Source organism: Oncorhynchus mykiss, chromosome 13 (assembly GCF_013265735.2).
Source record: "Oncorhynchus mykiss isolate Arlee chromosome 13, USDA_OmykA_1.1, whole genome shotgun sequence".
NCBI lineage: Eukaryota > Metazoa > Chordata > Actinopteri > Salmoniformes > Salmonidae > Oncorhynchus > Oncorhynchus mykiss.
In genome coordinates this window covers 35,186,094-35,258,182 of record NC_048577.1, presented here as the reverse complement: position 1 = coordinate 35,258,182, position 72,089 = coordinate 35,186,094, and the positions used below count along the sequence as shown (strand labels likewise).

The 72,089-nt window shown below is 43.3% G+C and overlaps 1 protein-coding gene across 2 annotated transcripts; it reads right to left on the bottom strand.

Moving 5' to 3' along the window:
- Positions 1-20,748: 20,748 nt before the first annotated feature.
- On the bottom strand, positions 20,749-60,922 carry LOC110486205 (G protein-activated inward rectifier potassium channel 1). 2 transcript variants are annotated; one of them, XM_021557632.2, is made up of 3 exons: positions 59,703-60,913; positions 29,823-30,039; positions 20,749-21,900 (listed from the first exon to the last, which is right to left on the bottom strand). In XM_021557632.2, exons 1-3 carry the CDS (start codon positions 60,369-60,371, stop codon positions 21,254-21,256), a joined length of 1,533 nt encoding a protein of 510 aa, XP_021413307.1. In that variant the 5' UTR covers positions 60,372-60,913; the 3' UTR covers positions 20,749-21,253. The 2 variants fall into 2 exon arrangements, with proteins under 2 accessions (XP_021413307.1, XP_036796792.1); XM_036940897.1 differs by lacking the exon at positions 29,823-30,039 and having other exon boundaries at positions 21,762-21,900; positions 59,703-60,922.
- Positions 60,923-72,089: the final 11,167 nt, after the last annotated feature.

The following is a 72,089-nucleotide window of genomic DNA, read 5'->3' as shown; positions in this document are numbered from 1 at the left end:
ACACCACTCCAGCCAATGCTTGGCATTGCGCATGGTGATCTTAGGCTTGTGTGCAGCTTCTCGGCCATGGAAACCCATTTCATGACGCTCCCGACAAACAGTTTTTGTGCTGACTTTGCTTCTCGAGGCAGATTGGAAATCAGTAGTGAGTGCTGCAACCGAGGACAGACGGTTTTTACATGCTACGCACTTCAGCACTCGGCGGTCCCGTTCTGTGGGCTTCTGTGGCCTACCACTTCGCGGCTAAGCCACTGTTGCTCCGAGACGTTTCCACTTCACAATAACAGAACTTACAGTTGAGCTCTTCAGTAAGGCCATTCTACTGCCAATGCTTGTCTATGGAGATTGCATGTCTGTGTGTCAGCAACAGGTGTGTCTGAAATAGCCAAATCCACTAATTCGAAAGGGTGTCCACATACATTACCAAACAGTGTGTTTTAATCAATTATATGGTAACATGTGAATATATTTTGTATAGTTTTATCACTATTTTTTTATGATATTCACTGAGGAGGATGGTCCTCCCCTTCCTCTGCCGAGGAGCCTCCACTGCTGTTGACGTGTTGTCACGACTTCCGCCGAAGTCGGTTCCTCTCCTTGTTCGGGCGGCGGTCGACGTCACCGGTCTTCTAGCCATTGCCGATCCACCTTTCATTTTCCATTTGTTTTGTCTTGTTTTCCCACACACCTGGTTTACATTCCCTCATCACTTGTCGTGTTTTTAACCCTCTGTTCAGCCCATGTCTGTGTGTGAAATTGTTTGTTGTAAAGTGTTTGTGCACTGACTGGTTCTCTACGGGTTATTTTGTACCCATATTTTGATGTTTCTGGGTGCCGTTGGTTTTTGTATATTAAACTGCTCCGGTTATTACCCAGTTCTGCTCTCCTGCGCCTAACCTCCCTGCAGCCAGTCACGCATCTCTTACACATGTCGTGTAAATGTGAGTTATTGACTATTTACGACATGCTCAGGTATGACCTTAAAATACCATACCTAGGTTTGTTTACTAAAATATGACGATCCATACCGTAATTGTCCAACTCCTGCATAAACTTTTAATAACAATTCATGCTTGGGCCATCTCTAAACATCCATAAACAGAGAAACTAGTAATACTTTTGGAACTTGATAGTATTTTACCCTTCACTGCACTCACTGCTGCAGTAGCAGCAAATATTCTGATTCCTGTCAGCCCTGATACAATGCTCCCTGGTTGGGAGACAAACTCAAAGACACCAGTGGGTGTATGCGTCTGTAGAGTCACCACAGAGTAGAGTTAGATTGTGTTTGACATCCCTAATGGTGCTGGGACTCTGTCTCTGTCTCTGTCTGCACAGACCTGCCACCACCATTTTATAAGAGCCTCTCTCTCTCTCTTGCCTCTGACGAGAGGTGCTGTCAGTAATACAGCAGCTGCATTTGACTAATATTCCCAAAAGGAGGGCTTCGGGATCGCTAAATTGCATTCCTCTGTAAAAGAGATAAATAAATAAATGTTGTTTACCATAATCTGTTCCTTGCCAGTGTGGTGAATTTCGAGTGTGTTTATGCATAGAGAGGGAGACAGAGCTTGTTATTGGAGTCGGTGTTGCCCTCACCGTGTTAAATGGATCTGACTAAACCTGTCCCCCCCTCTGCCGTGTCCCAGATGGCACCTTATTCCCTAAGGGGCCCTCGTCAAAATTAATGCACTACATAGAGAATAGGGTGCCATTTGGGCACCCTCTAGGCACATAACGTATCTAAATGAATTCCTGTTTAACTCCCTTTCAGAACATGAATTAGCATCCAACAAATATGAAGCTGAATGAAAACAACAAATGCTTTATTTGCTAATGCATCTTCAATATTTAGAGCACTTACATGTATTTGACGTTTAAGTGATGGGTCTATCACTGTAATAGCTGTTTTTTCTTTGTTCAGCAGGCGAGTGTAAAGGAAACAGTCTGTGGTTGAGTCGTGACAACCTGAGCTCTCAGTGCATTAGGACCCTGGCTGTGTCCTAAATGGCTCCCGATTTCCTATGGGCCCTGGTCAGAAGTAGTGCACTATATGGGTTGTAGGGTGCCATTTGGGATGCAACTCCTATCCCCTATTCCCGAAAGACCCATTTCCCCTGAAATCTCTGTACTGTAATATTGAAGCCTGAAGGGACAATGAGCCCACAATCTTTTTTTCAAGCCTCTTCAAAAAGGAGAGAGTCTAGAAGAAATGAGTGTGGCACTGTGCTACCTCGGCACCCGAACAAAGCATCTTGTCAAGTTCTTTAGTTCAAAAAAAGACACCGTGGTTCTCCCATATTCTGTTACAACACCTTTCCCTCCGAAGTTAAAAGTCTTGGTGGTAACCTTCGGTTTCAGATACAGCTTTTATCATCCCTCAAGAAGAATTTCAACTGGCCCATTGCACGCTTGTTTGAAAGTCTGTTTATTGCAAAATCAAAGTCCAATTCTATTCTTTGGTGTTGTGCCATGTGGTGGGTGAATAGATCAGTACATCTCAGCTCTTTTGCACATGTTCTAAAACATACTTTTTTCCCTTTTGGGATTAGGCAGACAAAACACAATTTGGCATTAGGGAGTGCTATATTATACTTCCCTCTGATGGTATAGAGTATGAGTATGAGAAATTCCAAACCTTTAGAAAAAAAAATTGTTACGAGGTAGAATAATCCTATTGCAGTATCACTTCCTGTCCGCTCAGAAGGGAAAAAGGACGTCACTGCAGTATGCAGAACAACTTGTACTAACTTCTATATGGCCTGAGAAGTGTCATTTTTCCTAGCTAAAATAATGAGATTTCTCTAGAGGAAACCTCACAAGGCTTTTTTTTTTCTTCAGTCTGTGGGGTATTATAGACGTGAATGGCAGTCTAAACTGAGTTTATCTCAGTGCATCCTCTCTGGGCTCATTGTAACCCAGGACAGGTGTCTTTCTCTGTCTCCCCCCCCCCCCCCCTCCACGGGTAAAAGAACGCAGGCCGCCACATCAGAGGGAGAGAAATGAATAATCAAGAGACTGTGCCTGTCTGACGTGTGGATGTTGTCTCAGCGTGTTTTACAACAGAATTATCCGGTTTGGCCGGTAGGGATATACTTGTCTCATCGCGCACCAGCAACTCCTGTGGCGGGCCGGGCGCAGTGCGCGCTAGCCAAGGTTGCCAGGTGCACAGTGTTTGCTCCGACACGTTGGTGCGGCTGGCTTCCGGGTTGGATGCGCACTGTGTTAATAAGCAGTGCGGCTTGGTTGGGTTGTGTATCGGAGGACGCATGACTTTCAACCTTCATCTCTCCCGAGCCCGTACGGGAGTTGTAGCGATGAGACAAGATAGTAGCTACTACAACAATTGGATACCACAAAATTGGGGAGAAAACAGGGTAAAATTCAAAACAAAAATCAAAAAAAAGTAAAGAGGGAGGATGTATAAATACACAGCTTGACAGATGAAAGGTGATTCTGGTTCACTTTTGTATTCTCCCATATTTTCTGTAGACAGCACAGAGGTACTATTTTGCTTGTCTGATCCTGAAAGTGAAAGTTAAGGTGAATCTTTAATTCTCTGTTCCGGAACACTGTAAAACAGCACTTCAGCTTCCGGACGGTGGTTGTGATGTGATAAGATGTACCTTTGTATGCCTCATGAATTGAGCAGGGGATATTCAAATACTTTAGGGTCAGGCATTTGCTATTAGTGTCAACTATTAGTCTCTCAGCCTCCAGTATTTATGCTGCAGTAGTTTATGTGTCGGGGGGCTAGTGTCAGTTTGTTATATCTGGAGTACTTCTCCTGTCCTATCCGGTGTGAATTTAAGTATGCGCTCTCTATTTCTCTCTTTCTTTCTCTCTCTCGGGGGACCTGAGTCCTAGGACCATGCCTCAGGACTACCTGACATGATGACTCCTTGCTGTTCCCAGTCCACCTGGCCGTGCTGCTGCTCCAGTTTCAACATGCCTGGTATTATTTGACCATGCTGGTCATTTATGAACATTTGAACATCTTGGCCATGTTCTGTTATAATCTCCACCCGGCACAGCCAGAAGAGGACTGGCCACCCCACATATCCTGGTTCCTCTCTAGGTTTCTTCCTAGGTTTTGGCCTTTCTAGGGAGTTTTTCCTAGCCACCGTGCTTCTACACCTGCATTGCTAGCTGTTTGGGGTTTTAGGCTGGGTTTCTGTACAGCACTTTGAGATATCAACTGATGTGCGAAGGGCTATATACAGTGCCTTGCGAAAGTATTCGGCCCCCTTGAACTTTGCGACCTTTTGCCACATTTCAGGCTTCAAACATAAAGATATAAAACTGTATTTTTTTGTGAAGAATCAACAACAAGTGGGACACAGTCATGAAGTGGAACGACATTTATTGGATATTTCAAACTTTTTGAACAAATCAAAAACTGAAAAATTGGGCGTGCAAAATTATTCAGCCCCTTTACTTTCAGTGCAGCAAACTCTCTCCAGAAGTTCAGTGAGGATCTCTGAATGATCCAATGTTGACCTAAATGACTAATGATGATAAATACAATCCACCTGTGTGTAATCAAGTCTCCGTATAAATGCATCTGCACTGTGATAGTCTCAGAAGTCCGTTAAAAGCGCAGAGAGCATCATGAAGAACAAGGAACACACCAGGCAGGTCCGAGATACTGTTGTGAAGAAGTTTAAAGCCGGATTTGGATACAAAAAGATTTCCCAAGCTTTAAACATCCCAAGGAGCACTGTGCAAGCGATAATATTGAAATGGAAGGAGTATCAGACCACTGCAAATCTACCAAGACCTGGCCGTCCCTCTAAACTTTCAGCTCATACAAGGAGAAGACTGATCAGAGATGCAGCCAAGAGGCCCATGATCACTCTGGATGAACTGCAGAGATCTACAGCTGAGGTGGGAGACTCTGTCCATAGGACAACAATCAGTCGTATATTGCACAAATCTGGCCTTTATGGAAGAGTGGCAAGAAGAAAGACATTTCTTAAAGATATCCATAAAAAGTGTAGTTTAAAGTTTGCCACAAGCCACCTGGGATACACACCAAACATGTGGAAGAAGGTGCTCTGGTCAGATGAAACCAAAATTGAACTTTTTGGCAACAATGCAAAACGTTATGTTTGGCGTAAAAGCAACACAGCTGAACACACCATCCCCACTGTCAAACATGGTGGTGGCAGCATCATGGTTTGGGCCTGCTTTTCTTCAGCAGGGACAGGGAAGATGGTTAAAATTGATGGGAAGATGGATGGAGCCAAATACAGGACCATTCTGGAAGAAAACCTGATGGAGTCTGCAAAAGACCTGAGACTGGGACAGAGATTTGTCTTCCAACAAGACAATGATCCAAAACATAAAGCAAAATCTACAATGGAATGGTTCAAAAATAAACATATCCAGGTGTTAGAATGGCCAAGTCAAAGTCCAGACCTGAATCCAATCGAGAATCTGTGGAAAGAACTGAAAACTGCTGTTCACAAATGCTCTCCATCCAACCTCACTGAGCTCGAGCTGTTTTGCAAGGAGGAATGGGAAAACATTTCAGTCTCTCGATGTGCAAAACTGATAGAGACATACCCCAAGCAACTTACAGCTGTAATCGCAGCAAAAGGTGGCGCTACAAAGTATTAACTTAAGGGGGCTGAATAATTTTGCACGCCCAATTTTTCAGTTTTTGATTTGTTAAAAAAGTTTGAAATATCCAATAAATGTCGTTCCACTTCATGATTGTGTCCCACTTGTTGTTGATTCTTCACAAAAAAATACAGTTTTATATCTTTATGTTTGAAGCCTGAAATGTGGCAAAAGGTCGCAAAGTTCAAGGGGGCCGAATACTTTCGCAAGGCACTGTAAATACATTTGATTTGATTTGAGATTAGAGAGTTTCTTTGTGAGGTGAAAATGGATGACACTATTTTAAATAGAACATAGGAGTGGATAATATATGAATAGGGATTGACCCTTGACCATTGGCCATTGGCCATTGATTATGAGTGTCATATAATTAATATAATGTCAGATTATTGGCTTCCAGTGTAGTTTTCCAATTCCCAGTCTCATTCACAGCATCTTTCATGGTTTTCTGGAAATATGAGAAAACATATCAGGGTGATAGCATCTGTGGACCCCATGCTGCACTCTCTGAGAATATTCAGTTTCTCATCCATAACCTACGTGAGAAAAAGAGAGATAGAAATGGAGATACACAGATGGAGTATAGTAATTGTGATAGGGAGTGAGGGACACGGAAGACACATGGATAAAAAGTATGAGATGTAAAAGTGAGAATGTAAGACAAAAAGGGCACATACATAGAGGTTTGTTAATGACTGTTTTAGTTGTATCACCGTAGAGGTCACATAGATACATCTTAACTATTTAGTTACAAACATTTGCTGCTCATTTAGTGGATTTCCTGTTGTTTATTATCTATTTCCATTGCCAATAAATCCCTTTGATTAGAGAGAGAGAGAGAGAGAGAGAGAGAGAGAGAGAGAGAGAGAGAGAGAGAGTATATCCCAGTATTACCAGAGACAACTACAGCTTCTGTTTGTTCTGGGTGGGCAGATTTGTGTAGAAGAAAAGTTAAGACACGTTTCTCTCTCTTTCTCGCTCACTCTCTCGCTCTCTTTCTACTTGTGTGATCTGGCTGTAGGGATTCAAAGCCTGATCTACCAGTCTGGCACTACCATCTCAGATCACATAGACCCACATCACACAATGGGTCAGACCTGGTCTGCTGTATGTTTCATATCTTATCTGTTAGGAGTAAACACAGACCTAGCTGTGGTGTTTGAGCAGCAACACTCTCCTGTATGACTCAGCTATTGAACATAAAGCCAATCAATACTGGTTGTTCAATGGCAAGCCAAGCTCTCCAATTGTTCCCTGCTGAGACACACTACCCAGCTAGCACATAATGTTCTGAGAACGTGTTTCTTAGAGCTTGCTGAGAGTGTGGTTGTCCTATCCTTCTTTTGCATAAAACCTTCCCCCAATGTTCTGGGAATGGTGCAAAGTATTGTTATCAAATTGTTCAGAGAACGTTAAGGAAAATACATTCTATCTGTGGGAATTTCAGTACTTCAGCATAACGTTTCCTACAGGTTTCCTTGAGATTCTATTTAAAGTCATGTTCTCAGGCCATTAAGAGAACTTTCCATAAAAACCACAAGAAAACATTAGCAACGTTCAAAGAACTTTATAAGAATGTTATTTAAAAACACATATGTTTCGTTCTCAGCATAAACAAAACTCTCTATCCTCTATCTTGTTAAGTGTGTTTAGGTGAGTTACGCCCACTAACTGGCCACACCTGATATTAATGAAATGGGGTCTTTTTGAATAGACTATAATGAACAGCTTTGTATGAGTTTAAAAAACATGGCATGTTAGCTCCATCGTGGTGCCGCAGTGGACTAGTTCCATGGATAGAAAACAGTAGATTATAAGTTCAAATCTCACTGATGCCATGCCACAATAAAACAAATGATATGTTTGCATAATTAATGCCCAAGCAAATTAATTTGCATGTGTCCTATCTGTGCTTGGAGTTCAAAACAGTTAACCCAAACTATTGCTAGCAGTGTTAATACAAGTTTTATTGAAACATGTTGTCCTCTATTTTACTACCTTCAAATAACCTATCATTTCTGTTCTCGGAACATTAAATAAACCTCCCAGGAAAACCTTCAGGGAACCATAGTAAAAGGTTTTCAGAACCACCCTGCAACTTAAAAATGTACTTTCCAAGGACAGGCTACATTTTCACTTCCATTATCAGAACGTTTAAAGTTAAGTTTTACCGATTAGGAAACTTATGGCTTTGTTCCCAGAACACTTTCAAGGACCACATGTGCGTGCTGGGTAGTATGTTTACCCAGCATCCCCTTTAGCAAACCCTGAAACCCACCTGCTAAGCAGTCCTTTTCACACGGCTCCATCCCAAATGACACCCTTGTCCATTTGTAGTGCACTACTTTTGACCAGTTTCAAAAGTAGTGCACTATATAGGGAATAGGGTACCATTTGGAATGCAACCGAGGTGTCTGTGATTTCATCCACTTTTGGTAAATGTCTGAATGGGATGGGTCTGTTTGAAGACGTGAGCTGGCAGCCAGACAGTATTGGCAGATGTTTAAACAGTCGACCAGAGACTGAGGCTCCTCTCCCCTGTGAGAGTGGCTGGAGTGTTTGGACGTTTTTAAAAACAAAAGCTGCGTTGGAGATTAGGAGCTGTGTGTGTGTGTGTGTTATACACACAGAGAACAGGTCTCTCTGCTCCTTGCTGCATGACAAGAGAGAGAGAACAGAAGGAAGAGGATGGGAACAGTTCTCCCTTAAGTAAGATGAATATTTGGGTAAAATGAAAGGGATGACATATGGCTCAAGCAGGGAGGAGAGTGAGATGACGGGGGATGTTTGAGGAGGACAGATTGATTGAGTGTTAGGAACAGAGTGGTGGTGAGAGTGAGAAGAGTGCTGTTATCAGCACCATGGCCTGCTGGCTGGTGTTAGTTATCACATCCTCTCATAAAGCCTTGCTATGCTGATTGATACAGGTTTATCTCTGTGTTACCAGTAGGGCTAAACAGAGAGACTGCTGTAGGGCTAACAGACAAGATGCTACTGTAACTGGGTGTGGTTGGTGTCAGTGGCAGTCAGTGCCGTGAGGTAGGACGATTATTATTTTTCATGAGCATGGCCTTATTTCAATTACAGGATATTGGATGACAGTTATTCATATTCCATTCACCCAGTGCAATGTAACAGTGATAGGTTTAGGCTACTACATGATACAAACATTTTCCCTATACCCATCATGAGGTTGCTACAACCTAGCCAATGATTGAAAGTTTACAATGTAGGTGCACACAGATCGAGAGACAAATTTGAGGTTACAGATAGACACATAGACAGACAGTGACACATTCAATACAGCATTGCACACTCTTGCTTGCATCTAGCTGATATAGGGTGTAATCATTAGTCCAACAGTTGCAAACAAAAGTTTATATTGGACAAATTCAGGAATGTTCATCCCTGTTTTGTTCCGCTTGCTTTAGTTTAAGAAACGTTTTTCAACAGAATCGACGGAATGAATACACCCCCGATCAAGCATAAACACAGTTCACTTTCATAGCAGCTACGTTGTATTCCTTCTCTCATCTAGGTGCTCTCCTCCTCTCACCTTTTCCCTTCACTTGTGTACTTCAATGCAAAACACATCAGCTGTATGTGACCAGGCCAAAAATGGACAACATGCTGCAAGGGCTCATATAGGTTGGAGGACGTCCTCTGGAAGTTGTCATAATTACTGTGTAAGTCTATGGAAGGGGGTGAGAACCATGAGAACCATGAGGAGCCTCCACTGTTTGGTGTGGATTGGGCTGCATTTTGATGACTTTGTTATCCCACTCTTAAGATATTACAAAATGAAGAAGGGAGAGCATGTCACCTTAATGGTGTCCATATCTACTGTATGTGAGGTAAAGTTGCATATCCCCTTATACACAATCTGTTTGGAGCACTGTGTGGTCTGAGGGGAAGAAGATTAACAGACATTGATTGTCAAAAACAATACAATAATACTCTTCCCCTCTGAGTAATATATTTATTTTATTTAACATTTATTTAGGCAAGTCAGTTAAGAACAAATTCTTATTTACAATGATGGCCTACCCCGGCCAAACCCTAACCCGGACGATGCTGGGCCAATTGTGTGCCGCCCTACGGGACTCCCAATCACGGCCGGTTGTGATACACCCTGGAATTGAACCAGGGTGTGTGGTGACGCCTCTAGCGCTGAGATGCAGTGACTTAGACCTCTGCGTCACTCGGGAGCCCCATATATCCTCATATCCTCTAGGAGAGAATACGATCCTGTTAATTGACCACACGTGAAATGAGCTCTCACCACAGCACACGACATCACATAAGCAAGTGGTAGAATAATACAGTACATACAGTAACTGAGCTGGCATGGCTATTAGTGTGTGACGTGAATAGTGATTAATTCCCATGATGCCCTTCATGTTAAACAGAGGAACCTGATTGAGCATTTGGATGGGCAGAGCAGGGCAGTGAAGGGGGGGAAGGATGTAGTTTACAGGTTCCCCTGGAAACCCAATTAAGCTTTTGAAGAGAAGACAGGATGATTAAAGGTCATTTTGTTCTGTTTGACCTTATGGCACTCTGCAATGAAGAGGGCCCTCCCTCCTTTTCCCTGTCTTGATCTCCTGAACACCCCTCATCCTTTGTTCTCCCTTTGTCTCTCTCTCTATGTATCTCTCACAGACTAACAAATACATTTGAGATAAAGCTTCAAAAAGTTTGCTGCTAAAGGCCAGTTGTGATGTGAAAGAGCGATGGTAATCCATACATTCTCACTCTATTAGATGTGTGTGTGCATGTATTTGTGTGTGTGTGTGTGTACTTTGCCTGCCACGTGTATGTGTTTGGGTGTGTGAAAAGTATAATTTCACCGAAGAGGTACTGTCAGACAAATGATGTGGCCGGGGAAAAAGCGCTTATCAGGCACAATATAGCACTGGAGCAGGAGGCCACAAAGCAAGGGAGGGCTATGAAACAGAAATAAATAAGGAGGAAGGAAGAGAGTGGGAGTAAATAGATAAATGGACCATGGAGAGTAGCCATTACTCATGTTTACAGGTTGGTGGCACCAGGGTTTTATTTATCTCTTAACCACAGGGAAGGGCTCAATGGTAATGGTGTGTTAGTGAATCGAATTAGACTTGGCTGGCACTGTAAGGCCTTTTAATACACACTTACACACAAATGCACACGCACATGTACAGTGTACTTACACACACACCTACACATCATACAAATGTAACATTTCAGACACACACACACACACATACACACACACACACACACACACACACCTACACACACACACACACACACACACACACACACCAACACAAAGAACACACACACCAGTGCGTGCACACACATACATGCACGCACACTAACATGAATCATTGTCTCACTCAGTCTAGTGGGGCAGGGTTAAACAAGATCAACGTTAAATTGTGTGTGTTTGCGTGTGCTTGTATGTCTGTTCTGAAAATGAATGTGCTTGCACCTGCATGTGTTAATGTGTGTAAATAAATGGGGGAGTTCTTAACTGCTCTGTTTTTGCTTTCATTGTGTTTAGCCTAATTGTGTTTCATGGCAGACTTATGCAGCTAGCGTCCGCAGCTTAATTTATTAGCATGGTTTCTCTAATCCTCTGGATATTCAAATTTGACACCCATAAATATAGACCTATAAATACAGATTTCTCCCTTTTAGTGGCTCCAAAGTCCATGACGAGGGCTTTGTTAGCCTGCACAGTATGTCTCACAGTGCCTTAACCACAATCCACTTGTAGTAGCCTGGGCAAATATATATATCTGCAGATTGTTATCATTGGTCATCAAACAGTATCTGCTAGTATCTGCTCAATTACTGTAACAGTATGGCCCTGACTTAACTCCATCTTCTCCAGTGGTGGAAAAAGTACCCATTTGTCATACTTGAGTAAAAGCAAAGATACCTTAATAGAAATTGACTAAAGTAAAAGAGAGTCATCCAGTAAAATACTACTTGAGTAAAAGTCTAAAAGTATTTGGTTTCAAATATATTTAAGTATCAAAAGTGAATGTAATTGCTAAAATATACTTAAGTATCAAAAGTAAAAGGCATTTCAAATTCCTTATATAAAGCAAATCATTTTCTTGCTTGTTTTTTATTTTACGGATAGCCAGGGGCATGCTCCAACACTCAGACATAATTTACAAACAAAGCATGTGTTTAGTGAGTCTGCCAGATCAGAGGCAGTAGGGATGACCAGGGAGGTTATCTTGATCTTGAGTGTATGAATTAGGCAATTTTCCTGTCCTGCTAAGCAGCCAACACGTAAAGAGTACTTTTGGGTGTCAGTGAAAATGTATGGAGTAAAAAAATACATAGTTCTCTTAAAGGAATGTAGTGAAGTAAAAATAAAAGTTGTCAAAAATAGTAAAGTAAAGTGCAAAAAAACAACTTTCAAGTATTTTTACTGAAGTACTTTGCACCACTGATCTTCTCTCTAAAACAACATGGTTTCGGCGTTATTATGTTACCCTTATGGAGATGCTCCCACTCAAATCCTCTACCTTTCTCTTCTCTTCCCTAGCTTTACTCCTTTCACCTGTTCCAGAGACTGAATAGCAAAGCTCACATCAAATCAATGCAGTTGTCTCACTGTGCCTAATTACTGGGGCCTGGATAAGCCCATGTACGTGCAGAGGGTGCTTGTTGTTGTGTTGCATAGCTTATACCCAGGCAATATCCCAATGGCAGGAAGAGTTAGAGGATTTTCAAATGGTATTCCCTTACAACAACAAAAAAACATGTAAGATTTGCAATTTCAAATGTGAAAATGATATTTTCACATGCAAAATTGCTTTTTTACATGAGAAATGGCTGTTTTCACATGTTAAGCTGAAATTTCACATTTGAAACCATATTTTCACGTGTATTACATTTTGAGTTAACATCTTAACACCACCTTTTCACCTGTGAGGAGAATAACATGTTTCCACCTCACATGTGAATTGCAGTTTCACATGTGAAATTTGCGGCTTCACATGTTAAAAAAAGGTTCATATGTGAGAATGGTATCGAGTTCACATGTTAAGGGCTCTATTCAATGAGATCCGCTTTAGCCGACATCTACATAGCAGTTGTTTTGACGGTGTCGGAGGTGGAACTGCGTTATAGCTGTCAAATCCACGAGTGGCTCCCGGCATTATACCTGAAGCGGACATTGTCACTAACAGAAATTCTATGCAGCCTTGTCTACAAGTTTTGTTGAATGATTTTTCAATTTGAGCATAACTATTTCTACACAGCCCACACTTTCTCGTTCTGAACTTCTAACGCGAGTGCGGTGGATGTGGCTTCGTGACAATGATGGCAAGAGAAGCTGCTCACTGATATGAAGGCTCCAACACAGTTCCACGTCCAACACCTGCAAAACATCTGCTATGCTGCTTGATGCTATCGCCAGTTAACGCCTCATCTGATTGAATCTAGGCCTAAAACTAAATCACACCGGATTGTCATTTCGCCAGTCCCCACAAGGAAAAAGGCAATTTTATGCTTAAGGGTTATGTTTAGGGCAGTGAAGGCTCCTCAGAGCAGGAAGGTAGGACTATCCTCCTCAGTGAATTTCAAGCGTTAAAAATCTACTTTCTCTCCACCTCTGGGTACATTGACTTGAAAACCAAACCTAGGAGGCTTGTGGCTCTCATCCGCTTCCATAGACTTACACAGTAATTATGACAACTTGAATGGGAATTGTTTGGTCCCCACAAGGATAGTGTGTTTTTGGTTTTACTATCATTGTTGGGACCAAACAATTCCCTTTCAAAATGTCACTGTTCCCACAAGGAAAAACACCATTTTAGACTTAGGGGTTAGGTTTAGGGTTAGGGAGACAATTAGGGTTAGGTTAGAATTAGGGTTAAGGTTAAGGGTTAGGGGTTAGGGTTAGGAGGTAGGGTTAGGTTCAGGTATAGTTTTGGGGTTAGGTTAAGGGTTAGAGTTAGGCTTAGAGTTAAAGGTTACGGAAAATGGGATTTTGAATGGGAATCAATTGTTTGGTCCCAACAAGGATAGTAAAACAAATGTGTGTGTGCATGTGTGCATGTGTGTGTGTGAGGCAGGAAGGATTGTGAGTGTGTGTGAGGCAGGAAGGATTGTGTGCGTGAGTGTGTGTGAGGCAGGAAGGATTGCGTGCGTGAGAGTGTGTGAGGCAGGAAGGATTGCGTGCGTGAGAGTGTGTGAGGCAGGAAGGATTGTGAGTGTGTGTGAGGCAGGAAGGATTGTGTGCGTGAGTGTGTGTGAGGCAGGAAGGATTGCGTGCGTGAGAGTGTGTGAGGCAGGAAGGATTGTGTGCGTGAGTGTGTGTGAGGCATGAAGGATTGTGTGCGTGATTGTGTGTGATGCAGGAAGGATTGTGCGTGAGTGTGTGTGAGGCAGGAAGGATTGTGTGCGTGAGTGTGAGTCATGTCATCTCTGTTCTATCCCTGGTGTTGTTTTCCTTTTCCTTAACACATCCCCAGTCAGCCATACGTCCATGTGGAAATTTCAAGTGGGGCTACCTGCAGGCTTGTTGAATTTCCTGTCATTTCATTGGCCACAGAGTCCGTCCACAGCATTGGTCGAGGATGCTCTGCAGGATGTTATGTAACTCAGAAAAAGAAAAGAATATGCCCAGAGATCTCTCCAATAGATAACAGGTATAAAGCTGCTGTGTTTTGAGATAGTAGTTTTATTGGTCTGTAGGATTATGAGACTGATTTGTACCGTAATGGGACTAGAGTTCAATTTGATGTCAAAAGTCAAATGTAACATTTGTCTTGCTGGGAGTCTGTTGTGATGTGTTTATGTGTTGTGTTTATCTGTGTGTGTGTGTGTTGTGTGGTTGTGTGTGTGTGCATGCGTGTGCATGTGCGTGTGCGTGTGCTTATGCATGTGTAATAATCAAAGACAGTGTGTCCTGCAATTGATGTGAGGTGATCTGAGGCCATGGTCAACTCTACCTGACTCACATAAAAATTCTGCCAGAATCACATACACCCCTACCCTTCTCCGGTGGTGTTTCGTGCCGGTCAGGGTTTGAGGTGCGTCAGTAAGACAGGTATTGATTGGCCAGTTCGATCTGTGGTCTGGTTACACTGAGTGGATCTGTACATCCCCGGAGACCTGTGTGATATACACAGATTGCATCCCAAATGGCACCCTATTCCCTATATAGTGCACTACTTTTGACCAGATATATCAGTCTGGACTCAGGAGTAAATCCGGGACACTCACGTTAGTGACATATGTCATGTTTGGTATGGTATGTATTGTATTGTATAATTTGTGGATGTCCATCATCCATTTCGTATGATATGTTACGAATTACAATTCACATGTTATGTTACAAATTGTAATAAGTACAATTTTGTTACGATTTTGCAATATGAATTATATGTTACGAACTACGATCTGTTGTGGCTAACGTTGGCTAGGTGGCAAACACTAACGTTAGCTAAGTGGCTAGCATTAGCTAGGCTAGGGGTTAAGGTTAGGGTTAAGGTTAGGGTTAGAAGTCAGTTTAAAGGGTTAAAGTTAGGGTTAGGGGGAGGGATAGCTAACATGCTAAGTAGTTGCAAAGTAGCTAAAAGTAATAAGTAGAGCAGTTGCAAAGTTGCTAATTGGCTAAAATGCCAAAGTTGTCCGTGGTAAGACTCAAACACGCAACCTTTGAGTTTCTAGACGTTAGCGTTTCTAGATGTTAGCGTTAAACAGCTACCCATTCACCTCGATCAACCTCCCTCCTTTCATTTTTGCCTTAAGTAACCTTCTGTCTTATGTAACCATACCAAACGTAACATATCATACTAATTAGAGTCTCCCAGATTTCCATTGACTATGTTACGTCTCATCAATGAGACCAGTAATGCAGTACTACTTTCTCTGTAAGAGTAGATTTGCATTGATCTGCTTTATATGGGTTTTTTACTGATCATTTCTTGGCTGTTTCCATTGGGTTTGTTTTAGCTTTAGGTTCTTCATCTAGCACTAATCAGAGATGTATGGGAGGTTCAGTCAAGTTCAAGCTCCAATTTAGAGGAGCATGGGAAAGAAAGTGTGTCTTTACAACCATTCAGTCAATATGTTTGACCATGACAGTTTGCAATCGAAGGTAATACCAAGTAATTTAGTCACCTCAACTTGTTCAACAGCCACACATTCATTACCGGATTCAGCTGAGGTCTAGAACTTAAGGAATTATTTGTACCAGATATAATGCTCTTAGTTTTAGAGATGTTCAGGACCAGTTTATTACTGGCCACCCATTCTAAAACTGACTGCAAATTTAGGGATAAGCCTCCATCACTGCAGGGCAGACAGGCTCCCAGATTGCCTTGATGACTGTCATGTTGTTGGAGGGAAGCTGTCGTTTCGTTTGTGTCCGCTGGAGGAATGTTGCAGCTTGAATTGTTGTGGTGAAGGTTGACATAATTGGCCCTATGTGTGCCTGTTTGTGTGTTTGTGTGTTAGAGAGAGAGAGACTCAAAGAGAGAGCTCTTTTCCTTCCTCCCCCCATATGGTGTGTGTGAAGTACTGGAGGTCGGTGCCATTTATGTGGGAGGATGATACATCTTATTTCTATTACAGCGTATTGGATGACTGCCATTCATATTCCATTGACCCAGCTCAATGTAACGTTGATAGGTTTAGGCTACTACATGATACTCAAATGTTTGTGTATCCATCATGAGGTTACTACAACCTAGCCTATGAATGAGAGTTTACAACGTATGTGAACGGGGTGAGAGAATTTTGAGTAATCAAGGTGACAGACTGACACATTCAATGCCGCCTTGCACAATCTTGCCTGCATCTGGCTGATCTAGCGTGTAATCATTAGTCCAACAGTTGCAAATGTGAGTTTCTATTGGACAAATTCAGGTATCTTTATCCCTGTTCCTTTATGTTTGCTTCAGTTTAAGAAACGTTTTCAACAGAATCGGAGGAATTAATACACCCCTCATAAAACACAAACACGGTTCTCTTTCAAAGCAGCCACATAAAAACAGCAGGATCACTTTCATCATTGTATATATAATTCCTTCATGCAACTATCTACACGCTCTCCTCCCCTCACATTTTCCCTTCGCTGGTGGACTTCAGTGCACAACACATCAGCTGTCTGTGACCAAACCTTCATATCATGACCACTAACCGCTACACACAGCCTATATCGTTGTCATGCCAACATAGCTAGTAGAGCTAATGCGTTAGTAAACCCGCCACAATCATGTAGTACAGTGTACAATCAGCAAGCAGTTTAGCAGTTGGCCCAGGTGGCAATAAATTAATAAAGCCTTGACATGGGAGAGTTACAGTGTTGGATAGTCATAGCCATCTAACTAACATTGCATCCCTCTCAGTTTGAGCCGAGTGTTTGAGTAGGCGAAACTAGCGAGCTACATTCATTAGCTAAGTGAAAATGAAAGTTTTAAAAAATTATCCTTCTCCTTAATTTTGGATTAAATGAATTTGTTAAAAAAGTTTCAACTATTGTCTTTCTCTCTCTTTGAGTCAACTACTCACCACATGTTATGCACTGCAGTGCTAGCTGTAGCTTATGCTTTCAGTACTAGATTCATTCTCTGAATGGGTGAACTCTGATAATTTGGAGTATGTCCTCTGGAAGTCTATGAAAGGGGGAGAACCATGAGCCTCCTAGGTTTTGTATTGAAGTCAATGTACCCAGAGGAAGACAGAAGCTAGCTGTACTCTGGCTACACCGTGGTACTACCCTACTCAAGCTGAGGCTACTGCAGACCTTCATAGCAAAACAGTGTGTTTTTAATCAATGATTTGGTGATATTAATATATTTGGTATAGTTGTATCTTAGTATAGTTTTATCTGAACTTTTTTTACACCGAGGAGGATGGTCCTCCCCTTCCTCCTCTGAGGAGCCTCCACTAGTGTGAAGTGCATGTTTATGAGTGACATCTCTCTCTTCCTCCCACTTCTTTACACTCGTGATTCATTCAGACTCACACAGCCAGGCTGTACACTTCAGCAAGCAATTGTTTAAAAAGGAACTAAACCGGAAATCCAAAAACCTGGATGAAAACAGCCTTTGTGGCATTGGTAGAAGTCAATTCTATTCTAGTCCCAACATTTACTGAAAAGTGTAAATAGGATAACTTTGGTCATAAAGTCAGTATTTTACAATATGAGAATGTCTGAGATTTAGGGGATCGATGATGTCTCTGCTTTCCATGGCATATTTGAGGGTTGGGTTTGATTTCAAGTAATTCCCACTAACACGTGGGTGTTAGTTCGTAAATTCTCTCTCGGAACGCACACTGACCGTGGTAAAGGTAGTTCGATGTTGGATATCTCTATGTGGCTAATTAATGACCATCAATGAATTAATACCAGTCAGAAGTTTGGACACACCTATTCATTCAAGTTTTTACTATTTCCTACATTCTAGAATAATAGTGAAGACATCAAAACTATGAAATAACACGTGTTATAATAATGCAGTAACCAGAAAGTGTTGAACAAAATATTCTATATTTGAGATTCTTGCTTCCACCCAGGATTAACTCTGGGGTGTGAAGATATTCGCATCCAATACATCATCATTTTATATTTCTTAGTATTTTGGAACATTTTCTAGAATTTTTCTTTCCCTGAAAATGTGGAGTAGGTTGTGGAAATCAGTAGGAAATAAATCAAATGTCATCTCTTTTTAGAATACATTTTAAGGCAGCAAAATGTGAAGACTGTTCAAGGGGTGTGTAGGCACTGTATTCTCTCCATGATCAAAGCCAAGGACTGAAGCTGTGGGAGGAAGACGGTGATATCGACAGTGAGCCAGACAAACAGACTCGGGGGCAGAACAGAACAGACAATCTAAAGGGAGACTGTTCTTTAATCTCACTGTGCTGTACTTCACCATGCCAAATAAGTGTCCCAAATGGCACCCTATTCCCTATGGGCCCTGGTCAAAAGTAGTGTAGTACACTACTTTTGACCAGGGCTCATAGAGAATAGGGTGCCATTTGGTACGCAAACCAATTATTCATGCTCCTGGTATTTTTACCCAGTGGAGATGTTATCTCTGAGACAGATCTTTACCTAAATAACCTCTGACACTCCTGAATAAGACATCAAAGTATGGAGCAGGAAATGATGGAGCACAGGAAAGGTCTTCAATATCCTTATTTTTAGCATGTAGCGAGTTCCCGACAGACCTTTAAATCGGTCTTTTGAGAACTGATAAGAAGGAGTAATGTCCATAGGTCCAGCGTATCTTCTAGCCTGATTTCCAGTCTGCTCACGCTATCGCTGCCAACTCCATGTCACTCATTGTCATGCCAACCATGTATCTTCAGCCAGAGCGTTTACATCAGTCTCTAATAGTGACATTGACTAAGTGATGTACAGATGAAGGATCTTAATTTGAGCCAGTTGTCTACATCAACAGGAAATGTGAATCACAGTATTATGTGGATTATAATTAATCAACATTTTTGTAGGGGTTGATCATTTTTTCATAATGGAAAATTAAGTCTGAAACTTCAAAGTGAGAATTATTTCAGAATCCTTTTAAATCTCAAATACACTACAAGTTAAATGTTTTCTTCATTGCAGGAAAGTTCTCCTGCAACAAATGAAGAGACTACATCTGTATATACAGTAATGCGCTCTTATGTGGTGCATCTATTCGTTCACACAGTATGACATCTTTGTTAAGAGCATCCGGTCTGTGACCATGATATTAGGGTGTATTGTAATCATCTTCTGAAGAGGTGTAGATTGAGCTCAGTCCCGGTCACTCGTCCCTTTCCTCTTATTGTAATGAGGCTATTTATATTCATTGTTGTAGTGTGATTGGGTGACTTATCCTCTGCTGAGCCAGTGGAAGGAGTGTAGTGTTTAATACACACACACACACACACACACACTTACGGACTCTTTATGCTGCTAAATGAAAAGGTTGGACTGTTTGGATCAGGTTAGGCTCTATCCTAAACTCTTAGTGGGCGAACGCAGTGAGGAATTCATTACCAGAGGCTAGAGATCGCTCTACGCAGGTCGGCGTGCACCTCAAGTAGGGAAAATCCAATTCCCCAGATCGATTCTCCTCCCTTTGTGGCATTGGTGGAGAAATTAGAGCTTGGTGGGTGGGTGGGTGTAACTATCATACATCCGTTGGTTCGGAACCCTCTACTCATAGGAGTGCTAAATCCCACTGAGGCCTGTGTTGGCTGCGTGCCAAATAGCACCCCATTCCACTTTATAGTGCAATGTTTTTAAACAGAGCCCTATGGTCCATTTGGGATGCAACCATGGACAAATCATCCCAAAGCCTACTTCGCTCTCTGTCCCTGAGCTCAGGTGACCCTCTCCACTCTTTCTTTTCTCTCAGTCCTCCATTGCTCTCTCCCTCTCCACATTTTCCTCTCCATTTGTTCGGGTGAGTAAAAGGTTGTGTCCATTTCAAAGCTTCTGTCCTTAAAGTCTGCCGTTGGACCTTATCATGGAGACTTCATTGTGAGAGAAAAGTCTTGTGACTAATGTGTGTCCTATTCTTTATAATAATCATAATCCATTTCAGCTACAATGGGCTACAAGTCAATTGAAAGAGTGTGTGTGTTTGTGTGTCTGTATGTCTGTTTGTCTGTTTAGCCATGCTGCTTGTCTCTGCCCGTCTGAAGGGGGTGGACACTTCCTCCATTGTTTCATTCACTCCCCATCCTCCACTCCCAAACACCAGCCAATCACCACCAAGGACAAGCCTCTCTCGGGGTCTCAAATGAGAGCCTGTCCCTTACGGGCCCTGGTAAGAGAATAGTGCACTCCACTATCGAGGGAATAGGGTGCCATTTGGGACGAACTCTGTGTTTTCTCTCTGGTATCAGCAGAGTCCATTATCCACTCATTCTGTTCAAAGGAGTAATGGAACTGTTATGGAAAGTGTTCCTCGCCAGGAGCTAAGATTAGGCCATCAACAGCCCGTTGAATGTAAAAACCAAAGGTATTATGTAAACTAATGAGTAACAGAATGAATAACATACTGCCCCAATTATGAATAATAACAAAATAGTGTGATTGCATTTGAACTGTATTCTTAGCTAAGTAGATGATCCCTTTGATGGAAACTAGAATATAGACAAAGGAAGTTGCAGGTACACCACATATTTTCATCTTAAATATATTTTATTTGTTTAAAACTAAGAGAGGGGTTATGTAGTGCATTCAGATGGATCGATTGTATACATGCACAATTCTTTAGAGTGTGTGTGTGATGAGGGAAAGATGAAGAACGTGTATGTGTTTGACCAGTATGAACACTGTTGCTATAAAACACCCAAAAATCACAGTAATTCCAGTAAAGATTGTGTTTGAAAAAACAGAGATAGTGACACACCATCCATCATAGTTTTTTTTCCCCTTCCATATCATTGTCTTCCAGTATATTCAGTCACATTTCATTTTCTGTCTCCATAGTTTGATGTGTGGTCAAAAAGAAGTTAGACTCTGGGGATGCGTCCCAAATGACACCCTCTTCCCTACATAGTGCATTACTTTTGACCAGAGCCTCCTGGGCCCTGGTCTATTGTGGTGCACTATATAGGGAATAGGGTTCCATTGGGATGCATGCAAAGTCTGGTCATGATGACCTCAGCGGTCAGCATTCATCCTGCGTAATTTGGCCGGCAGGTTGTCCTCTGGTCGGCCCCCTCCTGAGGGCAGAGGGGTGTGGATGCGTGCGGGGACGGGGGCTGGGGTGGGGGGCAGCTGCAGGTCTCCAGTGGACTGGGTCATGGGTTCAAAGCCCACCTTCAAGGCCTTGAGCTGCAGCCGATCTGCAGCCTCTGGGTCGGGGGAGGAGCTGAGACGCTGCAACTTGAGAGGCAGGTCTCCAGTACTGCAGGCCTTCTCAGAGTGCTGGGAGCTCAGCATCAGAACCTTCCTCTGTAGGTCCTCCTTCCCAGACGAGCTCATCCTCTGAAGCTTACTGGGCAGCCTGGACTGCCCCGCCCGCTCTTCCCGGTCCGTAGTGTTAATGCAGTCCACAGAGAAGACCCGGGCACGTCGGGCGGCACCGTGGCTCTCGCCCAGCGTGGGGGTGGAGAGGGGTGAAGGCAGGGAGGACTTCTCATCGTGCTCCTTGACACTGTACGGTGGGGTGTTGACCTCGAAAGTGCTGTGGAACTGGGAGTAGTCCACCCTGAAGAATCCCTCCTCCAGAGACATGACGGGCAGGAAGCGGTGGCCCCACAACACCTCATCCTCCGTGTACGATGTCCGCGCCTGACACGTCATACCTGAGAGAGCGGTAGAAACAGAGAGAGAGAATTAAAAAGTCAAACTCAGCCTCTAGCATTGACTAGGTAGCACAAACACATGTGTTAAATAGCCCTGTAATAACTGTCATTTTTGATAGATGTGCTGAAAATACCGTGGAGTTCAGTTACCATCAAACAATAAGACGTAAAAGAAAGGAGAAAATGAAGCAGCAAACAATCGCCCCTGCTTATCTAATCCTCTGCTTCCATCCCACTTGTTCTTTCTCTTCCGCTCTCATCATGTGTGGAAACAATTCAGTCTTTGAATTGTTGTCTGACAGCATGAGAAAAGAGCAATTTTCCCGACACAGACCTGCTTTGGCACAGACCTCCCTCACTCCAGCCATAAAGGGGAGATTTAAATACTGATGCGCCCGTAAATCTAGCCGGAAGACCTTTGCCGTTCCTCTGACAGCGTGTAGAAATTGCCACGGCACTGTTACTCATCGAACCATTTCCACTAATAGGTTTGGCTGAGGCTGTCCCTGAGACAAAACAGCAGAGATATTTCATTCACTGTTTACCTCCCTCTGCCTCTGCAGATTGTGGGGCCATTGGCTCAAATAAGCTTGGTGGAAACAGCTGACTAAAGGACATATTGGCTGCAAGTCTTTCTAGGCTTAGAGTCATAGCTAGATACTTTTCTTTTCTATTTTTATATATAGCTCTGTCTCAATGAAATCTCATCCTACCAGATTCTACAGCTGTTCTTTTGTATCCATGGCAATCACTAGAGGCCAAAGGTGACTCATCCCTTTGATCAGTGTTGTAATGCATTTCATGATAATTACCTTTTGTTTATTTCTGCTCAGGCTAATAAGGAATCTCCTAACATCACCTTTACCAGATCCATACCTTGATGCTGCAGGAGCCTTGGGTCCTCGCCTAACATCACTCCTATCAATGGTACTAATAGCCTTATTCATATAAATTAGTTGAATCTAATCTACCATAAACAAAACATGATAATCCTAAGTAAAGAGCAGTAACATTGGAGCAGAAATTGCAGCATCCATGCAACAATAAAAATAAAACATGTAGCACCTGTAGCCGAGGAAAGGTTAGTCTGGTATTTCTGTTTGCATGATGTCCTATATGAAAAGGTCCCTATACCAGTGGTTGGTTACATTACATCCTAGTCCTATTTAAAAAGGTCTCTAGGAGTCAGATAATGACCGGAGCATCATCCTGAGCACAGCCTTCTCTGGGTGCCTCATTAATAATTGTATTGGCGACGTCGTCCCAAAAGTGACCGTACGTACATATCCCATGGATTACAGGCAACATCCGCACTGAGCTATAGAGCTTCCGCATTCAAGGAGCAGGACATTAACCCAGACTCTAATAACAAAATCCCATTACGCCCTCCGACGAACCATTCAACAGGCAAATGGTCAATACAAGACTAAAATCGCATCCTATTACATCGGCTCTGACGCTTGTCGGATGTGACAGGGCTTGCAAACTATCACAGATTATGAAGGGAAACTCAGCCACGAGCTGCCCAGTGACACGAGCCTACCAGACGCGCTAAATGTCTTCTATGCTCGCTTCGAGGCAAGCAACACTGAACCATGCGTGAGAGAACCAGCTGTTCTGGAGGACTGTGTGATCAATCTCTCCTTAGCCGATGTAAGAAAGACCTTTAAAGAGGTTAACATTCACAGGGCCAGATGGATTACCAGGAGGCATACTCCGAGAATGCGCTGACCAGCTGGCAAGTGTCTTCACTGACATTTTCAACCTCTCCCTGACTCAGTCTGGAATGTTTCAAGTAGATAACCATAGTCCCTGTGCCCAAAAATACCCAGGTAAACTTTAGAAATGACTATCGCCCCGTAGCACTCACATCTGTAGCCATGAAATGCTTTGAAAGGCTGGTCATCATCCCAGACACCCTGAACCCACTCCAATTCACATACTGTCCCAACAGATCCCTATTAAATCCCAATCTCTATTCATCTCCACACTGCCCTTTCCCACTTGGACAAAAGGAACACCTACAGTTGAAGTCGAAAGTTTACATACATTAAGGTTGGAGTTATTAAAACTCATTTTTCAACCACTCCACAAATTTCTTGTAAACAAACTATAGTTGTGGCAAGTCGGTTAGGACATCTACTGTGTGCATGACACAAGTAATTTTCCTACAATTGTTTACAGACAGATTATTACACTAAGTTGACTGTGCATTTAAACAGCTTGGCAAATTCCAGAAAATGATGTCATGGCTTTAGAAGCTTCTGATAGGCTAATTGACATTATTTGAGTCAATTGAAGGTGTACCTGTGGATGTATTTCAAGGCCTACCTTCAAAAGTGCCTCTTTGCTTGACATCATGTGAAAATTAAAAAATCAGCCAAGACCTCAGAAATTAAATTGTAGACCTCCACAAGTCTGGTTCATTCTTGGGAGCAATTTCCAAACACCTGAAGGTACCATGTTCATCTGTACAAACAATAGTACGCAAGTATAAACACCATGGGACCAAGCAGCCTTCATACCGCTCAGGAATGAGATGCGTTCTGTCTCCTATAGATGAATGTACTTTGGTGCGAAAAGTGCAAATCAATCACAGAACAACAGCAAAGGACCTTGTGAAGATGCTTGAGGAAACAGGTACAAACACTATCTATATCCACAGTAAAACGAGTCCTATATCAACATAACCTGAAAGGCCGCTCAGCAAGGTATATGCCACTGCTCCAAAACCGCCATAAAAAAGCCAGACCACGATTTGCAACTGCACATGGGGACAAAGATCGTACTTTTTGGAGAAATGTCCTCTGGTCTGATGAAATAAAAATAGAACTGTTTGGCCATAATGACAATCGTTATGTTTGGAGGAAAACGGGGGAGGCCTGCAAGCCAAAGAACACCATCCCAACTGTGAAGCACAGGCAGCATCATGTTGTGGGGGTGCTTTGCTGCAGGAGGGGCTGGTGCACTTCACAAAATAGATGGCATCATAAGGGAGGAAAATTATGTGGATATATTGAAGCAAAATCTCAACACATCAGTCAGGAAGTTAAAGCTTGGTCACAAATGGGTCTTCCAATTGGACAATGACCCCAAGCATACTTCTAAAGTTGTGATATTGGAGTGGCCATCACAAAGCCCTGACCTCAATCCTATAGAAAATGTGTGGGCATAACTGAAAAAGCGTGTGCGAGCCTACAAACCTGTGTAGGAGGCCTACAAACCTGACTCAGTTACACTAGCTCTGTCAGGAGGAATGGGCCAAAATTCACCCAACTTAATGTGGGAAGCTTGTGGAGGGCTACCAGAAACGTTTGGCCCAAGTTAAACAATTGAAAGGCAATGCTACCAAATACTAATTGAGTGTATGTAAACTTCTGACCCACTGGGAATGTGATGAAAGAAAGAAATAGGAGAAACTCCCCAAATTCAGGTGTGCCAAGCTTGCTTCAACAAAGTGCTGAGTAAAGTGTCTGAATACTTATGTAAATGTGATATTAAGAAATTAGAAAACATTTCTCCCTGTATATAGCCATGTTATTTTCTACTCCCTATATATTGCCATGTCATTTCTACTCTTTTTTCCCCGTTATCCACTGTGTATTATTTTGATCTTAACTTTAATTGTTGGAAAAGGACCCATAAGTAAACATTTCACTGTTAGTCTACACCTGTTATCTACGAAGCATGTGACAAATACAATTGTAGTCAATTTTTTTATTTGATTTGACAGGTCAGGTTTGTATTTGACCTCAGCTCTTGTAAAATGATTTCCTTGACAATTATATATGTATCGAGGGCCCTCACTTATCAATAAGCACTTATGAGCCCTGTATTACTCTATTAAACAGAGCTGGCTGACTGCAGAAAGAGAAACTGATCCTTTCCCTGACATTTGACTGACACTGTCACGCCCTGACCATAGAGAGCCCTTGGTTCTCTATGGAGTTTAGGTCAGAGCGTGACTAGGGGGGTTATCTAGTTTATAGGTTTCTAGGTCGGTGGTTTGTGTGGTTCCCAATTAGAAGCAGCTGGTAATCGTTGCCTCTAATTGGGGATCATATTTAGGTAGGCTTTTTCCCTACCTGCATTTGTGGGATATTGTTTTGTGTTTGTGCATGCGCACCACGTAGTCACGTTTAGTTGTTTGTTTATTGATATATTTTGTTTTGTTTAAGTTTCTCTTTGAATTAAATATGTGGAACTCAACATCCGCTGCGCCTTGGTCCACTCATTTCCAAGATCGTGACAGACACAGTAATATCACTACCAAGGGGTTATCACAACCTAAGCCTAAGCTTATACCCAAACCCTTGACTATCCTCAACCCAAAGCTGAAATGAATTAAAGTTTTTTATATATTCCTGCATATAGAATTTGGTGATAATTCGCTCTAATTTGCCCTTTGATGGCGGTGCAACAGGAAATGATGTGGCGTCAGGGCCCAGCGTTCCTGCCAGTTCGCCCCATCATCATCGAAGTGTCCTGATTTACACTGACAGTCAGTTTTGTGGGTCTTGAATGAAAATCAAAGAGGCTGAGCAAGTGAGCAAACAGCTGGTGGACAGAGAGAGAGACGTGTCCCTGGAGAGAGCTTTATGTAAAGCCTCCACTGGCACAAGTGGAGCATTTCCATAATACAATGCCTCTTCTTCTCCTAGCCTCTTTTTAATCCTACTACTGGCTCTCTTCATCTAACACACACACACACACACACACACACACACACACACACACACACACACACACACACACACACACACACACACACACACACACACACACACACACACACACACACAACCTGTCAGAAAGCTGTGACAACTAGGCCTACGTAACATACATCTCTATTGAAACAGGAGCTGATGCACAATCGTAGTGGTAGTAGAGAGACCTCATAACCATCCAGTCAAACACCAGAAAGTTGCAAAGGCTGTCCGTTGTTGACAGAAGGTTTCTCAAATGGCAGGACAATGCTCTGTCTGTCTCTCAGTGGATGTTATGGATTTATTTCTCTGGGGAGTAAGGGATGTACACTGTGCACGGAACCACACAGGTGACTCCAAGGCCAACTCATTCATACAGAGCAGACCCCCCACTCATCTGCCCCCTGCTTTGCTCCTCAGCTCAGAGAACCACAGTCCTGCTGAGAGACAGCGAGGGAGAGAGGGAGGGAGGGAGAGAGAGAGAGAGAGAATGAGAGAGAGAGAATGAAGAGAGAGAGAATGAGAGAGAGAATGAGAGAATGAGAGAGAGAGAGAGAGAGAGAGAGAGAGAGAGAATGAGAGCGAGAGAGAGAGAGAATGAGAGAGAGAGAGAATGAGAGAGAATTAGAGAGAGAATGAGAGAGAGAGAGAATGAGAGAGAGAGAGAGAGAGAGAGAGAGAGAATGAGAGAGAGAGAGAGAGAATGAGAGAGAGAGAGAGAATGAGAGAGAGAGAGAGAATGAGAGAGAGAGAGAGAGAATGAGAGAGAGAGAGAATGAGAGAGAGAGAGAGAGAGAATGAGAGAGAGAATGAGAGAGAGAGAGAGAGAGAATGAGAGAGAGAGAGAGAATGAGAGAGAGAGAGAATGAGAGAGAGAGAGAGAGAGAGAGAGAGAGAGAGAGCGAGAGAGAAGGGGCTAAAAGGGGCTAAACGGTTGGCTGCAGCCTGCCTTAATGACATTATCAACAGAGCACAGACCGTGCTCCCTGCCTGCTCATCCCACCCTCCTCCTCTAAGCCTATTCAGCTTCATGCTTCTGCCCAGGACAATGAGAAGGGAGGAGGGGAGAAGAACAGAGGAGAGATGAAAGGAGAAAGAAAAGGGAGCAGAGAAATAAATAAATGATGCCAGAGAAGACAGACTTTGTTATTTATGTATGAGTATTAGGATGAGGCATCGTATTGTTCGATGTAGAAGACAGAAAAACACTTTTGTTGCCGTAGGCGACCCAGCACACCTGCAGCCTGCCTGTAGTTCAGTACAGCTGTTGTGTTCAACGTCTCTTACTGTTTCAGAATGATCCCGGAATTAACCCTGCATTCTGCCCAGTGAGAAATATAGTAAAGCTTCAGCTGAACCCCCATCTTATTTATCTAAGTGACATTGTCATCTATGACCCTATCTATTATACATGGGGTAGGGATGAAAACCATCCCGCATGTAAAAAAAAACGTCCTTCATAATTAAATCAAGGAAGCCATTCCCTGGTGCTGTCCTCAATACCCAACGTCCACCTCTCCACTGCTCGCTCTGTTTACCACTGAACACCTCCTGATATCTGCTACATTCTTACAGGGCTTTGGAGATTCAGAGAGATGTGTCAGTCTGACTCTATCTCCAGAATCTGGATGGAGATATTGCATACGGATATGTGGCAGGTTGACATGAAGAGGTAAGACTGATGAGCATATAAGAATACAGTTTAATTCGAGTTCAGATAAATGGAGGAGAGAGAGAGGAATAACAGAATTGCAAGCTAAAGGGTGGAGTTAGGGAAAGAGCAACCCACCGAATGGAAAGAGATTACAGTCGGGGTGAAAGAAAGGGACTAATTAAAGGCCCAGTGTTGTCAAAATTCTCTTTTCCCTGTGTTTTGTATCATATTGTACAACAGCTGATGAAACTACCACTGTAAATACGTGACATTTTTTCTATCAGTGTTATTTCCTGACAGTTGCTGGTTAACCCTCCTGTTGTGTTCGTTTCATGTTAATTAATTCTGTGTTCCCGGTCCAAAATGACCACCATTATAGCTGATTATAAATCCATAATAATACATATATTATCACCTAATGTTGTGTTAGATCTTTTTATCAACTTAAGTTCTTGTGAACATTACAAGTTTGGAACTTCTATTTGCTATTTATGGCCTGTAGGCCTCATTAACCTGAGCTCGTACAACTTGTTTTTGAGTTTAAAAAAAGCGTAATGTATCAATTATTTTGACTATAACAAATACTCAGATTAAATATATTGTGCTATTTATCACAGACTACTTTGTGTCAAAGTTTAACAGACTCTCTCCTCCTCACCAGTGTCATGATCAAAGATATGATCAAGAGCCTCACATACAGTAGTATATCGTTTGGTCATTGTGCTGCCACAGCACGAATTGTGAGCAAGGCCTCAAAAAAGATTAATATACCAGAGGTATATATTATTGAAACAATGTTGCGATTGTTTGTGAGAAGGCCAACAGGTGTGGTTCCCGTAAAGGTTCCCGTGGGGGTTGCCATGGAAGCCAAGAAAGGAAGTGAGGTGTGCGTGTGTGTGTGTGCTCAAACCCACACGCATGTGAGGGTCTGGGAGAGGAAGTGTGTCCATCTGATGAATGGGCATGTGTCTGAACTCAATATTATACACTAATTGTAGTCTCACCCATTCATTTCTAATGACTGCTCATTTTTGACCAGGAACACCACAGGTACATAAGTTAAATAGCATTTTATGGAAATCATCCAAGAGTATTTAGTGTGTTCAGATGCCCTGTGTGGACAAAGTCATGGAACCTTATGACAATCTGATTAAATGAACTACATTTTTCAGAGAGAAAACTTGTAAATCGGTCCAATTCGACCGGAACACAGCAGGAGGGTTAAAATACAATCTACACAGGACCTTCTAATCAGCAGGTTTGAATGGGTGGGAGTTTTGGCTTTCCATTGTGAAACTTGCTTGTGAAACAGTTTTTTGCCCAAAAAATATTTATGCCAATTTGAATAGAAATCTATTACAGTAAGGTACTTAATTGTTACCCAGAAATAAAATGGCTGCATTGGGCCTTTGAAAAGGAGCAGCTTCTTTAGGAAGAAGAGAGTAAGGGGTTAAAAGGAGGAGAAAGGGTAGTGAAAGAATAATCAATTAATAATGAGGAGAGAATGGTAGGAAGAAGAGAGTAAAGGGTTAACAGGAGGAGAGAGGGTTGTGGATCTTCACCTGTGGTCTCAACAATGCCCTCCAGGATGACAACAATCTCAAACTGCTCGTTCATGAGGGAGCGCTGGGACAGGTCAAAGAAAGGACTTTTAGGATTGATCTCGTGGCAGATGGTGAGAGGTGACACTAGGAAGAGCTGGTCCGCACCCGTCCCAAAACCCACATCCAGCTCACACTGGTCCAGGGGTAGGAACTCTCCCTCCGGGGTCTGACGAGACTGGGAGAGAGGGAGGGCGAGAGAGGGAGGGGGAGTAGAGAAAGGAGAAATAGGGGGGAGGGAGAGAGAGAGAGAGAGAAAGATTTTTTTTTAATTACTTTAAACTGTAGACTTGCATTTTTCCACTCTACCATGGCTTCTGTTGGAGTCACTTTGCAGTGCTACCAAGATGATTGTAGATAACAGTGTGACTGGAGCAGAGAAGCCTGGAGCTTATCAATCTTCTCTACACCACCACATGCTGTTTGTCTTGTTGTTAATTTCCTATTTTCTTCCCTTCCGGAGGTGGGTGAGTGGACAGCACATAAACCAGAACAAAGTAGGCAGGCAAAAGTAATATAGGAACATTTCAGGATATGGGGGTCCATATATCGATATATATGATAGAACCTTCATGTTTCAGGTGCCATGGCCTTCAGCACAATGTACCTATTTTCTCTTATCGCCCAGCACACCATCCCATCCCCCTCGCCTTATCTACAACCCAGGGAAGCACTACACATCTGTGCAAGGAAACAACCACCAAACTCTGCTAGTTTCACCGCTCTCCAAGGTGAGACACACACACACACACATAAATGCACACTCTGTCTTTCTCTCCTGCCCCGTACCATGTGGGAGCGCCAGACGGCATTCCTTCCTCTGAATATTCAAGGCTGAATGTCGAGCCATGCATCCTCCGAAACATGACCAGCCAAACTCCGCTTCTTAACACACGCCCACTTAACCCGCAGGCCAGCTGCACCAATGTGTCAGAGGAAACACTGTTCAACTGACAACCATCCTTCGGCTGCAGGCGCCCAGCCCGCCACAAGGAGTCGCTAGAGCACGATAAGACAAGTAAAACAGTTGTGCACCATCCCAGTCATGGCTGGTTGTGACACAGCCTGAGATAGAACCCGGGTCGGTAGCAAGCCTAACCCTTCATATTCATTTGCAGTGGGCATGTCGAGGATTAGATGAGGAGGTGGTAAGAAAACCCTGTTTAGACAGACCCAACCTATGGCTTGTTAACTGGTGCGGAAGCATTTCATTGCCCAGCTGGGCTCTCAGCTGTCTAAGCTAAGCTGAACTGGGCTCTTCTCTTTAACTCTCTCTGTCTCTTTCGTTCTCTCTGACTCGTTCTGAAGCCCTCTCTAATAGTTCTCTCTCTGTGTCTCCCTCCGCTCCCCTCTCTTTTCCTTACACCCCTCTCTGTATCTCGCTGTAAGTCTGTGCACAATGCACCTGCTGGGATTTTCCGTGAGGCAAATAAGAGGGTTAATGAACGTGAATGGGTCAATCAGCAGAAACAATAACAAAGCCGGCTCCCCACCACTGTTTCTGTAAAAACTGAGGGATTGGGCTGGATGCACTCTCAAATTCATAGACAGAGCAATTGATGCAGGAACTGGCCATCCATGATATTAAAATTATAGTTTTAACCCATTTTTGAGGCTATACAGTGTTCGTTTACATTTATTTGGTTGGCAAACATTGGAGTAAAACAAGCTTATGTTTTAGGTTCTGATGGGGTAAGGCAGTTAAACTAAGCTCATAAATTGTATTCTTCAAGAATCAAGGGGAATATATAATTAATTTAGGTCCACAAATGGATGTAACAACGGCTGATTGGCCATTTGAGACATGCTTTTTGTCAGAAATTGAGGTTTTGTGGTTCAAATTGAAGGACAACTGAGTGTGGAGAGTCGCAGAATTGTTTCTATTCCCACTGTTTTGGAGGGTTGTTATTCACATTGAAGAACACAATCTTAATTTTCTTTTATGTTTTTCATTTTTCTTCAACTTTCTTTCTCTCGCTGTACAGTAAGTCTCCAAAACGGAGGGAATGATTCTTACTGCAGTTTTCTCATCTCTGTTTCTTATCTCAGCCTTCCTGATAATTGGGATGGTGTGTCAGCCTCACCGCCTACACACACCTCACCTCTAACTCTTTTCTACCGCACACACACACACGCACACACACGCACACGCACACACACACACGCACACGAGTCCCACTCCTCCACTCAACACATCAACACACTGCTGTTGCTGTTTTAGGATCCTCTTATCCTGCCTCCAACCCCTGCTATATGAATCTCAAGAGCATTTCCAGTACATCCAGACCAAACCATAGAACCTGTAATGGGCAGTAATATTTGACGTGTATGTACAGTATATTATATATACCTCACTTCTAGTCCTTGGGCCCATGACATCAGGAGTTTCTTACATGGGAGCATTGTCAATGTGCTTTTGACATGCCAATGTCCCTAAGTACAAATTCCTTCAACTAAGTTCAATAAAACATCATTTTTTGTTAACGGCAGAAAGATTACATCAGTTATTATATTTTTATTTAACCTTTATTTAACTAGGCAAGTCAGTTAAGAACAAATTCTTATTTACAATGACAGCCTACCCCGGCCAAAACCTAACCCGGACGACGCTGGACCAATTGTGCGCCTGCCTATGGGACTCCCAATCACAGCCGGTTATGATACAGCCTGGAAACAAACCAGGATCTGAAGTGACGCCTCTAGCACTGAGATGCAGTGCCTTAGACCGCTGTGCCACTCGGGAGCCCCATTTCAACATTTGATGAAGCATTAATACAGTCAAGAGTTACTAGTCACTGTTTGACTTTGTATGTTGCCAGATTGGTTGGTCTGGTCAATGGTATCCTTAAAGTTTATCAAGAATGAATCAGATGGATATACAAGGAAATGAAAGGCCATTAAATGCATACAGTGCATTCGGAAAGTATTCAGACCCCTTGACCTTTTCCCCATTTTGTTATGTTACAGCCTTATTTTAAAATGCATTAAATAACATTTTTCCTCATGAATCTCCAACATTAACCCACAATGACAAAGCAAAAACTGTTTTTTAGAATTCCCCAAGAACAGTGGCCTCCATCATTCTTAAATGGAAGAAGTTTGGAACCACCAAGCCTTTTCATAGAGCTGGCCGCCCATCCAAACTGAGTAATCGGGGGAGAAGGGCCTTGATCAGGGAGGTGACCAAGAGACAGATGGTCACTCTAACAGAGCTCCAGAGTTCCTCTATGAAGATGGGAGACACTTCCAGAAGGACATCCATCTCTGCAGCATTCCAACAATCAGGCCTTTATGCTAGAGTGGCCAGATGGAAGCCACTCCTTAGTAAAAGGCACATGACATCCCACTTGGAGTTTGCCAAAGGGCACCTAAAGAACTCTCAGACCATGAGAAACAAGATTCTCTGATCTGATGAAACCAAGATTGAACTTTTTGGCCTGAATGCCAAGTGTCACGTCTGGAGGAAACCTGGCACCATTCCTACGGTGGAGCATGGTGGTGGCAGCATCATGCTGTGGGGATGTTTTTTAGCAGCAGGGACAGGGAGACTAGTCAGGATCGAGGGGAAAGATGAATGGAGCGAAGTACAGAGAGATCCTTGATGAGAACCTTCTCTAGAGCGCCCAGGACCTCAAATTTGGGCTAAGGTTTACCTTCCAACAGGGCAACGACCCTAAGCACACAGCCAAGACAACGCAGGAGTGGCTTCAGGACAAGTCTCTGAATGTCCTTGAGTGGCCAAGCCAGAGCCCGGACTTGAACCCGATCCAGACGTGACTCTCAGTGTTTTATTTTTTATACATTTGCAACATTTCTAAAAACCTGTTTTTGCTTTGTCATTATTGGGTATTGTGTGTAGATTGATGAAGGGGGAAAGTATTTAATCATTTAGAATATGGCTGTAACGTAACAAAATGTGGAAAAGGTCAAGGGGTCTGAATACTTTCCGAATGCACTGTAATTAAAGTTACACTATTACAAGTGTCAAATTGTACTTTTCTTTGAGAAAGACAGAACAATCAATTGAAAAAGCCTCTCCCCCAGGCCTCCCGAGTGGCGCTGCAGTCTTGAGGCGTCACTACCGACCCGGGTTCTATCCCATGCTGTGACACAAAACGGCCGTAACTGGGAGTCCCATAGGGCGGCGCGTAATTGGCCCAGTGTCGTCCGGGTTAGCGGAGGGTTTGGCAGGGGGGGCTTTACTTGGCTCATCGCGCTCTAGCGACTCCTTGTGGTGGGCTGGGCGCCTGCAGGCTGACTTCAGTTGTCAGTTGAATGGTGTTTCCTCCAACATATTGGTGAAGCTGGCTTGTGGGTTAAGTGGGCGGGTGTTAAGAAGCGGAGTTTGGTGGGTCATGTTTCGGAGGACGCATGACTCGACCTTTGCCTCTCCCGAGCCCGTTGGGGAATTGCAGCGATGAGACAAGTAATTGGATCGCAATTGGATATCATGAAATTGGGGAGAAAAAGGGGTTTTAAAATAAATTAAAAACTCTCCCCTCTGGGAGGAAGTTTGCCTTAAAAATATGAAAACCATATTCATGAAAACAAATCACCCCAAGATCAATAAAGAAGCATGTCAAAAACAAAAAGCAATAAAATGATCTGTAAAACAGTTGGATAACAGCAAAGGAATTAACACAAGCCTATGTCTAGTAAGATTTAGCATCGATCAATATTCGAATTTAAAAAACAAATGTATTTGGTTGCTGAATTATCTCAATGTTCTCTGCCAACAGGTCATAAAAGCAACTGGTTTCTCAACCACCAGAGGGTCTTCAAAGTAAATGTGTTGAAATGTTTTTTTCTCCCAGTCAGGAAGTAGAGATTTACCTGCATCTTTAAACATTTAATAATTGGTATGTGACTATCTCTGTGTTCTGTCTCTGGAGACAGAGCTGTCGTATGTAACAAAATGACAACCTGACAAAATCACATTCAAATATTAATTTTAAAACCTATGCTATCTTTAGCAAGAAACCTATCAAAATTCAAAATACAACTTGGGAGTGAGATCCAAAGCTCACCCACTGCTTGTGCAAATCAAATATGAATAATTTGATTTGTAAACCCAATCTGAGCCCCCTCTTGAAAACACACACATCCATAGAGGTGGGTGTGGTCAACAGGAAGATTTGACCATGCGCCCACATTAACATTCATCTGATCCCTTGCAAACCAACATAAGCCATTTTGTCTTGCATTGTGTGTGACAACAAAGGGAGAACAGTTACATGTAATGTGGTCACCACACAAGGTTCAAATTGTTTCGGGATAACCTAAAACAAGACAAGTTAGCTGTGTGTTAGTAAGCCTGTCAGTATAATTGTTGAGCAAAACATTGGGTTATTCTCCAGACAGGACAGAAACAGTAAGACATAGAACATACAGTTGAAGTCGGAAGTTTACATACACTGAGGTTGGAGTCATTAAAACTCGTTGTTCAACCACTCCACAGATTTCTTGTGAACAAATTATAGTTTTGGCAAGTCGGTTAGGACATCTACTGTGTGCATGACAACAAGTAATTTTCAAACAATTGTTTACAGACAGATTATTTCACTTATAATTCACTGTATCACAATTCCAGTGGGTCAGAAGTTTACATATACTAAGTTGACTGTGCCTTTCAACAGCTTGGAAAATTCCAGAAAATTATGTCATGGCTTTAGAAGATTCTGAAAGGCTAATTGACATCATTTGAGTCAATTGGAGGTGTACCTGTTGATGCATTTCAAGGCATACCTTCAAACTCAGTGCCTCTTCACTTGACATACTGGGAAAATCAAAAGAATTCAGCCAAGACCTCATAAAAACAATTTTTAGGCCTCCACAAGTCTGGTTCATCCTTGGGAGAAATATCCAAACTCCAGAAGGTACTACGTTCATGTGTACAAACAATAGTACGCAAATAGAACGCCATCATCACATAGCTATCATACCGCTCAGGACGGAGATGCATTATGTCTCCTAGAGATGAACGTACTTTGGTGAGAAAAGTGCAAATCAATCCCAGAACAGCAGCAAAGACCTTGTGAAGATGCTGGAGGAAACATGTACAAAGTATCTATATACACAGTAAAACGAGTCCTATATCGACATAACCTGGAAGGCCGCTCAGCAAGGAAGAAGCCACTGCTCCAAAACAACCATAAAAAAGCCAGACTACGGTTTGCACATGGGGACAAAGATCGTACTTTTTGGAGAAATGTCCTCTGGTCTGATGAAACAAAAATAGAACTGTTTGGCCATAATGACCATCTTTATGTTTGGAGGAAAAAGGGGGAGGACTGCAAGCTGAAGAACACAATCCCAACCGTGAAGCACAAGGGTGGCAGCATCATGTTGTGAGGGTGCTTTGCTGCAGGAGTGACTGATGCACTTCACAAAATATATGGCATCATGAGGAAGGACAATTAAGTGGATATATTGAAGCAAAATCTCAAGATATCAGTCAGGCAGAAAGTTAAAGCTTGGTCGCAAATAGGTCTTCCAAATGGACAATGACCCCAAGCATACTTCCAAAGCTGTGGCAAAATGGCTTAAGGACAACAAAGTCAAGGTATTGGAGTGGCCATCACAAAGCCCTGACCTCAATCCTATAGAACATTTGTGGGCAGAACTGAAAAAGTGTGTGTGAGCAAGGAGGCCTACAAACCTGACTCAGTTACATCAGCTCTGTCAGGGGTAATGGGCCAAAATTCACCCAACTTATTGTGGGAAGCTTGTGGAAGGCTACCCGAAATGTTTGACCCAAGTTAAACAATTTAAAGGCAATGCTACCAAATACTAATTGAGTGTATGTAAATTTCTGACCTACTGGGAATATGATGAAAGAAATAAAAGCTGAAATAAATCATTATCTCTACTATTATTCTGACATTTAACATTCTTAAAATAAAGTGATGATCCTAACTGACCTAAAACAGGGAATTTTTTACTAGGATTAAATGTCAGGAATTGTGAAAAACTGAGTTTGAATGTATTTGGCTAAGGTGTATGTAAACTTCCGACTTCAACTGTATATTGTAGACAAACGTATGCCTATATGGAACAAAGTGAAAGAGTTGCCTGAGCCAAGGTCTTCTATCAGAGTCTGTTCAAAAGTGGGATAATCATAATCTGCCATTAAAAATGCCATAAAAATCCACTGTTTCACATTGAGAGCTGAGTATGTTATGGAAAACCAACCAGCCGAACGCGATTCCCTTTTATCGTGCACATAAAAGGGATGTCGAGCCGAAGCTGAGAAATGTATCCAAGTAATCAGCTTTCCATTGTGTCAGTGATTAGCTAAAATGATAGAAAAAGAATCAACATCCACAGGTTGAATCATAAAAAGTTCAAATCTGAAATCTAATCAGTCGGACATGTCATATTTACTGTGTAAGGGGAAAGAGTCAATCATCATTGTAACACGCAGACAAATGTAAACATAGGAAACTCCTATCAATACCTTAGACCATCCTGTGTAGCCTATTAACAAACAGCCACCCAGCCAACCACTGGCTATCGGAGGGGTGGGACAAACTCATAACTCTCACACCATTGTCACATATCAGATGGACTTGGCCAGATGCACAATACGCATATGAATAGAAATCCCCCTCAGAAATCTAACACAACTGACTACCATACCAGATTATAAGGGTTAAATATTCTAAACATATGTTTGAGACTACATTGTAGCAGTCTCCCGGCTATGTTAGAATGACAGTTAGTCTGAGCATCTGAGCTCCAGGCAACTGCATTTTGAGTTTAAAGCGTCGGGGTAGAGTCAGCAGCCGTTTCACAAACAAGTCAGGATATTTATAAAAGAGGGTTTGCTGAATAACTTGCTCTATAATTACATGCTCACACCATACATTGAGAGAATGTCTATACCTTGTAATTGACTAAAGTTGAAACCTGTCCTATGCGCAACCAAGACAAACGCACCATAATAAACTCCCACGTATTACAAAAAAACACTGCGGACACTGCGGTCTGTCCAATGATCACGTTGTTGGTTAAAACGCACTATTCATGTTCTAAAACAAGGAACGCTTAACAAATTAGAGTTTCAATGAATAGGAAAAATGTCTGAGCTCTGTAGCTTGACCTGTCTGGTTGATGAGGAGAGGACGGGATTTGGGCAACACCAGGGAGGCTACAGAGAAGTGCTATTCAAGTCTGAAACATTTGCTCTGTGTCTAGTTTAAGACGCATAAAGAAAGGGGGATTCCCAATTCCAAGGTTTCAACACTTCGATGCTAGATGACCCATCCTATACTTTGGTTGAAATGCCTGGGGGGGATCCCTCCCCAGATCCCAACAAATGTTCACTACATGTCCTGTTTGTTTGCAGTGAGTACACTGTTTAGTATGCTGTTTATATATAACATAGTTAGATGCAACAGAACATGCCTGGTTAGGACATGCTGTCCTAGATTAAATATTAGTGGCCCATGTAATAATTCCTTGGAATCTACAGGACCCCCCACCCCCAATCTAATGCTTTACTCAGGTGAGTTGCATGTTAGCATTGTCCGTAGTGTGCGATTTCACATGAGGGGGTTTCATGGCCAGAATATTTTTTTACATTTTTTAATTTCACCTTTATTTAACCAGGTAGGCTAGTTGAGAACAAGTTTTCATTTGCAATTGCGACCTGGCCAAGATAAAGCAAAGCAGTTCGACACATACAACAACACAGAGTTGCACATGGAATAAACAAACATACAATCAACAATACAGTAGAAGAATCTATATACAGCATGTGCAAATGAGGTAGGATAAGAGAGGTAAGGCAATAAATAGGCCGTGGTGGCAAAGTAATTACAATATTGCAATTAAACACTGGAATGGAAGAATGTGCAGAAGATGAATGTGCAAGTAGAGATACTGGGGTGCAAAGGAGCAAGATAAATAAATAAATACAGTATGGGGATGAGGTAGATTGGATGGGCTATTTACAGATGAGCTATGTACAGGTGCAGTGATCTGTGAGATGCTCTGACAGCTGGTGCTTAAAGCTAGTGAGGGAGGTAAGAGTTTCCAGCTTTAGTGATTTTTGCAGTTTGTTCCAGTCATTGGCAGCAGAGAACTGTAAGGAGAGGCGGCCGAAGGAAGAATTGGCTTTGAGGGTGACCAGAGAGATATACCTGCTGGAGCGTGTGCTATGGGTGGGTGCTGCTATGGTGACCTGTGAGCTGAGATAAGGCGGGGCTTTACCTAGCAGAGACTTGTAGATGATCTGGTGCCAGTGGGTTTGGCGACGAGAATGACGCGAGGGCCAGCCAACGAGAGCATACAGGTCGCAGTGGTGGGTAGTATATGGGGCTTTGGTGACAAAACGGATGGCACTGTGGTAGACTGCATCCAATTTGTTGAGTAGAGTGTTGGAGGCTATTTTGTCAATGACATCGCCAAAGTCGAGGATCGGTAGGATAGTCAGTTTTACGAGGGTATGTTTGGCAGCATGAGTGAATGGATGCTTTGTTTCGGAATAGGAAGCCGATTCTAGATTTAACTTTGGATTGGAGATGTTTGATGTCTGGAAGGAGAGTTTACAGTCTAACCAGACACCTAGGTATTTGTAGTGTAGTCCACATATTCTAAGTCAGAACCGTCCAGAGTAGTGATGCTGGACGGGTGGGCAGGTGCGGGCAGCAATCGGTTGAAGAGCATGCATTTAGTTTTACTTGCATTTAAGAGCAGTTGGAGACCACGGAAGGAGAGTTGTATGGCATTGAAGCTCATCTGGAGGTTAGTTAACACAGTGTCCAAGGAAGGGCCAGAGGTACACAGAATGGTGTCTATATGAATAGAAAAGTTTCCACAGTCGTGCTGTATGCCGTTCAAAAGGTTATGTTGTGCCCTGCCTACAAGCCATGAACATAGTCCAGTTTGCAAGAGATGGACCCCGAAGAGCGAGCAAGTTGGCTTTTCACTTGGAGTTGAGAGCAAAAGTAATTGCCATACATCTCGCATTTCAAGAATGTGTTTTACTGAGTCTTCACCCGTTCTCGCCATGGTGGGAATGGTCGAATATCGTTTAAGTGAGAGATGGCCTCACTGCATGTTAACCTGCGCAAAATGAGACTATGCGTCTGCATTATTTGTAAATGTCCCAATGACTGAAATATGAGCTGCTACTGCCTTAAATGGACTCGCTCGTCTATGAGGAGTGCGACATCAGCTAGGAGTTTGAATATGCCGGCAGTATAACGTGCGTTTTGGAGTGTGGCTGCACTCTTAGCAGTCGTCTATAAAGCCAACACCACTATCGGTATCTGAAACGTCACAAGTGCCTGAATGCTCCAGTGTCTTGACACTCTTTTTCTAGCACTTTCCATTGCGGCTTCAAATGCGTCAGCTCTCACTCTAAGTCGTTTTTTACGCATCTTGTCAAAAAATAATTCTAAAATGCCTATATTTCACTTCAATTTCCTATTTTGGAGTTTGCTAAGCAAATGCTCACTAACTTCTAGAATTAGGCTGCTTTTTTATGCATGCCAATTGCTTGCCAGTAATCAAGTATTTAGTCGCTTGTCAAAATAATATTAAGATGATTCTTATCTTTCTTGATCAGCTTTCGAGCCAACTCATGAACACGAGATTCCCATAACTCAAAAAGGTCTATGGCTTGCACCTTATCCAGTGCGTAGGCTACGTTTTCATAATATACTGAACAAAAATAGAAACTCAACATGTAAAGGGTTGGTCCCATGCTGAAATAAAATATGTAATAAAATGTTCCGGTGTCTCATGTTTTGAGGGAGCTTCCAATTGGCATGCTGACTGCAGGAATGTCCAACAGAGCTGTTGTCAGAGAATTCAATGTTAATTGCTCTACTATAAGCAACATCGTTTTAGAGAATTTGGCAGTACATCCAACCGGCCTCACAACCAAAAACCACATGTAACCACGCCATGTCACGCCATGACCTTAGAGATCATTTTCACTATTTGGTAGGTCAGGGTGTGACTAGGGTGGGAAATCTATATTTATATTTCTTTGTTGGCCGAGTATGGTTCCCAATAGGAGGCAGCTGTGTATCGTTGTCTCTGATTGGGGATCATACTTAGGCAGCCCTTTTTCCCACCTTCAGTTGTGGGATCTTGTCTTTTGTGTTGCACTCCTAGCTTTACGTTCGTTGAGTTGTTTATTGTTTATGGTGGAACATAAAAAAAATTAAAGAAAATGTACGCCTACCACGCTGCACATTGGTCTTCATTTAACGACGGGCGTAACAGTAGATCCCAACTCCAACGGACCAAGCAGCGTGGTCATGAGGACTGGACCTGGGAGGAAATCCTGGAGGGAGCAGGACCCTGGATAAGGGCCGGGAAGTATCGCCGTCCGAAGGAGGAGATTGAGGCAGCGAAAGAGGAACGGCAACGATACGAGGAGATAGCTCAACGAAGCAAGCACGAGAGGCAGGGGGGTGCACACAGGGAGATTGGCGGATTTAGGGTTCAGACCGCAGTCCGGAGTCTCCAGCAACGATCCGCAGTCCAGAGCCTCCAGCAACAATCTGCAGTCCAGAGCCTCCAGCGACGATCTGCAGTCCAGAGCCTCCAGCGACGATCTGCAGTCCGGAGCCTCCAGCGGTGGTTCACATTTCAGAGCCTCCGGCGATGATCTACGGTCCGGTTCCTCCGGCAACGATTCACGGTCCGGAGTCTCCAGCGACGATCCACAGTCCGGTTCCACAGAAGCGGAGGGATCAGCGTAGGGAGCGGGGGCTACGTCCCCAAACCGGAGCCGCCACCGACGGTAGATGCCCACCCGGACCCTCCCCTATAGGTTCAGGTTTGCGGCCGGGAGTCCGCACCTTTGGGGGGGTACTTATTCTCAATTTGGTAGGTCAGGGTGTAACTAGGGTGGGAAATCTATGTTTATATTTCTTTGTTGGCTGAGTATGGTTCCCAATCAGAGGCAGCTGTCTATCGTTGTCTCTTATTAGGGATCATACTTAGGCAGCCCTTTTTCCCACCTTCAGTTGTGGGATCTTGTCTTTTGTGTTGCATGTGTCGCACTCCTAGCTTTACGTTCGTTGAGTTGTTTATTGTTTATGGTGGAACATAAAAAAAATTAAAGAAAATGTACGCCTACCACGCTGCACATTGGTCTTCATTTAACGACGGGCGTAACAGTAGATCCCAACTCCAACGGACCAAGCAGCGTGGTCATGAGGACTGGACCTGGGAGGAAATCCTGGAGGGAGCAGGACCCTGGATAAGGGCCGGGAAGTATCGCCGTCCGAAGGAGGAGATTGAGGCAGCGAAAGAGGAACGGCAACGATACGAGGAGATAGCTCAACGAAGCAAGCACGAGAGGCAGGGGGGGTGCACACAGGGAGATTGGCGGAGTTAGGGTTCAGACCGCAGTCCGGAGTCTCCAGCAACGATCCGCAGTCCAGAGCCTCCAGCAACAATCTGCAGTCCAGAGCCTCCAGCGACGATCTGCAGTCCAGAGCCTCCAGCGACGATCTGCAGTCCGGAGCCTCCAGCGGTGGTTCACATTTCAGAGCCTCCGGCGATGATCTACGGTCCGGTTCCTCCGGCAACGATTCACGGTCCGGAGTCTCCAGCGACGATCCACAGTCCGGTTCCACAGAAGCGGAGGGATCAGCGTAGGGAGCGGGGGCTACGTCCCCAAACCGGAGCCGCCACCGACGGTAGATGCCCACCCGGACCCTCCCCTATAGGTTCAGGTTTGCGGCCGGGAGTCCGCACCTTTGGGGGGGTACTTATTCTCAATTTGGTAGGTCAGGGTGTAACTAGGGTGGGAAATCTATGTTTATATTTCTTTGTTGGCTGAGTATGGTTCCCAATCAGAGGCAGCTGTCTATCGTTGTCTCTTATTAGGGATCATACTTAGGCAGCCCTTTTTCCCACCTTCAGTTGTGGGATCTTGTCTTTTGTGTTGCATGTGTCGCACTCCTAGCTTTACGTTCGTTGAGTTGTTTATTGTTTTTGGTGGAACATGAAAAAATTTTAAGAAAATGAATGCCTACCACGCTGCACCTTGGTCTTCGTTTAACGACGGGCGTAACATGCCAGCCCAGGACCTACACATCAGGCTTCTTCACCTGCAGGACTGTCTGAGGAAGGGGATGAGGGGTGCTGAGGAGTATTTCTGTCTGTAATAAATCCCTTTTGTGGGGGAAATCTAATTGCGATTTGCTGGGCCTGGCTCACCCGAACCAGACCGTCAAAGTAATCAATATATCTCCAAATGATCCAGTCGCCATTTACCGAAGTTCCAAAGTTATGAATATAATCCACAAGTTGGGACAAACCTACTCATTCAAGGGTTTTTCTTTATTTTTACTATTTTCTACATTGTAGCATAATACTGAAAACATCAGAACTATAAAGTAACACATATGGACTCATGCTGTAACCAAAAAACTATTAAACAAATCAAAATATATATACAACTTTGCACACTCTAGCCATTATCTCAACCAGCTTCAAGACGTAGTCACCTGGAATGCATTTGAATTAACAGGTGTGCCTTGTTAAAAGTACATTTGTGGAATTTCTTTCCTTCTTAATGCGTTTGAGATAATCAGTTGTGTTGTGACAAGGTAGGGGTGGTATACAGAATATAGCCCTATTTGGAAAAAGAGCAAGTCCATCTTATGGCAAGAACAGCTCAAATAAATCAAGAGTAATGACAATCCATCATTACTTTCTATCATTACAGTCCATCATCACTTTAAGACAAGTGCTCAGTCAATCCGGGAAAATTTCAAGAACTTTGAAAGTTTCTTCAAGTGCTGTCGCAAAAAATCATCAAGCGCTATGATGAAACTGGCTCTCATGAGGACCGCCACAGGAAAGGAAGACCCAGAGTGACATCTGCTGCAGATGATAAGTTCATTAGAGTTACCATCCTCAGAAATTGCAGCCCAAATGAATGCTTCACAGAGTTCAAGTAAGTAACAGACACATCTCAACATCAACTGTTCAGAAGAGACTGTGTGAATCAGGCCTTCGTGGTCAAATTTCTGCAAAGAAACCACTACTAAAGGACAGCAATAAGAAGAAGAGACTTGCTTGGGCCAAGAAACACGAGCAATGGTAATTAGACTGGTGGAAATCTGTCCCTTCATCTGATGAGTGCAAATTTGTGATTTTTGGTTCCAACCGCTGTGTCTTTGTGAGACGCCGAGTAGGTGAACGGATCTCTGCATGTGTGAGAGGCACACTTAACCAGCATGGCTACCACAGCATTCTGCAGCGATACGCTATCCCATCTGATTTGAGCTTAGTGGGACTATAATTTGTTTTTCAACAGGACAATGACCCAACACACCTCCAGACTGTGTAAGGGCTATTTGAACAAGAATGAGAGTGATGGAGTGCTGCATCAGATGACCTGGCACCCACATCATCCGACCTCAACTGAATTGAAATGGTTTGAAATGAGTTGGACCGCAGAGTGAAGGAAAAGCAGCCAACAAGTCCTCAGCATATGTGGGAACTCCTGCAAGACTGTTAGAAAATCATTCCAGGTGAAGCTGGTTGAGAGAATGCCAAGAGTGTTCAAAGCTATCATCAAGGCAAAGGGTGGCTACTTTGAAGAATCTCAAATATGAAATATATTTTAGATTTGTTTAACCATTTTTTGGTTATTACATGATGTGTTATTTCTTTATTTTGATGTCTTCACTATTATTCTACAGTGTAGAATAATAGTACAAATAAAGAAAAACCCTTGAATGAGTACGTGTGTACAAACTTTTGACTGGTACTGCATGAACAAAGAGATGCCCATTAGGCCAGATACCTAAAAATCTAGGGAATGAGAATTGATCATACAATCCTTCCTCCATGGACGGGATAGAGGATAAGAGAGAGAAGAAAGGCATTTAATTCCATTTATAACATCTGAAGATGTAATCTTCTCAACCCAAAACCAAGCACCATTGGCCAATGAAACGATACCAAGTTAACCATGTAATCTGACCACTAAATCCCAATCTCCACAGGATGTCACAGCATCAAAGAGCTTGTGTGTGGGATGAGACCAATGTAAGTAAAATCCCTTTGCATAAGAGCAATTCAGAGTTCACCCTGTACAGATACAAGGATCCACAAAGATCATACATCCATATAGATAGAGGAGGCTTCTCAATCCTGTTTGTAAAGGTAGCCTAGCGATTAAGGGCGTTTGATCAGTAACCAAGAGGTCGTTGGCTCGAAACCCAGAGCCGATTAGATAAAAAATCAGTTGATGTGCCCTTTAGCAAGGCACTTAACCCTAATTTCTCCTGTAAAATTGCTCTGTGTAAGACTGTCTGGTCTGATACTGACCTCCCCATGACATTGGCCTGTGGTCTAGTCCTCTGAGGTGCCAAACAGGGAATGATGCATCAGTAAACATCCTCTGGGATGCTAGGAAATATCACCACTGTCTTACCACACACTGAATCTCAATGAGCGGCACGGTGTGGTTTGTGTTATGATAAACTCATCTCTCTCTGTGTTCAGAGGGGATATTGTTCATGTCTACTATCAGGTGTTTACAGCCCAGTGAATACTGGACATGTGTTGGCTATTGTTCTTCTGTGTGTGGTTTAGCACCAAATTGGTTCTGGGCACTACTGCTTTTTACTGTCTGTGTCGGTTAAGATTAAAAAGACGGATGACTGTATCGCAAACGCTGACAAGCAAATCTTCCTGTGCCTGTGGCACTCTCCTCCACACTCTTAGTGAAGCGGAAGAATCAGAGATAGCTGTTGGTGCACAGTCTTTCGCTCTACATCTCTGTCTCTGTTCAAACAAACACGCTAACCTTCCCACTGACATAACCAGACAGACAGGACGTTTTAACTTATCAATTCTAGATGCTTTTGGGAATGCAGCACCAAACTGCTGGTCTGATACATAACGTTCTGAGAACCAGATGTTTCTTAGAGATTGGTGAGGGCCTGGTTGTCCTACAGTGTATGGTTATTTTGCATACAACTTTCCCACAACTTTCTGGGAATGGTGCACGATAGTTGTTTGGCTTGGAACATTTATAGAACATTTATAGAACATTATTTTCTTGGCATTTCATGACTTTAATAGAACGTTTCCTAAAAAGTTCAAACATGGTTACATTTCATTTCAATTTTTAAATGTTATAGCAATGTTCTTCAACTGGTTTAACATGGGAAATGTACTCAAATAGTTCAGATAACGTTAAAGAAAAACTTTTTTTTGTGGGAATTTCAGTACTTCAGTTTCCTACATGTTTCCTCGTGGTTCTATTTAAAGTCATGTTCTCAAATTGTTTCGAGAATGTTAAGGGAAATTCTCATAAAAACCACAAGAAGTGGAGTAACTTGAGTAACATTCAGAGAATGTTCTAAGAATGTTATTTAAAAACATATACATTCCGTTCTCAGCATCAACAAAACTCTCTTATGTCCTCTACCTTGTTAAGTGTTTACAGGTGTGTTGGCCGTGCCTGCCAATTGGCCACACCTGATCTCAACGAGTGCTTGTTTCCTTTGAAATGTGGTCTGTTTAAAGAGACTAAAACGAACAGCTTTTATGAGTAAAAAGAACATGGCATGCTAGCGCCATCCTGGTGGTGCAGTGGACTAATTCCATGGATTGAAAAGATAAGATTCTAGGTTTGAATCTCACCCATTCTGAGTCACAATAAAAAACATGTTTGCATGATTAATGCCCAAGGAAAATCATTTACATGTGTCCTATCTGTGCTTTGAGTTTAACGTAGTTAAACAAAAATAAACTAGCAGTCTTATTGAAACATTCAGTGAAAGTTTTAAGGAAGTTATTCAAAAAGCTCCCAATAACCTAGAATTTCCATTCTCAGAGCATTAATAAGCACTTTGAGATTATTTATGTAATGAACAGCGCTATAAAACCTCAGAGGAAAACCTTCAGGGAGCCATAGTAAACCATTCTCAGAACCTCCCTGCAACCAAAAAATGCTGTTTCCATAAATGGCAACATTTTCACTCCCATGCTGAGAAAATGTTTAAAAATGTGAAACGTATGGCTTTATTCCTAGAACCAATGGGAAACCAAAAATGTTTGTTCCTACAACTTCTGAGGAACCAAATGTGCTAACTGGGATGTGTATGTGTCTGGCAGGTTAACATTTGTCTTGAGTCTTGTCCTGGAGGCAGAACAGAGCTATTTCCCCTTAGATAGGCCAGCTGCAAAGACAAAATTGGCTATATTGTAAAAATGAATGAAAACAAACATTTGCTTTTTGGTCATAATTTAAGGTTAGGAATAAGGGTAAACAATGTGGTTAATGTTAGATTTACGGTTAGGTTTAAAATATGATGTTATGACTTTGTGCTTGTGGCAACTAGCCTCCAGAACAAGATTCATGATGAAAAAGACGCTAACTTGTGTGTTTTTTGTGTCTGTTTTTTTTCTGTGTGTGTGTCTGTTTTTTGTTTTACTATCCTTGTGGGGACCAGAAGTCCTCTTAAGGATAGTAAAACAAGGAAAATTGGGCACATTTGTGTAGTAATGGTGCCGGAGAGGATGGCTGCCGTTTTATCTCTCTTAACCAACCGTGCTATTTTGTTTGTTTTTTCGCATAGTTTGTAACTTGTTTTGTACATAATGTTGCTGCTACTGTCTCTTATGACCGAAAAGAGCTTCTGGACATCAGAACAGCGATTACTCACCTTGAATTGAATAAATCATCTTTCTTTAATGAGACAGACGAGAGGGATTTACTCCAGACACGTGAAAAGGCCCTCATCCCCGTCATTCGTAGGAGAAAAATACAGAGATTTCGAGGAAGGTGATCGGAGTGCCTTGTGAGGATCAGGTGGTACTGTTTGCCAATGTACAATGTACAAAGAATTTACAATGTACAAAAAATAAATGGGATGAACTAAAAGCACATATATCCTACCAGCGGGACATTAAAAACGAATATCTTATGTTTCACTGAGTCGTGGCTGAACAACGACATTAATAACATACAGCTGCCGGGTTATACACTCTATCGGCAGTATAAGATAAGATAAGATAAGATAAGGGGTGGTGGTCTATGTATATTTGTAAACAACAGCTGGTGCACGATATCTAAGGAAGTCTTGAGGTTTTGCTTGCCTGAGGTAGAGTATCTCATGATAAGCTGTAGACCACACTATCTACCTAGAGTCCTCAAGTCCTTTTGTTCACCTGACCTAGAATTCCTCAAGTCCTTTTGTTTACCTGACCTAGAATTCCTTACAATCAAATGCCGACCGCATTATCTACCAAGAGAATTCTCTTCGATTATAATCACAGCCGTCTATACACCCCCAATGCAGACACCTCGAAAGCCATGAAAGAACTTCATTGGACTCTATGTAAACTGGAAACCATATATCCTGAGGCTGCATTTATTGTAGCTGGGGATTTAAACGAAGCTAATCTGAAAACAAGGCTCCCTAAATTTTATCAGCATATCAAATGCGCGACCCGGGCTGGAAGCATTCTGGATCATTGCTACTCTAACTTCCGCGACGCATACAAAGCCCTCCCTTGCCTTCCTTTTGGCAAATCTCACCACGACTCCATTTTGTTGCTCCCAGCCTATAGACAGAAACTAAAAAAGGAAACGCCCGTGCTCAGGTCTATCCAACCCTGGTCTGACCAATCGGATTCCACGCTTCAAGATTGCTTCGATCACATGGACTGGGATATGTTCCGGGTAGCATCAGACAATAACATTGATGTATACGCTGACTCGGTGAGCGAGTTTATTAGCAAGGTGATGTTGTACCCACGGTGACTATTAAAACCTTCCCCAACCAGAAACTGTGGATTGATGGCAGCCTTCGCGCAAAACTGAAAGCGTGATCCACTGCTTTAAATCATGGCAAGGCGACCGGAAACATGACCGAATACAAACAGTGTAGCTATTCCCTCCGCAAGGCAATCAAACAGGCTAAGCGTCAGTATAGAAACAAAGTAGAGTACCAATTCAACGGCTCAGATGTGGCAGGGTCTACAGTCAATCACAGATTATAAAAAGAAAACCAGCCCTGTCGTGGACACTGACGTCTTGCTCCCAGACAAACTAAACAACTTCTTTGCTCACTTTGTGGAAAATACAGTGCCACTGACACGGCCCTCTACCAAAACCTGTGGGCACTCCTTCACCGCAGCCAACGTGAGGAAAACATTTAAACGTGTTAACCCTCTCAAGGCTGCCAGCCCAGACGGCATCCCTAGCCGCGTCCTCAGAGCATGCGCAGACCAGCTGGCTGGTGTGTTTAGGGACATATTCAATCCATCCCTATCCCAGTCTGCTGTTACCACATGCTTCAAGAGAGCCACCATTGTTCCTGTTCCCAAGAAAGCTAAGGTAACTGAGCTAAACTACCATCGCCATAGCCCCGTAGCACTCACTTCCGTCATCATGAAGTGCTTTGAGAGACTATTCAAGGATCATATCACCTCCACCCTTCCTGACACCCTATACCCACTCCAACTTGCTTAACACCACAATAGGTTCACAGACGACGCAATCGCAATCACACTGCACACAGCCCTAACCCATCTGGACAAGGGGAATACCTATATAAGAAGGCTGTTCATTGACTAGAGCTCAGCATTCAACACCATAGTACCCTCCAAACTCGTCATTAAGCTCAAGACCATGGGTCTCGACCCCGCCCTGTGCAACTGGGTCCTGGACTTTCTGATGGGCCGGCCCCAGGTGGTGAGGGTAGGAAACTACATCTCCTCCCCGCTGATTCTCAACACTGGAGCCCCACAAGGGTGCATTCTCAGCCCTCTCCTGTACTCCCTGTTCACCAATGACTGTGTGGCCATGCACGCCTCCAACTCAATCGTCAAGTTTGCAGATGACACTACAGTGGTAGGCTTGATTACCAACAATGATGAGATGGCCTACAGGGAGGAGGTGAGGGCCCTCGGAGTGTGGTGTCAGGAAAATAACCTCACACTCAACGTCAACAAAACAAAGGAGATGATTGTGGACTTCAGGAAACAGCAGAGGGAGCACCCCCTTATCCACATCAACGAAACAGTAGTGGAGAACGTGGAAAGTTTTAAGTTCCTCTGCGTACACATCATGGACAAACTGAAATGGTCCACCCAGACAGACAGCGTGGTGAAGAATGCGCAACAGTGCCTCTTCAACCTCAGGAGGCTGAAGAAATTTGGCATTTCACCGGAAACACTCACAAACCTTTACAGATACACAATCGAGAGCATCCTGTCGGGCTGTATCACCGCCTGGTACTGCAACTGCTCCGCCCACAACTGTTAGGCTCTCCAGAGGATAGTGAGGTCTGCACAATGCATCACTGGGGGCAAACTACCTGCCCTCCAGGACAGCTACAACACCCAATGTCACAGGAAGGCCAAATTGATCATCAAGGACAACAACCACCTGAGCCACTGCCTGTTCACCCTGTTATCGTCCAGAAGGTGAGGTCAGTACAGGTACATCAAAGCTGAGACCGAGAGACTGAAAAACAGCTTCTATCTCTTGGCCATCAGACTGTTAAACAGCCACCACTAACATTGACTCAAATTTCTAGCCACTTTAATAATTTAAAAAATATATTATTATGGAGGTGATAAATGTATAACTAGTCACTTTAAACAATGCCACTTTATATAATGTTTACATACCCTACATTACTCTTCTCACATGTATATATACTGTACTCTATACCATCTACTGCATCTTGCCTATGCCGCACGGCCATCGCTCATCCATATATTTATGTGTACATATTCTTATTAATTCCTTTACACTTGTGTGTATAAGCTAGTTCTTGGGAAATTGTTTGATTACTTGTTAGATATTACTGCACGGTCGGAACTAGAATCGCAAGCATTTCGCTACACTCGCATTAGCATCTGCTAACCATGTGTATTGGTCACATACACATGGTTAGCAGATGCTAATGCGAGTGTAGCGAAATGTGTGACCAATACAATTTGATTTGATTTAGAGAGTTTTCATCTGTATTTTTCGTAGCTGTCTTACATACCACCACAGACCGATTCTGGCACTAAGATGAGCTGTATAAAGCCGTAAGCAAACAGGAAAACGCTTATCCAGAGGCGATGCTGCTAGTGGTCGGGGACTCCAATGCAGGGAAACTTAAATCAGTTATAACTCATTTCTATCAGCATGATAAACGTGCAACCAGAGGCAAACAAATCTATAGACCACCTTTACTCCACACACAGAGACGTGTACAAAGCTCTCCCCTCGCCCTCCATTTGGAAAATCTGACCATAATTCTATCCTCCTGATTCCTGCTTACAAGCTAAACATGAAAGCAGGAAGCACCAGGCGGTGTCAGAGGAAGGCCCTGAAAATTGTCAATGACTCCAGCCACCCTAGTCATAGACTGTTCTCTCTGCTACCGCAGCAAGCGATACCAGAGCGCCAAGTCTAGGACCAAGAGGCTTATAAACAGCTTCTACCCCCAAGCCATAAGATTCCTGAACATCTATTCAAATGGCTACCCAGACTATTTACTTTGCCCCCATCTTCTCAGTTATTATCTATGCATATTCACTTTAATAATACTAGCTACATGTACATATTACCTCAATTACCTCGACTAACCAGTGCCCCCGCACATTGACTCTGTACCGGCACCCCCTGTACATAGCCTCGCTATTGTTATTTTACTGCTGCTCTTTCATTATTTGTTACTTTTATTTCTCACTTTTTTAGGTATTTTCTTAAAACTGCATTGTTGGTTAAGGGCTGGTAAGTAAGCATTTCACTGTACCTGTTGTATTCGGCACATGTGACAAATACAATTTAGTTTAGTTTGATTTGATTTTGCCGGTCCGCACAAGGAACAAGGCTATTTTAGGCGTAGTGTTTAGGTTTAGGGTTTGGGTAACAATTAGGCTTACAATTAGGGTTAGAGGTTAGGTTTAGCATTAGGGTTAGGAGTTAGGGTTAGGTTAAGGGGTTAAGGTTAGTGTCAGGTTAAGAGTTCGGGAAAATAGGATTTTGAATGGGAATCAATTGTTTGGTTCCGAAAAGGATAGTAAAAACAAATGTGTGTGTGTGTGTGTGTGTGTGCGTGTGTGTGTTTTTCCAGTAACTACTCTTAAACAATCACCCGTTTATAAATATTTCAAACAGCCTTTCAGTCCTTTTTTTGTCCGCCCAGAGAATTTTCCTCTTTGGAGCCATGTCTTCTGAGTCGTATCTCTGCAGTGAGTGACTCGTGGCTGAGGACAGGCACTACATGACATTTATTGGGCCTAAAGAGGCCTGGTCATCCGAGTCATCTCCACACTCCATGCCTGGGTCTCTCCAAAGCTCTCATTAATCAGGGGCAGGCCGAGCGGCAGGCAGGCGACGGTGCATGTGTTGATTAGGTACTGGAGTGGTCTCTAGTTCACTGGCTGCTGAGGAAATGAAAGAGGCTGGTTGGAAGCGCTTCACACGAGGAGGAGACGCAGGGGAAACGGAAATCACTGTTTTCTTGGAAATAAAAGAATCCACTCTGAAATTCAAATAGGCTGTTCTGTCATGCTAAACTGGAGGTTTAGTTAGCTCTCTCTGTCTCTTGTCTTGAACCGTGTTTTAATGTGCAGTGTAATGCTCATAGACTGTCACAGGAGCGGTTGAAAACGACTCCGGTTCCAACTGCCATGGCCAAAATAGGGCTTAATGTGACAGTGCTGCCAGTGCCCACCCACAAGTTCAATTTAAAACCTGAGAGGGATTCATATTGGAGCAGCAGGAATAAGAGCCTAGTCTAATGTGGCTCTGTGAATACACTGTACTGTAACCGACAGTTGTTGAGTAACATCATGGTTTACGGTCAAATGCTCTTGCTTTATTTTTGTCTCCGGTGTATCTCCGCCGACACACCGTGTCCATCTGCGTTCCGTGTTCCACATTCCACTTCTATATCACTCACGGGTCACATGGTCTCTGGCAGTGATATAAGGAATAAAACACACTCCGCCACACACCTCAAACATACACTTCACGCGTGGCTTCCTTTATTGCCTCGGATAACAATGTGGGATGAGAGGCCAGGTGATAGTGTTAACCCTTCCACTACCTTGGATCGGATGATATAGTTGTATGTATCTGTGTGTGTGTGTGCGCGCACCCACATAAATATGTACTCTTCAGAGCCCCAGCAACCCTGAAGAAGCTAACAAGTATTATTAGATGGCGCTGGAGAAGAAGGCTGACTTTTTAGTGTTCCTATCCAATTGTGTTTTTTTGTTCATTTCTTTGCGTTATTTGTAACTTATTTTGTACATATGTTGCTGCTACCGTCTCTTCTGACCAAAAATAACTTCTGGACATCAGAACTGCGATTACTCACCACGAACTGGCAGAATCCTTTTTTTGCTTTAACGAGTCCGACGAGCCCAACGTGAAAGACAAACTGCATGAAGAGAAGGCAGAGAAAAAGGGTCTGGAGGGTGGGCTGCCTTCTGAGAATTAGTAGGCGATCAAATAAACCCCCACTGCCTTCCATTCTGCTAGCAAACATACAATCTTTGGAAAATAAAATTACCAACGGGGCATTCAAAACTGTAATATCTTATGCTTCAAGGAGTCGTGGCTGAACGATAACATTACCTACCAACATACAGCTGGCTGGTTATACGCTTTATCGCCAGGATAGAACAGCGGCGTCTGGTAAGACAAGGGGAGGCGGACTATGTATTTTTGTAAATAACAGCTGGTGCACGATATCTAAGGAAGTCTCAAGGTTTCGCTCGCCTGAGGTAGAGTATCTCATGATAAGCTGTAGACCACACTATCTACCTAGAGAGTTTTCATCTGTATTTTTTGTAGCTGTCTACATACCACCACAGACTGATGCTGGCATTAAGACCGCACTCAATGAGCTGTATTTCGCCATAAGCAAACAGGAAAACGCTCAACAAAGGCGGCGCTCCTAGTGGCTGGAGACTTTAATGCAGGGAAACATAAATCGGTCTTACCAAACTTCTATCAGCATGTTAAATGTACAACCATAGGGGGAAAAAACTCTGAACCACCTTTACTTCACACACAGAGACGCATACAAAGCCCTCGCCCTTCATTTGGCAATCCTGACCATAATTCTATCCTCCTGATTCCTACTTAAAAGCACAAATTAAAGCAGGAAGCACCAGTGACTCGATTTATAAAAAAGTGGTCAGATGAAACAGATGCTAAGCTACAGGACTGTTTTGCTAGCACAGACTGGAATATGTTCTGGGATTCCTCTGATGACATTGAGGAGTACACCATATCAGTCACTGGCTTCATCAACAAGTGCATCGATGACGTCGTCCCCACAGTGACTGTACATACATGTACATACATACCCTAACCAGAAGCTATGGATTACAGGCAACATCCGCACTTAGCTAAAGGCTAGAGCTGCCGCTTTCAAGGAGCGGGACTCTAACCCGGACGCTTATAAGAAATCCCGCTATGCTTTCCGACGAACCGTCAAACAGGCAAAGTGCCAATACAGGACTAAGATCGAATCATACTACACCGGCTCTGACGCTCGTCAGATGTGGCAGGGCTTGCAAACCATTACAGACTACAAAGGGAATCACAGCTGAGAGCTGCCCAGTGACACAAGCCTACCAGTCGATCTAAACTACTTCTATGCTCGCTTTGAGGTAAATAACACTGAAACATGCATGAGAGCACCAGCTGTTCCAGAAGACTGTCTGATCACGCTCTCCACAGCCGATGTGAGTAAGACCTTTAAACAGGTCAACATTCACAAAGCCACAGGGCCAGACGGTTTACCAGAACGTGTACTGGCAAGTGTCCTGGCAAGAGTCTTCACTGACATTTTCAACCTCTCCTTGTCTGAGTCTGTAATACCAACATGTTTCAAGCAGACCACCATAGTCCCTGTGCCCAAGAACACTAAGGTAACCTGCCTAAATGACTACCGACCCGTAGCACCAACACGTCTGTAGCCATGCAGTGCTTTGAAAGGCTGTTTATGGCTCACCATTATCCCAGAAACCCTAGACCAACTCAAATTTGGAAACCGCACCAACAGATCCACAGATGATGCAAGCTCTATTGCACTCCACAATGCCCTTTCCCACCTGGACAAAAGTAACACCTATGTGAGAATGTTATTCATTGACTACAGCTCAGCGTTCAACACCATAGTGCCCTCAAAGCTCATCACTAGGCTAAGGACCCTGGGACTAAATACATGCCTCTGCAACTGGATCCTGGACTTCCTGACGGCCGCCCCCAGGTGGTAAGGGTAGGTAACAACACATCCGCCACCTGATCCTGAACACAGGGACCCCTCAGGGGTGCGTGCTCAGTCCCCTCCTGTACCCCCTGTTCACTCATGACTGCACGGCCAGGCACGACTCCAACACCATCATTACATTTGCCGATGAAACAACAGTGGTAGGCCTGATCACCTACAACGACGAGGCAGCCTATAGGGAGGAGGTCAGAGACCTGGCCGTGTTGTGCCAGGACAATAACCTTTCCCTCAACGTGATCAAGACAAAAGAGATGATTGCGGACTACAGGAAAAAGAAGACTGAGCACGTCCCCATTCTCATCGACGGGCCTGTAGTGGAGCAGGTTCAGAGCTTCAAGTTCCTCATCACCAACAAACTAACATGGTCCAAGCACACCAAGACAGTTGTGAAGAGGGCGCGACGAAACCTATTCCCCCTCAGGAGACAGGAGAAAATAGGAGAAAACATTTGGCATGGGCCCTCAGATCCTCAAAAGGTTCTACAGCTGCACCATCGAGCGCATCCTGACTGGTTGCATCACTGCCTGGTATGGCAATTTCTCAGCCTCCGACCACAAGGCACTACAGTGAGTAGTGCGTACGGCCCAGTACACCACTGGGGCAAAGCTTCCTGCTATCCAGGACCTCTATACTAGGCGGTGTCAGAGGAAGGCCTTAAAAATTGTCAAAGACTCCACCCACCCTAATCATAGACTGTTCTCTCTGCTACTGCGGCAAGTGGTACCGGAGCGCCAAGTCTTGGTCCAAGAGGCTTCTGAACAGCTTCTACCCCCAAGCCATAAAACTCCTGAACATCTAATCAAATGGCTACCCAGGCTATTTGCATTGCACCCCCCTCCCCCCTCTTTTTCACCACTTTTACTCTCTGTTGTTATCATCTGGGCATTGTCACTTTAATAACTCTGCCTACATATACATATTACCTCAATTACCTCGACTAACCGGTGCCCCAGCATGTTACCTCTGTACCGGTACCCCATTGTATGTAGTCTCGCTATTGTTATTTTACTGCTGCTCTTTAATTACTTGTTACTTTGTTTCTTATTCTGATTTGGGTTTTTAATTTTTGTATTTTACTGCGTTGTTGGTTAGGGGCTCGTAAGTCAAATGGGAATCAATCCCAGTGCTAGTAGCTGCCTGCCTGTCTAGCATATACCACATATCCCACCTTGAAACAGTTTGCTACAACAGAAACATTATGCTGCAGCAACAACAAAAATGTGGATTATAATTCATGGACATTTTTGTATGGGTTGATGGTTTCTTTGTAAGGGAAAATAAATTCTGAAACATCAAAGTGGAAATTTCAAAAGCCTATTTAAACCTCAAATACACTACAAATGAAGATCCTTCATCTGTATACCTGTCACCCATTCTCTCTCTCTCTTTCTCTCTCTCTCTCTCGCTCTCTCTGTATTTTCTACTACAGCCTCTTCTCTTTCTCCATTCAGCTGCGCCTCTCTCACATTTTGGTGTGAGAGTGAGGAGCGTTCCAGCAAGATGCACTCGGAGGCTTACTGAGTCTGCCTGGCCCTGCCAACACCAGCTCTGGGTTTGGATGGCTGTCGGCTCTGATTAGTCTGTTTCTGTGCCCTGTGAGATGGAGCTGGGCCCTTCTGCTGTCTGCTCCCCTCTAGTAATCAGCCACGCCACCTCAGCGGTGCTGCATTACGCGAGGCTATACCCAGCTAGCCAACACAACACTTCCCCCCCAAACAACAAACAAGCAGCCTAGCTACCAGCAATCAGGCCGGAATTCGACAAGGACTGGACTGTCGCTCGGCTCAGCCAGCTCACAGTGCCAGTCAAATCATCCAGCAAATGTCTTATGAAAGAAATCTTTGCATAGGCCTATATTCACGGTTACTGCCTGCAGAATTGGCGCCGCTGCTTTTTGGATGTGGGTTCTGTGGTTGGCTGTGCGATTGGTGAGTTTGATTGAAGTGAGCCGTCCTGGCTAGAATGAGATGTGGACTGTGACTGACAGACATGGTCACAAGGAGCAGATGCCTTAACTACACCATGTTGTAAACCCAAACAGGTGTCATGCCAATACTGCCAATACTGCAATACTTCTCCAACCGATATGTGCTCTTTTTGTTTGATTGGTGTTAAGTGGTTCTAACACATGCCAGGTCATGTTACAGTGTATATTTATGAACATATGGCAAGTCAATACCTAAATGGGAGGTGGAGAGGACTATTTTAAAAACTGTACAGATTTGTGAGTAGCAGTGGGGATTGGGGGGAACAGGTGGAAGAGGGGCATGATTCAACAGCACCACCATCATCCCTCTACTAGTACTGCACTGACAAAATACAAACATTCATTTCCAAAATGGCATGATTCCTGTGAAGTAATGATTTATTTTGCATGACTATAATTCATGTTAACTTTTACAACTGTTTTAACAGTAATTTGATTTCAGATGTGTTTTCCCAAAACTAGGAGGCTTATTTGTACATTTTCTGTGCTGGCCAAAGGGTCTTTGAAGTGAAAGTAGCACAGGGCTGTGCTGTGAAGCCTGACAGCAGAGCAACAATTACTAAAGACCCCAGAGCACAGTGTGGGTTGTATGGATGGTACCTCAAAGAGAGAAAGAGAGAGCAGGAGAGGAGGAGGGGGATGATATTTATTCTCTTTTTTTCCCCTCCTTTTGTAGTCAGAGAGAAAAGGTGAGTGTGAGTGTCTTACTTGTGCTCAAAGTGCCTACCTGCGCTTCACATATTTCATGATGCAATCTCTGTGAGTGCCACTCATAGCCTACCCACTGGGCACACACTGGTTGAATCAAAGTTGTTTCCACGTCATTCCACTGGGCACAGACGCTGAATGGACGTCTGTGCCCAGTGGGTACTTTCTTTCTCTCCCGTCCTCCTTTTTCCTCTCAAAATACACCCACTGTAGGGGAGCTTTATATTGTGAAGGCGCCTGGGACTGTGCTTGAGCCTTATTCAATTATTGCACAGGATAAATCAATCAACAGACTAGCCCTCTAGTAAATGACCAGCCATTTAGAGCACCGGGCACCCTGTCAACGGTGTGATGCAACCCTCAAGCTGCTGTAAATGGTCTGCCTGGGAGGCTGAGCGAGAGAAACACCCTGCTTGGGGCTATCGATTGTGGCTGTTCTGACTGTGTGCCTAGGAGGCTGTTCTCTTTGGGGACTGCCTGGCTATGACTGAGGGGTGGGGTTCTCCCTTCCTCTCTCTCTCTCTCAGCCACACTGGATGTACAGTATGTGTTGTTAAGTTGACCCACACTATGTTCAATGTGCTGTGCCGATGTGTTCACGGTGGTGGAACACATACTTAAACAAGCTCAAAGCGCCTCACTGGGTGTGTGTGTGTGTGTATGTGTGAGTGTGTGTGTGTGTGTGTGTATTCTCAGAAACCAATGTTTTTGCCTCTCTTTGGTTTCATATCGGAGTGTCTCTGACAAAAGTCCTACTCAAACATCACATTGTGATGTGAACCAGACCTTACAACATGAGAGTGAAGATGAAAAATGTATCCACGTGCACTATAAATATGATTTATTCCATTACTCCAGGGTCTTAAGTCCAGGGCCACTTCTGACCTGACGTCATGCTTGATCGGGGTGAGCAGCATGTATACTGCTCCATGGCTGATGATGATTTGATTCTGTGTGTTTCATGGCTGGAGTTGTAACTGTCAAACCCCAGCCTGAGATCCCAGGTCTCTGTCAGAGCAGCTCACTGATACACTACCGTGCCCCGCAGTTAAACCACCACCTTCTAAATGTCAGTGGTTGAAGGGTGACTGATTTTGGACACGCCGTGGCTGCGCCACCAAAGAACTCTCTCTCTCAGCTCCACCTCTCTTTCTCTCTCTTTCTCGGGCCCCTCTGTCTCGCTCTCTCTCTCTCTCTCTCAACCCCTCTCGGTCTCTCTCGCTCTCTCTCAACTCCTCTCTGTTGCTCTCTGCTCCTCCCAGCTGCCCTCTATCTCAGCCCCCCTCTGTCTTTCTCTCTCAGCCCCTCTGTCTCTCTCTCTCCCTCTCTCTCTCTTATCAGACCCTGTCTTGGAAACATCTGCCACTCAGCCAAAATACAATCTCACTACTAAGGATTATGCTAATATAATTTTAAGCCTTTTTTGTTTAACAAGGCACACACTGTGGACTAAGACCTGCTTATAATTAAGCTTAGAAAATATATATATTTTCTATCTGATATGCAACTGCTATCATAGTGCAGCTAGACTCATATAGGTTAATTCTATTCAATTTGATTACATTTATTACATTTTCTTGTGTTGTCTGTTCGCCACTTTCAAGTTTAATTGATTGTTTTCCACAGCATTTTAGGACCCCAAATGCAGACAGGGTGACGGAGAAGCACATACTTTTTATGTGAAATAATGAATGCGGATATAATACATGACAATTAGTTACGCACATTAAATATGACATTAGCACACAACATCTTGGCATTTTATGCTCGAGAGTTTCATTTTCCACTATCCCTGAAGGCTTTTAGTAGAGAATTATCACCGTGGGTCCTTTTATGATTAGTTGCCTAAATACTCCTGTGGTGCAGAGCGCATCTGATGCTTGTTTACCTTACCTTTATGAGTTTGCACCTGATCTGTGCGGACACCATATGGCTGTTTCGCAGGTTGCCCACGCGGAACATGAGACACAGTTTGCCGTCGCGCTGTGAGATCACCGAGTCCTGGCTAAACATAAGCGTCTCTGCGCGCTTCTTAGGCTGGGACATTTTAATGAACATGCAGCCGATCAGAAAGGCGTCCACGATTGACCCCAGCAGCGACTGGAACAAGAAGAGAATAATGCCCTCTGGACATTTCTCCGTTATGTAGCGGTAGCCGTAGCCGATGGTGGCCTCGGTCTCTATGAAGAATAGGAAAGCAGAGGGGAAGTTGTAAACGTTGGCAACGCAGGGGGTGTAGGACGAGTCGTGGCCATGATTTATGTCCCCTCTGATGTAGGCGATGATCCACCACATAGAAGCCATGACCAGCCATGCTACTGTATAGGTCAGAACAAAGATAAGTAAGTTCCATCGCCACTTGAGGTCCACCAAGGTGGTGAAGAGGTCGGAGATGTATCGGCTGGTCTCCCCGCCGAGATTCCCGTGCTGCACGTTGCAACGACCATTCTTCTCTACGAACCGCTGGCGTTTCTTTTTAACAGGTGCTGAAAAGGCGGTGTTGTCACGGTTTGTATTCACTACCTGATAGTCCTCCCCAAATTTCCTCCGTAGCGCGGCCATAACTTTACCAGAGTGTGTGAGATAAAATCACTTGCAGTTTTGATCCATTACTTTGTTTTCTTTGTTTTCAAAGACTTGTTATCTGCAGTGCGTAAAGGACTCCATGGCCAATAACGCGCTGCGCAAGGATCTGTGTATACTCCCCAAAACAGTGCACTCTTTACAAAAGCTGTTATCCTACTCTCACCGGCTTTAGTTGAACATTTTCCACACAAAAAAATGTATATATGATGGGTTGATGTGCCATAAGGAGGTGATGGTTGTTCACTCGCTGTCCCTCCGCTCAAGTGAGAGTGCGCTCCGAGTAGACAGTTTCCTGAAGAGACATGCCCACACTGAGAGACTGTGTGTGTGTGTGTGTGTGTGTGTGTGTGTGTGTGTGTGCAAGAGAGAGAGGTGGGGTTATTCAATATAATTTATCAGCAGATTTTTTTAAAATATTAAAATAAATACAAAATATGTCATTCAAAAACAGTATTCCTTGAGGAGAGGTAGGCCTGCGGATAGGATCATTACAAAAAAGAACCACTTGACAAGGCTACTGTCGCCTAATGAAACTCGGGACGGTTGTACCCCATGCAGCCCTCCGCTAACCGCTCTCAACCGTCAGACAATGCCACCTTGCGGACAGAAAACGCACGTACAGTCGTATGAGAGTAGCGCAGCTGTCAGTGATTTAGTGAGCCTATACTTTTCTTTGATGTCCTCTATTAAAACAGTCAAATAAAAACAGTGTTTATTAATTTACTCCAATTTTCTTTGCAGCAACTTTCCCGTGCATTCTATTTCTACACAGCTCCAAATCCAACCCCCTTGCTAATGGAGTAGCTCTCCTCCAGTTTCCTGTCGAGAGGCTGTTATTGATTCAAACATACTCCACGCCGTTTTCAGATCTGTCCCAGAGGACATCTTCAAAACGGTGGGTAGGTTCAACCTTGGCACTTGCTGCTAATCAGCCCAGCACAAAAGAGTGTATTGTAGCTGTAGAAGATGGCTGAATCCCCTGCATAGGTATGCTATAATGTTAATTCCCGTTAGTCCGATTCTGCATTGATTGAACTTCATAACCATCTGTCGGTTATGGTTATGTCATTTTATCTACACTGAGTGTAAAAAACACCCATGACATAAACCAGGTATTCACAAACTGGGGTACGCAATGCCGTCAGGCTACATCAGAATAAAATGTGATTCACATGTTTGTTTGTTTTTTTTAATTTTTTTAAACGCAGACATTTAGAAACAAAAACATGCCAATTTTTAAAATATGCCGCAGGAGTTTTTTGAGCAACAATTAAGACGACTGGCAAGTAGTAAAACATGAATAAGATCAACAGATACCATTAATAAGAAGGGTCTAGTGGAGTCTTATATGGTGAGCTACCGAGTGGCTAGGACAGGCAAGCCCCATACTATTGTGGAGGACTTAATTCTTCCTGCTGCCGCGGATGTGGCTGGGACAATGCTGGGAGAAAAGGCCCAAAAAACTATACAGACAATGTCTTCATCAAACTACACTGTTTCATGACGCATCAGTGACATGGCAGGAGATGTTTTAAAACAATTACTGCTTCGCGTACAAGCAAGTGAATTCTATGCGTTACAGCTGGATGAGTCAACAGACGTGGCGGGCCTGGCACAGCTCCTGGTATATGTCCGTTACGTTTATGGGGGGGTCAATGAAGGAAGACATCCTCTTCTGCAAACCGCTGGAAACCAGGACAACAGGATATTTTTTAAGTACTGGACAGCTTTGTGACAACAAATGGACTTTGGTGGTCAAGATGTGTTGGTATCTGTACTGATGGTGCAAGGCCAAGAAAGGGAGACATAGTGGAATGGTAACGTGTGTGCAAGCAGTTGCTCCCAACGCCACCTGGGTACACTGCAGCCTCCACCGAGAGGCTCTTGCTGCCAAGGGAATGCCTGAGAGCTTGAAATATGTTTTGGACACTACAGTGAAAACTTTGTTAAGGCAAAGCCCCTGAACTCTTGTGTATTTTCTGCACTATGCAATGATATGGGCAGTGACCATGTAACGCTTTTACAAGTGTGCTGGTCATCAATGGGGTAAAGTATTGACATGTTTTTTTTAATTGACTGACCTTTACTGACCATAATTTTCACGAGTCTGACCGCTTGCATGACGAGTTTCTCACACGACTGGCCTATCTGGGTGATGTTTTTTCTCGCATGAATGATCTGAATCTAGGATTACAGGGACTCTCCGGGACTATGTTCAATGTGTGGGACCAAATTGAGGAGATGATTCAGAAGTTGGAGCTCCTCTCTCTCTGCATTAACAAGGACAACACACAGGTCTTTCCATCATTGTATGATTTTTTTGTGTGTAAATGAACGAAGCACCTGAGTGAGTTGGTTGCGCAATTACACAGGTACTTTCCAGAAATGGATGACACAAACAACTGTCTTCGTTACCCCTTTCATGCCCTGCCTCCAGTCCACTTACCGATATCTGTACAAGACAGCCTCATTGAAATTGCAACAAGCGGTTCTGTGAAAATGGAATTTAATCAATTTTCTGGATTGAGCTGCGCTCAGAGTATCCTGCTTTGGAAAATTGCGCTGTTAAGACACTTTGCTGTTAAGACACTAATGCCCTTTGCAACCACGTACCTATGTGAGAGTGGATTCTCGGCCCTCACTAGCATGAAACCTAAATACAGGCACAGACTGTGTGTGGAAAATGATATAAGACTGAGACTCTCTCCAATACAACCCAACATTGCAGAGTTATGTGCATCCTTTCAAGTACACCCTTCTTATTAACCTGTGGTGAGTTATTCACAATTTTCGATGAACAAATAAAGTTTTATATGTAAGACGGCTAAATAAAGAGCAAAATTATTGATTATTATTATTTATTCCTTGGTCCTATAAGAGTTCTTTGTCACTTCTCACGAGCTGGGTTGTGACAAAAACTCACACTCATTCCTATGTTTAATAAATGTATCGTATAGTGTGTGTGCGGCAGGCTTACAAAGATGGCAAAAAACAACATTTGACAGAACACTGCCCCTGGTGCTAGAGGGGGTACGCAGCTGGAGGTTGAAAGTTTGAAGGGGTACAGGACTATAAAAAGATTTGGAACCACTGACATAGACTGACCAGGTGAATCCAGGTGAAAGTTATGACCGCTTAAATCCACTTCAGTCAGTGTAGATGAAGGGGAGGAGATGGGTTCAAGAAGGATTTTGTGTGCCATTCAGAAGGTGAATGGGCAAGACAAAAGATTGACAGTAAGTGCCTTTGAATTGGGTGTGATAATAGGTGCCAGGCGCACCAGTTTGTGTGAACTGCAACACTACCGGGTTATTCACACTCAACAATTTCCCCTGTATATCAAAAATGGTCCACGACCCAAAGGACATTCATCCAATTTGACACAACTGTGGGAAGAATTGGAGTCAACATGAGACAGCATCCCTGTGGAATGCTTTCGACAGCCTGTAGCGTCCATGCCTTGACAAATTAAAGCTGTTCTGAGGGGCAAAAGGGTGGGAGGGGTCTTAATGTTTTGTACAATCAGTGTGTATCCAAACAATTCTTCACTGTATCACACATGGGGTTTGTCATAGTTGTGTTTAGGCTAATTCTAGGCGCAACTTATTCTGGCAGTACCTTGTGTTTATAGAGAGAGAAAGAGACTAGTGTGGCGTGGCTGATGACATACAGTAGGTCCGTTCAGCAGAGCAGTAGGATCAAATACATTTTCTGTTGCAATAGTACAATTGTCTGTTACTGCCATTAACAGGCCCACAAGGAGATAACCAGCTGTTTCACTGTGATTAGTCATTTAGTGATAGATAGATTCCCAGTAATCTAACAGACAGACAATGAATGGGTGTGCTGTTGTGTTCAAATGAAATGAGAATGGGTCCCCAGAGGTTAGACACTCAACTGTCACCACTTCCGCCGAAGTCGGTCCCTCTCCTTGTTCGGGCGGCGTTCGGCGGTCGGGTTAATGGTGTTGATGTGAGCCATTACCAACCTTTCAAAGCACTTCATGGCTACAGACGTGAGTGCTACGGGTCTGTAGTCATTTAGGCAGGGTGCCTTTCTGTTCTTGGGCACAGGGACTATGGTGGTCTGCTTGAAACATGTTGGTATTACAGACTCAATCAGGGACATGTTGAAAATGTCAGTGAAGTCAACCGCCAGTTGGTCAGCACGTGCCAGGAGCACACGTCCTGGTAATCCGTCTGGCCCTGTGGCCTTGTATATGTTGACCTGTTTAAAGGTCTTACTCACGTCGGCTATGGAGAGCGTGATCACACAGTTGTCCGGAACAGCTGATGCTCTCATGCATGCCTCAGTGTTGCTTGACTCGAAGTGAGCACAGAAGTGATTTAGCTCGTCTGGTAGGCTCGTGTCACTGGGCAGCTCTCTTATCAGCTTCCCTTTGTAGTCTGTAATAGTTTGCAAGCCCTGCCACATAAGACGAGCGTCAGAGCCAGTGTAGTATGATTCAATCTTAGCCCTGTATTGACGCTTTGCCTGTTTGATTGTTTGTCCCAGGCATAGCAGGATTTCTTGTAAGCTTCCGGATAGAGTCCCGCACCTTGAAAGCGGGAGCTCTACCCTTTAGCTCAGTGCGAATGTTGCGTGTAATCCAAGGCTTCTGGTTGGGGTATGTACGTACAGTCACGTTACAGGGACGACGTACAGGGACGATGTACAGGGACGACGTCCTCGATGCACTTATTGATAAAGCCAGTGACTGATGTGGTGTACTCCTCAATGCCATCGGAAGAATCCCGGAACATGTTCCAGTCTGTGATAGCAAAACAGTCCTGTAGTTTTAGCATTTGCTTCATCTGATCACTTTTTTATAGACCGAGTCACTGGTGCTTCCTGCTTTAATTTTTGCTTGTAAGCAGGAATCAGGAGGATAGAGTTGTGGTCAGATTTACCAAATGGAGGGCAAGGGAGAGCTTTGTACACGTCTCTGTGTGTGGAGTACAGGTGATCTAGAATTGTTTTCCCTCTGGTTGTACATTTAACATGTTGATGGAAATTTGGAAGAACTGATTTAAGTTTCCCTGTAATTAAAGTCTCCGGCCACTAGGAGTGCCGCCTCTGGGTGAGTGGTTTCCTGTTTGCTTATTTCCTTATACAGCTGTCTGAGTGCGGTCTTAGTGCCAGCATCTGTCTGTGGTGGTAAATAGACAGGCACGAAAAGTATAGCTGAAAACTCTCTAGACAAGTAGTGTGACCTGCAATTTATCACAATATACTCACTTCAGGCGAGCAAAATCTAAAAATCCAGCTGTTGTTTACAAATATGCACAGGACCCCCCCCCCCCCCCCCCCCCCCCCCCCCCCCCCCGGTACCTCGTCTAGTTTATTGTCCAATGATTGCATGTTGGTGAGTAGTATTGACAGTAACGGAAGCTTTCCCACTCGCCTTTTCCGGGTCCTAACCAGGCATCCGGCTCGTTGTCCTCTGTACCTGCGTCGCCTCCTCTTGCAAATAACGGGGATGATGGCCCTGTCGGGTGTTTGGAGAATGTCTTGTGCGTCTTGCTTGTTGAAGAAAAAAATCTTTGTCTAATCCGAGGTGAGTGATCGTTGTCCTGATATCCAGGAGCTATTTTTTTCCCTGTAAGATACGGTTGCAGAAACATTATGTACCAAATAAGTTACAAATAACGCGAAAAAACCCACATAATAGCACAATTGGTTGGGCGCCTGTAAAACTGCTGCCATTTCTTCCGCCGCCATTTTTAAGTCCAGGTGACTCCCTCATGATGCTGGTTGAGAGAATGCCAAGAGTGTGCAAAGCTGTAATCAAGTCAAAGGGTGGCTTCTTTGAAGAATCTAAAATATATTTTGATTTGTTGACCACTTTTTTGGTTACTACATGATTCCATATGTGTGATTTCATAGTTTCGATCTCTTCACCATTATTCTACATTGTAGAAAATAGTAAAACAAAGAAAAAACCCTTGAATGAGTAGGTGTGTCCAAACTTTTGACTGGTACTGTATGTTGAAATAAGAGTATTGAGTCATTGTCAAATATACTCTATCAGCAACTGGCAGGAAATACAGTTTAAAATTAACGAGTTGGACCTTATTAGATTCAATGTTTATTGCTTTCCTCTGGAACAGAGTATCACAAGATTGACTGGTGTAATTTTCTCTCTTGCTCTAAATTATAGTGAGGGAGGTATCAAATAAAGAAATTATATGGATTCTTTGCAGATGTATTGTTTTCATTGATAGGCCTGTTGAAAACTGTATTAAAAGCATCCATCAGAAATTATACAGCAGATGAATATAATGGGAAGTTTTGCTTCCACCAGCTCCGTGTGTGTGTGTCATGAATATTGAACTGAACTGAACCAGCCTTTATAGCCCCCTAGAGTGATATCATTTTTGAATATTGTATACAGTGTCAAGACAAAGTATGTGAACCCTTTGGAATTACCTGGAGTTCTGCATAAATTGGTCATCAAATTTGATCTGATCTTCATCTAAGTCACAACAATAGACAAACACAGTCTGCTTAAACTAATAACACACAAACGATTATACATGTTCATGTCTCTTGAACACACTGTGTAAACATTCACAGTGTAGGGTGGGAACAGTATGTGAACCCTTGGATTTAATAACTGGTTGACCCTCCTTTGGCAGCAATAACCTCAACCAAACGCTTTCTGTAGTTGCGGATCAGACCTGCACAACTATCAGGAAGAATTTTGGACCATTCCTCTTTACAAAACTGTTTCAGTTCAGCAATATTCTTGGGATGTCTGGTGTGAACCGCTCTCTTGAGATGCCACAGCATCTCAATTGTGTTGAGGTCAGGACTCTGACTGGGCCACTCCAGAAGGTGTATTTACCTCTGTTGAAGGCATTCTATTGTTGATTTACTTGTGTGTTTTGGGTCGTTGTCCTGTTGCATATCCCAACTTCTGTTGAGCTTCAATTGACAGACAGATAGCCTTACATTCTCCTGAAAAATGTCTTGATAAACTTGAAATTCGTTTTTCTGTCAATGATAGCAAGTTGTCCAGGTCCTGAGGCAGCAAAGCACCCCAAAACTATGATGCTCCCTCCACCATACTTTACAGTTGGCATACGTTTTTGGTGGTGGTGTGCTGTGCCTTTTTTTCTCCACACATAGTGTTGTGTGTTCCTTGCAAACAACTCAACTGTAGTTGTGTCCACAGAATAAATCCAGGTGCACTTTCGCAAACTTCAGACGTGCAACAATGTTTTTTAGGACAACAGTGGCTTCTTCCGTGGTGTCCTCCCATGAACACCATTCTTGTTTAGTGTTTTATGTATTGTAGACACGTCAACTGAGATGTTAACATGTTCCAAAGATTTCTGGAAGTCTTCAATTTACACACTAGGATTCTTCTTAACCTCATTGAACGTTCTGCTCTGTGCTCTTGCAGTCTTCTTTCCCTTTCGGCAACTCCTAGGGAGAGTAGCAATAGTGCTGAACTTTCTCCATTTATAGACAATTTGTCTTATCATGGACTGATGAACATCGAGGATTTTAGAGATACTTTTGTAACCCTTTCCAGCTTTATGTAAGTCAACAATTCGTAATCTTGTCTTCTGAGATCTATTTTGTTCGAGGCATGGTTCACATCAGGCAATGCTTCTTGTGAATAGCAAACTCAAACTTTGTGAGTGTTTTTTTATAGGGCTAGGCAGCTCTAACCAACATCTCCAATCTCGTCTTAAGCTCGTCTCCTGACTCCAATTAGCTTTTGGAGATTAGCCTAGAGGTGCACATACTTTTTCTGACCTACACTGTGAATGTTTAAATGATGTATTCAATATAGGCAAGAAAAATACAAGAATGTGTGTGTTATTAGTTTAAGCACACTGTGTTTTTGTCTGTTGTTGTGACTTAGATGAAGATCAGATCAAATTTTATGACAAATTTATGCAGAAATCCTGGTAATTCCAAAGGGTTCACAAACATTTTCTTGCCACTGTAGCTAACAGTGTGTTTATGCTAGATAGAAACTTACCATCTTGTAGTGGCTACAGTGCAATTCCCTCTTCCCGCTGTCAGCCGAGATGTAAAGTTTGCGCCCATTCCATAACATGGGGCTTGTGAAAGCAGCCTTCTTTTTTTTTTACACATGAAAGGATCTGGACAAGAAAATCATAATGAAATCGACTGTAAAACCCAAACCGTCAGAGCTACGAATCAATATTTCGAAGAGGTCTTCTCACAAAACAGATTGTCCAGACCAAACTTTTGGAGCTACAAACACATGTCACCAATATCAAAAGGAGACTCTCGTGAACACGAAGGTGTCAGTTGTTTTGCTCTACTACACACACAATCTTCAGGGGAGTCATCTGAAGTTAACCCAGTACTGGGCTGTAGAAATTACAAAAAGTGCATAGGGTGCAATGTGCCAAAAATAACGGGACGAAACATTCCATTTTTTTCTTATATCTCTCAGATATAGGACAGACACTTCAAAACCTTGTTGCTTATTATTTTATTTTAATTTTTTGGGCCTTTTATGAATGTGTTATTCAATGTGTTTATATGGGAGAGAGAGAGAGAGAGAGAATCAGTCATAGAGCCCATTGCCCTTTATGGTTGTGAGGTCTGGGGTCCGCTCACCAACCAAGACTTCACAAAATGGGACAAACACCAAATTGAGACTCTGCACGCAGAATTCTGCAAAAATATCCTCTGTGTACAACGTAGAACACCAAATAATGCACGCAGAAAAAAGCCGTTAAATTCTATAACCACCTAAAAGGAAGCGATTCCCAAACCTTCCATAACAAAGCCATCACCTACAGAGAGATTAACAAGGAGAAGAGTCCCCTAAGCAAGCTGGTCCTGGGGCTCTGTTCACAAACACAAACACACCTTACAGAGCCCCAGGACAGCAGCACAATTAGACCCAACCAAATCATGAGAAAACAAAAGAGAGAGAGAGAGAGAGAGAGAGAAAGAGACAGAGACAGAGACAGAGAGAGAGAAAAACATTAGCCAGAAGTAGTCAGCCAGAGAGCAGGAGACAGTCCACCGGGCTGCCAGCCAAGATCTTCTGTCTGGAGGGAGAGAGGCTAAATGCAATACAATATAATTAGAATCAAGTAGAACAAAATGCACCAACACAGAGATGGAATTAGTGGACGCATTTGGAATATTTTAAATGGTGTATAGGTGTCCAAGTAACATCCTCCTCTCAGAGATTTAGTGTTAAAATATTAGGTGGGTGAAATCTGAAAAGTAAAGCTTCCTATATCTTTCAATGCATTCTTCCGCAAAGGTTGGGTAAACTGTTGAGCATAAAAAAGGTGGGTGAACTGTTGAGCATAAAAAAGGTGGGTAAACTGTTGAGCATAAAAAAGGTGGGTAAACTGTTGAGCATAAAAAAGGTGGGTAAAATGTTGAGCATAAAAATGGTGGTTAAACTGCATTTACATGTGGTTATCCTCCACTAGAGCACTGGTCTTAATCCCAATATAATATTATATCGTAGAAGAAGAGCTACCGCAGTAATGTAGACACACAACTAAAATGGTTAATGATGAAATACTTGAACATATTATTTTTTAAATCGTCAACGCAATCATAATTTCTGAAATATCAACACAAAAATATCAAAGCCTTTCAAAATGTCTTAACAGCCATGTTGAGATTTCCTATCTTGTTGTTTGACTGGCAGGGCTTTCCCTCAATGAGGAGCTTAGTTTTGCAAATCAAGGCCAGCCACTCAGCCTGGCCTGTCAATCATCCCTCTCTCCTTGGCTTCCAATAATAGACAAAGAATGTAATGTGATATTCAGAAATTCTATTTTGTGCGGATGGTCTCTCGTGTTGGGTGGATCTGGGGGGAGGAGAGACAAAGGAACAGAGGAAGGGAGACAGAGGAAAGACATAGTAATGCAATGCCCTGAATTATAGATGAGTAAAGAGAATTGATAACCATCTATGAGCAGTTTGTCAAGTGACCCAGCAAGTTGCCTTAAATACCAGTTGAGGTAATGATGTCTGAGTCCCAAAATGGCACCCTATTCCATATTTAGTGCACTAGTGCTCTGGTCAGAAGTAATGTACTATAAAGAGAATAGGGTGTCATTTGGGACTTAGATTGTGTGAGATTTGTTTTCCTGCTGTCCTAGTCGAACCTATAGTGGGGTAATACTTATCATATGATATTACAGTTGAAGTCGGAAGTTTACATACACTTAGGTTGGAGTCATTAAAACTATTTTCAACCACCCCAAAAATGTATTGTTAATTAACAAACTATAGTTTTGGCAAGTTGGTTAGGACATCTACTTTGTGCATGACACAAGTAATTTTTCCAACAATTGTTTGCAGACAGATTATTTCACTTATAATTCACTGTATCACAATTCCAGTGGGTCAGAAGTTTACATACATTAAGTTGACTGTGCCTTTAAACAGCTTGGAAAATTCCAGAAAATGATGTCATGGCTTTAGAAGTTTCTAATAGGCTAATTGTCATCATTTGAGTCAATTGGAGGTGTACCTGTGGATGTATTTCAAGGCCTACCTTCAAACTCAGTGCCTCTTTGCTTGACATCATGGGAAAATTAAAAGAAATCAGCCAAGATCTCAGAAAAAAATTGTAGACCTCCACAAGTCTGGTTCATCCTTGGGAGCAAATTCCAAACGCCTGAAGGTACCACGTTCATCTGTACAAACAATAGTACGCAAGTATAAATACCATGGGACCACGCAGCCGTCATACCGCTCAGGAAGGAGACGCGTTCTGTCTCCTAGAGATGAACGTACTTTGGTGCGAAAAGTGCAAATCAATCCCAGAACAACAGCAAAGGACCTTGTGAAGATGCTGGAGGAAACAGGTTCAAAAGTATCTATATCCACAGTAAAACGAATCCTATATTAACATAACCTGAAAGGCCGCTCAGCAAGGAAGAAGCCACTGCTCCAAAACCGCCATAAAAAAGCCAGACCACGGTTTGCAACTGCACATAGGGACAAAGATCGTACTTTTTGGAGAAATGTCCTCTGGTCTGATGAAACAAAAATAGAACTGTTTGGCCATAATGACCATTGTTATGTTTGGAGGAAAAAGGGGGATGCCTGCAAGCCAAAGAACACCATCCCAACCGTGAAGCACGGAGGTGGCAGCATCACATTGTGGGGGTGCTTTGCTGCAGGTGGAACTGGTGCACTTCACAAAATAGATGGCATCATGAAGGAGGAAAATTATGTGGATATAATGAAGCAACATCTCAAGACATCAGTCAGGAAGTTAAAGCAAATAAGTCTTCCAAATGGACAATGACCCCAAGCATACTTCCAAAGTTGTGGGGAAATGGCTTAAGGACAACAAAGGCAAAGTATTGGGGTGGCCATCACAAAGCCCTTGTAGTCAGGCGCAGGAAGCAGAGAGTTAAGGGTAGCGCTACTTTTTAATGCACCACAACGGTGAACAGACCCCAACCCAAACAAATGCCCCAAACACAGGGGACTTAAACAGTCCAGCAAAAATCCAAACACACGGACAACCGTGACATACAGCCATGTACACTGAAATAATCCCGCACAACCAGCAGGCGGGACGGCTGGTAAATAACGCCCAACCAATTAGCCTAAACTAAACACAGGTGCAACCAATAAACAGAAAAGGGGGAAAAGGGATCAGTGGCAGCTAGTAAGCCGGTGACGACGACCGCCGAACGCCACCCGAACAGGAAG

What these genes read in the sequence shown, in the direction of transcription:
- LOC110486205 (XM_021557632.2), bottom strand. Translation starts at nt 60,371, where the DNA reads ATGGCCGCGCTACGGAGGAAATTTGGGGAGGACTATCAGGTAGTGAAT. An exon ending in TCAGGTGCAAACTCATAAAG is followed by an intron (nt 30,040 to 59,702) that starts GTAAGGTAAACA and finishes CCTCTCTCCCAG; the next exon opens with TCTCGTCAGACCCCGGAGGG. An exon ending in GGGCATTGTTGAGACCACAG is followed by an intron (nt 21,901 to 29,822) that starts GTGAAGATCCAC and finishes CCGCTCTCTCAG; the next exon opens with GTATGACGTGTCAGGCGCGG.